The sequence below is a fragment of the Megalobrama amblycephala genome, linkage group LG1, assembly GCF_018812025.1.
Source record: "Megalobrama amblycephala isolate DHTTF-2021 linkage group LG1, ASM1881202v1, whole genome shotgun sequence".
NCBI lineage: Eukaryota > Metazoa > Chordata > Actinopteri > Cypriniformes > Xenocyprididae > Megalobrama > Megalobrama amblycephala.
Window position 1 is genome coordinate 37480327 of NC_063044.1, and position 60948 is coordinate 37541274.

The 60948-nt window shown below is 37.5% G+C and overlaps 4 protein-coding genes and 1 long non-coding RNA gene across 7 annotated transcripts in view; 3 read left to right on the plus strand and 2 right to left on the minus strand.

Moving 5' to 3' along the window:
* The window catches only part of mrtfbb (myocardin related transcription factor Bb), a 43679-nt gene extending 25206 nt beyond the window's left edge, over nucleotides 1–18473 (plus strand). For 2 of the 3 annotated variants that reach the window (XM_048191054.1, XM_048191061.1), the window contains 14 exons: nucleotides 3029–3094; nucleotides 4803–4858; nucleotides 4999–5074; nucleotides 5198–5338; nucleotides 6116–6276; nucleotides 6541–6648; nucleotides 9476–9723; nucleotides 11992–12160; nucleotides 12244–12981; nucleotides 13068–13199; nucleotides 15376–15522; nucleotides 15963–16097; nucleotides 16612–16672; nucleotides 16758–18473. In XM_048191054.1, the coding sequence (XP_048047011.1) occupies nucleotides 3029–3094; nucleotides 4803–4858; nucleotides 4999–5074; nucleotides 5198–5338; nucleotides 6116–6276; nucleotides 6541–6648; nucleotides 9476–9723; nucleotides 11992–12160; nucleotides 12244–12981; nucleotides 13068–13199; nucleotides 15376–15522; nucleotides 15963–16097; nucleotides 16612–16672; nucleotides 16758–17215 (2696 nt within the window). In that variant the 3' untranslated portion in view covers nucleotides 17216–18473. Of the gene's footprint in view, nucleotides 1–293; nucleotides 431–3028; nucleotides 3095–4802; nucleotides 4859–4998; nucleotides 5075–5197; nucleotides 5339–6115; nucleotides 6277–6540; nucleotides 6649–9475; nucleotides 9724–11991; nucleotides 12161–12243; nucleotides 12982–13067; nucleotides 13200–15375; nucleotides 15523–15962; nucleotides 16098–16611; nucleotides 16673–16757 lie in introns of all 3 variants that reach the window. The other variant, XM_048191069.1, reaches the window with a different exon arrangement.
* Nucleotides 18474–24430: 5957 nt separating this feature from the next.
* Nucleotides 24431–26120, minus strand: snrnp25 (small nuclear ribonucleoprotein 25). The gene is made up of 5 exons (XM_048162207.1): nucleotides 25701–26120; nucleotides 25466–25556; nucleotides 25289–25394; nucleotides 25141–25215; nucleotides 24431–25019 (listed from the first exon to the last, which is right to left on the minus strand). Exons 1-5 carry the CDS (start codon nucleotides 25908–25910, stop codon nucleotides 24962–24964), a joined length of 540 nt encoding a protein of 179 aa, XP_048018164.1. The 5' UTR covers nucleotides 25911–26120; the 3' UTR covers nucleotides 24431–24961.
* Nucleotides 26121–26316: 196 nt separating this feature from the next.
* On the plus strand, nucleotides 26317–29545 carry polr3k (polymerase (RNA) III (DNA directed) polypeptide K). The gene is made up of 3 exons (XM_048191102.1): nucleotides 26317–26560; nucleotides 28928–29015; nucleotides 29129–29545. The coding sequence occupies exons 1-3, from the start codon at nucleotides 26450–26452 to the stop codon at nucleotides 29254–29256; spliced, it is 327 nt and encodes a 108-aa protein (XP_048047059.1). The 5' UTR covers nucleotides 26317–26449; the 3' UTR covers nucleotides 29257–29545.
* cdip1 (cell death-inducing p53 target 1) lies at nucleotides 29544–49083 on the minus strand. Its single transcript, XM_048191090.1, has 6 exons — nucleotides 48918–49083; nucleotides 40293–40386; nucleotides 39414–39578; nucleotides 35596–35866; nucleotides 32523–32674; nucleotides 29544–32398 (listed from the first exon to the last, which is right to left on the minus strand). Exons 2-5 carry the CDS (start codon nucleotides 40375–40377, stop codon nucleotides 32563–32565), a joined length of 633 nt encoding a protein of 210 aa, XP_048047047.1. The 5' UTR covers nucleotides 40378–40386; nucleotides 48918–49083; the 3' UTR covers nucleotides 29544–32398; nucleotides 32523–32562.
* A 6447-nt stretch (nucleotides 49084–55530) lies between these two features.
* On the plus strand, nucleotides 55531–60407 carry LOC125268709. Its single transcript, XR_007184956.1, has 3 exons — nucleotides 55531–55649; nucleotides 57400–57582; nucleotides 59647–60407. It is a non-coding gene; the product is annotated as an uncharacterized LOC125268709 (long non-coding RNA).
* Nucleotides 60408–60948: the final 541 nt, after the last annotated feature.

A 60948-nucleotide genomic window follows, 5' to 3' on the forward strand; every position in this document is an offset into this window, starting at 1 on the left:
TTTCCCCTCTCGCCTGAAGTACATGAGGGCTTTTAAACCAAACAGCTTTCTGTTGGTTAACATGGAAATTTGCGTAAACAAAATCTGTGTGGGAAAACCTTTCACCATTGTGCAAAATTCCCGATCATGTGGATTCCAATTGAAATGATATGATTCCGTCTGCCAAAATTTGACAAACAACGATAAATGTGACTGCAACTTTAGGCTTGAGTTTGGATTTAGATTGAATCTTGAGAGAGTTTTGGAGAAGTGAGATTTACTGGGATCTAAGTTGCCTTTTGTTTATTGTACAGATTGAGAGAGAGGCCTGGAGCCACAAAAAGGTCAGTCAGGGTTCAGCAGAGAACATGAGGAATGACATCAGCTCAACAAACAGTGGGATGACTGCAGGCATGTCATGTACCGTCGTACTGATGTGAAGATGATTATGGTATTACTCTTCCATCAAGCTTCATTCGCCACATTGTTTTGAAGAAGCCACTTGGTGGTGGCCTGGATCTTGATTTGTAATGGATAACCATTTTAATATTGAAACCCACTACAGGAGTTCCTGGCACACATAAATAATGGAAATCATGGTTCGGGACAGAGTGTTCTAAGCTTTTGAGGGGGGTTTAGGAGGGGCACTTGGTCCCCTCCTTTAGTATGTCCACTGTTTGTTCAGCTCATTCTCAATAATAAAGGTTCTTGGCATCTATGGTTCCATGAAGAACCTTTAAAATCCACTTATAAATACACAAATGGTTATTTTAAATTGCAAAAAGGTTCTTTGGAACATTTAAAAGTTAAAGTTCTTCAAACTTTTTGGAACTGTTCAGTGAAAGGTTTTTCAATGGCACAAAAATGGTTCTTCTGTGGCATTCTTCTGTGTTTGATGAAGAATGTATGTGTTCCATGTACCCCCCATGCCATTTCCAAAATCTTCAGTTTCCCAGGCCTTGTTCTCACAACGGCTGGGTTTATTTTAGCAGGGGTGAGTCAGACAGAGTGGTCGCTCTCCTGGGACTTCAGCATAACTGGGTGTGCTAGGCCTCATTCTGCAGCCAATCAAATTTTTCCCTTTGCTCCTAGTGCCGACGATGGGTTGGAAGCGGGGGTCTGCCGGGCTTCTTCCACCTTCCGCCGTCTCATTTGTCACTATCAACTGTCACCCTTCTCTTCAAATGTTTTGCAGAGGAGTGGTGTTATTCTCTTGAACCAACATGCCCACGCTTGTGTGTTTTCAAAATGTATAAACCAAGCTGTCTAGTGGGATGGTGAAATAGCATTCAGCACTGGCCAGGGTGTAGTAGGCTGTGCATAAAGCCCCGCATTTCACCCTTTCACTCAGGCATTCCCTGTCTTTTTGATGTTCTTGGTTGTTAATGCATCAATGCTTCCTCATCCAAAGCATATCTCGCCTGCATCTCGCTTTTTATGGGCAGCAAATCCAAAGCCAAGTCTTAAGCTGACATCACCTTGAGAAGTTGATAGGACCATTACACTGTTTATTATTTTGTGCTTTGGACGCCGTTCTGTTGTTGATCTCTCTTATAAACAGCATTCTGTTATATGTTTGTTTTTGAGGTCAATACTGTTGAGATGTTGTACCGTTTGAAACTTTTATTACATTTTATTAAGTACAAATCTTGGGATGAACTTCAACCCCAAAACATTTGGGATGAAAGGCAAAATGTCATGGTTTATTTGTTTGTAATAAATCATAATATAATTATATAATAAAAAAGACACCAAAACTGAGCAATGAGCACTATTAACTCTTTCACCACCAGTGTTTTTTGTTGTTGTTGTTGTTTTGCCAGTTGCCAGTCCCTGTCTGCATTTCTGCTAATTTTCACACATATTTCATGGCCCCCAGAATTTTTTGTTGTTTGAATATCTGAACATGCAATATATCAAAAGAAAGATTTTATTTTTATCAACACTTTTTTTTTTTTTTTTTTTTACCAAAGCAACATTTTAACAAAAAGCTGAGAATATGTTTTTTTTTTTTTTTTTTTTTCAAAAATTACAATGTGCATAAGCAATGCTTTTATTGCTTGTTTCTGCTGCTTCTTCGCCTGTGTTTTGATCCAAAGAAATCTTTCAGAAGTTGCATAATAGCACCCCCTACTGTATAACAGTGAAAACACGGAAAGCCAGAAAATTGTCATTAGCCGAGAAGCATTGTCTCATAAATGACTGAAAATTACGTCAATGACGTGGAAAGATTTAACTTTAATCAAATTATGATTTGCTTGAAATAATGTTGAAATAATGCAATTCTTTGAAATTAAAGGGTTAGTTCACCCAAAAATGAAAATAATGTCATTAATTACTCACTCTCATGTCGTTCCACACCTGTAAGACCTTCATTAATCTTCAGAACACAAATTAAGAAATTTTTGATAAAATACGACGGCTCAGTGAGGCCTCCATTGACAGCAACATAATTAACACTTTCACATGCCCAGAAAGCTACTTAAGACATATTTAACTTTATTCAACAATATCTAGTGATGGGTGATTTCAAAACACTGCTTCATGAAGCTTTGGAGCTTTACAAATCTTTTGCTTCGAATCAGTGGTTCGGAGTGCGTATCAAACTGCCAAAGTCACGCCCCCCAGTGGTGAACCAATGAAATTTCGAAACAGTTATGACATAACGAAGCCTCGTTTACTGAAATCACTTTGGCAAAAGATTTTATCAAAAATGTTTTAATTTGTGTTATGAAGATGAACGAAGGTCTTACGGGTGTGGGAAAAACATGAGGGCGAGTAATAAATGGCAATTTTCATTTTAGGTGAACTAACACTTTAAATAACCTTTTAAAGTTTAATATTATATATATACACACACACACACACATATACATTTTTCTCTTTTTTGTATGAAGAATCTGACAATTATTGATTGTGTGTTATGCTTGGTTAGGTCAAGACCTGTTTTGGACTGCATCTAGTGCCATTTCAGAGAGTTTTAGAAGTACAAGCTCACTAAAGTCATATGTTTAGTCTTTACTGAGTTCTGTGTCTGCTTCCTCTACAGTGCTACAGTTAAGACTACAGCAGAGGCGCACGCGCGAGCAGCTCGCAGACCAAGGCATCATGCCACGTGAGTATGCATGCTTCATGGAAAAATAACGCTTAAATGTCAACTATTAATGTTTAGACAAATTAAGCCTAGACTTCCATGAAGTACTCTGTTGAGACCAAAACTAAACTTTAGACAAATGTTCTAATTTCTTGTTATTATAACTCTTAATCCAGCATCATTTATTAGCCACACACTTTATTATACCTAAGCTTTGCACACATACTGTACTTATTCTTCATAAAGTGGAACACATTCACCTCCAGCCACAGCTTGTTTGTAGATTTCTCCTTTGGCCACTGGAGGATGGAGTAAGTTATGCGTGTCGGTAAGGAGAGCAGTTCTAATAAAAGAAAGCGTCTGTTGAGGATACAAACTGATAAGGAAGGAGAGATAGAACAATGGTGTGACTGATGTCTGTCTGGGACAGCAGGAGCTGTCCTGCTCTCTCAGTGCTTGCTGTCTGTATAGGGCCCCTAACGTCATGATCCAAGCTCCAAGAGTAACAAGAGTGAGTCAGCGGCTGGGCCTGCACTTTTGCTCAGCAAGATCTGTGGTTACCTCCCGGGCTTTATAGTCAATGGTTAATGGCTCGGATTCTCCCACAAAGACCAATTCTTGCATTCTTTAATCATATTAATGTCAGGATTATACCTTTACTGAAAGTGTTGTTGTTGTTAGTGCAGCAGACTTTTTCAGAGGCCAAGTTTGGTTAGAAATATATACGACTAATCAGGGTGAGCAAAAGACGTCTTTGCTAATCAAGGCACAGCCACTGTGTCAAAGCGCTCATTTCCTGTTGACCGTGGATGCAGACGGTTCAACACCCACAGAAATACTCATAGCAGAATTTTTTCTCTGCTGTATGATATTTATTTAAGTTTAAATGATATTTTGGTTTTGACTTCTAGAATTGTTTAAAACACGATTTACCCAAAGCAAAATCATGTGAAATTACATTGTTTTCAGAGTATATCTTGATTTTTTTTTTTTTTTTTTTACCCATTGGCAAATTAATGTTTGCTTTATGTATAAATCTAACAAAATAGTTTTGTTTATGAATTGTAAAGCACACATTCTCTGAAGTGGGTCAAAATGCTGACTTTCTAGTTTAACTTAAGTAGTTAAGGCAATCTTAGATTGTCCTTTAGGGCACAACTGCATTAACTTTCCTTTAAGCAGAAGTTCTTTAGAGAACAGCAGAATGTTTAAAAGAGTTTTGCACCACGTAAACAAGAGGTTTAGAGAAGCTTGTTTCAAACAGGGAATTAAAAAGAAGTGATTGTGACTTTTTATCTGACTTTTTCACACAATTGCACAATTGCTTAATATCACACAATTCTGAGAAAGCCACAATTTTGAGAAACAGAATTGTGATATAAATGTGTCAGCTGACTATTTACTTTTTCTCACACTTACAAGTTTATATTTCACAATTCTGACTATTTCTCTGAATTTTTTTTCTGATTTTTTTTTTGTGCAGTTGCAAGTTTATATCCTGTAATTCTGACCTTTTAAAATTTTTCTCTGAATTGTGAGATGTAAACTCACAATTTTGAGTTATAAAGTCTGAATTGTGAGATGTAAACTTAAAGTCAGAATTGTGAGATAAAAATGTTTTTTTTAATTCCGTGGCAGAAACAAGTTTCCATAGGTATTATATAATAAGATATTAAATGATGTCATGTCACTTGTCTTGTTTTTAAATGAAGATTATTTTCCTTCCCAGCGCTGAAGACACCTGCAGTTTTTCATGAGCAGGTCAAAAGTTTGGAGAGGGCAAGGGTAAGACATAATTTTAATATTTTTTTTAATAATTTAATAATTTTTGCCAGCAATTAGAACAATAACCTGCTGAAATGTGTGTTGTCCAATTTTTAATTAATTTACTAAATTCATATTTATTGCATTTTCTACATATACAGACCGAGAATTTCCTGAAACACAAAATTCGTAGCAGACCTGACCGTGCTGAACTTGTTCGTATGCACATTTTACAAGGTGATTTAGCTCTTAAGAGTGTGTCAAAGTCTTATACTTTTTAAAGCACTTGAAGTTTCACATCCTGGATACTTCATTTGTGATGTCACTTTAGTATGCTCTAAAGCTCTTTATGTATTTCAGAAACCCATGCAGAGCCTTCTTTGCAAGCCACTCAGATGAAACTAAAGAGGGCACGTCTGGCAGATGACCTCAATGAGAAGATTGCACAGAGGCCGGGACCAATGGAACTGGTGGTGAAGAACATCCTGCCGGTTGAGATTGGTAAAAACAATGAAATAATGTATTTACATGCTTAATCATCGAATTTACTGGAATTGGCAAGGCAAATTACATGACTAACACAAACTGTCATCTTTTATCTAAGAGTGTTTTCACACCTAGCTTGTTTGGAGTGTTTGATTTAGAAACTGGTGCATTTCCTCCCTTAGTTCGGTTCGTTTAGGCAAATATATCAACACAATCGCTCTGACATCGCCTGAACAAGGTGGTCTCAGCCCGATTGAAAATTAACTCTAGGGTGGTTCAGTTGAGGTGAGGAAGCAGTCCGACCCAACGAACCAAACGGTATCATAATTCATAATGGGAAATTTGTTATATAAAAAGCAGCAGTCTCTGATTCTGTGAGTTTTTTGTGGTTGAAAACCAAAGAGCACTCTTCATCTGTGTAATTGCTTTTCTCCGTGCATTGCAAGAATGCTGTCCCGACGAAGCCTTGATTCCTGCTCTAACTGCATTATAAGTTAAATAAATATAATTTTAAATGTAATTAAATATATAATATTTATCAATCAGAGCAGGAATCAAGCCACAATGAGCCCACAGAGCAAATTGACGCAGAGGAACGTAAACAGGTGAACTCTGACCAATAAGAGGACGTTTTACTCACACGTGACTTGAATAAATGCATTTTAGTACGCTTTGAAATGTTACTTGTGGTTACCGAACCAAGAAGAAAATGCAATATTTTAACAAATTAAGCCCCCAAACACCCTAACGTTTGTCTTTGTTTTGTTTTTTGTCTTTTGTTTGACACTGCAGTTGGTGAACTGGATGTTTATAACTTCAATGAGGACAGCAGTGAAGCTTTGTCTCCAGAGCAGCCGGCTAGTCATGAGTCTCAGGGCTCTGCATCTTCTCCTATAGAAGCCAGACTGCCTGATCCATCCGCTGTATCGCCTCCGATCGGCTCCAAACTCCAGGTCAGCCTCTTAGCAGTCATTAGTTTCACATCCATACCCTAGTGACTGATAACTGGTTCAGTGCTAATATTTACAGTTAGCTTTTGATAAAAAGTTCTGATGAAGAATTAAAGCATATAAAGTAATATTCCGCTTTCCAGAAGAGCTCATTTTCACTGCATATTATCCAGACATCAGCCCTGTGATGCTGGTTAGGTTTATGTCTCTGTCCCTTCTCATGGCCATATGGCTTTTAATCTCTTTTTATCTCCACCTACAACCCAGTGCACAGACTTTCTGAGCAAAACATCAGTAGAAGATGGTCGAGCAATGCCTGCCACTCAGGTAGTCACTGCTGCTGCTCCCACAAAACCAGCACCCACCCTCGTGAAGGTAAACCATATGTCTTAACCACAATGATGTAATTTCCTGTCAGTGTTTATTTTCAGAGATAATGGTCAGTGACTCACTGTATTACTAATTCCACAATTGCAACTCCAGCTAGATAAAGAAATATACCACACAGACTTTGAAACTAAGAGTAAGAAGTAATAAAATAATAATGCTCTATTGGACTCAAATTCATTGAGAAAAACAGATTTTAAAAATTATTGTTAAAGAGATTTGACTACAGATTATATACACACTATCATTCAAAAGTACAGTTACAGTTTTTGATGTCTCTTTTGCTCACCAAGCTGTAGTTAATTGATCAAAAATACAGTACAACAGTAATATTGTGAAATATTATTACAATTTAAAATAACTGTTTTCTATTTTAATATTTTAAAATGTAGGCTAATTTATTCATGTGATCAAAGCTGAATTTTCAGCATCATTACTCAAGTCTTCAGTGTCACATGATCCTTCAGAAATCATTCTAATATGATGATTTGATGATCAAGAAACATTTCTTATTATCAATGTTGAAAACAGTTGTGCTGCTTAATGTTTTTGTGAAACCAAATTTTTTTTTTTTTTTTCAGAATACTTTGATGAATAGAAAGTTAAAAAGAACATGCAAATTCATGCTAGCTATGTGTTAAAATAGAGGGTATGCATGTGACAACACCATCAACCATTATGACTGTGGTCACGGCCACTGAGTGGCAAAAAAAAAATGAGTGGCAGCATTGGTTTTCAGCGTGAATGCCGCGAAAAACGCACAAAACACATCCAAAAGGGGAAAGAGCTTTGCGACTGACTGTACAAATAGTTTTGACAAAATCTGAGGCATATTTTTATAGACTGCTGAAAGCTACAGAAAAAAGAAGCAAATGGATTGCTGCAATTCACATAACAGCTGGACTCCAGGCAAAGAAACATGTTTTGCAGTTATCATTTTGTGTCAAAATGTTGGATTTTGCAGTAAAATCATACCGTATATATTGTATTGTTATATATTGTGTTGACAACTCTTCAATTATATATTTACCATCTTATATTCTGCATGTTTTTAAATAAACACTGACAAAAACTATACAAGTTTTAGGGCTGGAAGATATGACAATATAAATAACATTGATATAAGTGATTACTCAGATTTAGACCTACCTATATTGTAGTTATATAAAATATTCACAGGCAGATTTGCTTTATGTATTTCCCCGGCATCAAAATCAGGCACATATAAATGTCAGGAAACACGACTCCTGGCTGCATGCCAATATCCATGGATTAGTTTATTTGACAAGTTGTAAGGAACACTTTCGAGCCCAATCTTTAGTGTAATTGTTTGTTTTACTCGCGTTTTCGCAGTTTTCCCTTTCAAACCCAGTCACACAGCAGGTTCTTTTGCCACTCAGTCCAGCTTAGGGAGCATGTTCTGGCGGGAAAGTGACGTCTATGCATGCCCTCTATATGCTAGAAAAATGCTAAATCATGCTAGCAGTGTGGTAATTCATGCAAACAATGTGTTACAAAATGCTAGCAACATGCTAAAACATACTTTCAACATGCTAACACATGCTGAAACATAGGCTACTAACAACGTGTTAAAACATACTAGCAATGTGCTAAAACATGTTAACAACATGTTAGTGAATTAGTAAGACGTGCTAGTAACATGCTAATTCATGCTGCTAGTAACGTTCAAACGCTTAAAACATGCTAATTCATGCTAGCAGTGTATAAAACGTGCTACAAACATGTTAGCAAAGTGTAAAATAAACATTATAAATCATGCTAGGAATTCGCTTATAAAACTCTCAAACTTTCAGACAAGGCTTTGTCAAGCCAACATAAAAGTTTGTCCCAACGAACTTTACTTTCTAGTTTTAAAATAGAAATTACATTTATAAATGTCTTTACTGTCATTTTTTTATTAATTTAATGTGTCCTTGCTGAATTAAAGTATTCATTTCTTTAAAAAAACAAAATCGCACTGAACTTTTGAACGGTAGTGTAAATCTTTAGCCAAAAACATTCTGTACCACAGTGTAAAGACAGGAGAGCAGTAGAGCTGTTGTTTGTCACTCTGAAAAGGTTGTTTACAACAACTTGTCAAACGTATCTTAGGCCAAATCAGTTTTAGAAGAGCAGCAGATGCAGAGCTAGAAGTGCTAGCAGCCGCCTTCTGTCTTCAATTGGAGGTCAAGTGAAACATTCACACTCATAATGCACAGAAGAACAAACTGAAGCTGGTGACATAGAAACAGGAGTCAGGCAATAACTTGTGCATTTATCATAATCCAAGCCTTCAAAGCATACTCCGCATATTTACTACATGACAGAGGGTCACTGCTGACCCTCTCTTCCATTGGTGCTTTGGGAAACCTGTGCACACATAAGCCGGCTTGAAACGGTGTTATTACATCCTGATGACTTTCAACTCCCTTCCTCAGAAGCCAGACCATTTTCATGTGTATCCTGTGACTCAATATTTAGGAACAATGAGGGTCATGTCCCCTCCACACATCCTGTTTCCTCTTCCTGTGATTTTAGGTAGATGTTCATACATGTCCCACCTATTCACCAGAGTTGCAAACTTGTGGTTTTGCTCACAAATCACTCAGCTCCTGGTATTCTCATAGTGCTGACATCTCTTGTTAGCAAGAAAACTGAGCTGGTTGAAACATTATGGGAATCACCTGAAATCACAAATCAAACAGACTAGTGAAATAATTCCAATGTAGCAGGGTGTTGACTGCGGTCAGTAAGTTTGCTGTGTGATTTCAGGTGACACCTTTTGTTAAATTCTTCCGCACTTGTTTCCATGTAGCAAAGCCAGCCCAAACAGTCCAGTGACAAGAGTCGAAGCAAGAAGAATAAAGAACCCAAACCGCGGATTAAGAAGCTTAAGTATCACCAGTATATCCCGCCTGACCAAAAGCAGGAACCCAATGAAGCCCCGATGGACTCTGCATATGCCAGGCTTCTTCAACAACAGCAGCAGTTCCTGCAGCTCCAGATTCTCAGCCAACAACAACAGCATTACAACTACCAGACCATATTACCAGCACCACTCAAGTATGTGTCACACTTCCAATAAAGTTTCCAACATTTAAGGCCCTTTCACATGACATGCACCCCTTAATCACAAGCACCATGTGAAAAGGCGATTTTATCATTTAATAATTCACATAGTATGTAATATAATGTATACAATATTTAAATAAGTATAATATGTTGAATATTATCTGAAAGCCATAATATTCTATCTATATCTAGATACATAGGAATAGTCTCTCTTGCATAGTGTTTTTTTTTCTTTCCTGCAATAAGAATAATAATAATGAGGCTGCTACAACTTATTGATAATAATAAATAATCAACAAAATATTTCAATATTTATTATTTGGAAAATTGTCAGTGACGTCATTTTACATGAATGGAAAAACACATTTCTGTGGAAAACACATTGCTTGCAAGAAAAGTGGACAGCCCACAACTATATTTAATGGTTTATTTAAAACTAGATTGGTGTGCCGTTTAATGTGTTTTCCTCCAATACATAACTTGGAATTTACATCTGTAAATGTTAGAAATGGATTATTTCCCTATTGCAAAAAGACATCTGTGCACATTGAACAGACTGATCAAACTGGTAGTGTAGTCAAACTTAACTAATTCTGGGACAATGAGAACAAAAATGATGCTTAAAATTGTTCATTGGCTCTAGATTTCAAGATATGCTATTGGGAAATACTTGGGAATCACAGAGAATATGTGAGTGATAAAAGGAAATTATCTCTTACTGGATCTATGAATAAATCTATGACTGGGTTTGGAAAGTACTTACTTTTTTTTTGGCAAAACTGGTATTGCGTCATACATGATGATATGAATTGCATAATATTATTCCTAGAAGTGTATATCACAAATAATCCTATACCAGTTGTAGAAATCATACATCAGGGGTGCAAAACACCTGGAGGGCCACAGTCCTGCAGAGTTTAGTTCCAATCCTGCTCCAACACCCATACTTGTAGTTTTCAAATAAGCCTGAAGGACTTGATGAGCTGGATCAGGTGTGTTTAATTAATGTTGAAGCTAAACTCTGCTGGGCTGTGGCCCTCCAGGAACTGAGTTTTGCATCCCTGTCATACAGTGCTCTCTTAGGCCCTGTTTACACCTGGTATTAAGATGCATTTTGGTTGTTTTGGATGACTCTGAATACAGGTGTAAACGGGGTCTAAAACGTTTTGAGCTTGTCCACTTTTGACCACTTCCAGAGGTAGTTGAAAACACATTTGACCGGATTGCTTTTGTGGTGTAGACGCTCATGTGGTCAAATGACCACCTACTCTCCACCTAATGCATAAACCGTATGGCAAGTGCGCTAGCCAGACAGGATTTAAACTTTGTTGGCTGGAGACTCAAGTTTGTTTTGAAGATAAAAAATGTACCAAGCAAAATGTTCTCTCATTCATTCCTAATTTCTAACACACACTCACCATGTTCAGCATCCTGCTCTCCATGTGTTTTTCCATCTTACTTTGTCCATTAAATTGAAAGATCTGAAAAAACTCATACATTTACCCGCCCATAGACCCTCCCCTTGAAGAAATCAGGACAGAAGTGGTTGAGAGTGGACAAAAGAGACAGATTAAAATACCAGGTGTAAACGGGTATGTGTCTCCCTCGTCTGCTTGTGATTCAATCGCCCAAAACGTGGGTTTCATTTTGCAAAGGGACACATTTCTCACATTTCACTCACAGTGAGCAGAAATGCCTCGTACTTGTGTGAGACATTGCAGATAACTTTAAATGGAGCAAATTGCTTGCTGACTATTGCTGGACAGGCACAAGAGATGCTCCATTTAAGTAGACACTGAATAGGACTAAACTATGTGCATAATAGTTTTTTGCCTTTTTGTTTCATAATAAATTTGATTTATATAACCCTTTTGCTAATTTTTAAAGTGTTACATAAACATCGGTTACAGACAAGTGCAATTGCATATGATTCTGATATATCAGTTTCAGCTCTGACACTAAAAGGATTTATTTTGAGCCTGATTGCTTTGAAAAAGAAGTACGCAACTCAGAAAGGAATGTTAGCGTTGTGTGCTATGAGCGATAGCCTTTAAATAATGATTTCGCCTATTAATCTTGTCTAACAGACCTGTCATCACCCCAGCTGTGGTACGGCAGTTCCTCACATTATTTTCCATTTTGGCTCCTGTTGCCGCAAGATATACCTCTGCTTCTATTGTGTAGAAGAGCTGTTTATTGTGAATGATGAGGGAACAGGAAGTTCCCATTGCATTTAAAATGCCCCATACTCCTCTGCAGGACAGTAGCTGAGAGTCAGAACAGCTGCCCCAACATCACCCTGAGCACCAGCCCTAGTCTTCCTTCTCCCATCATGGTGTCTCTGCCGAGTGCGGCTCCGTCACGTCCCAACAACACCATGACCAGTCGTAAAACCGGGTCTCTGCCTGCCAACTTAGATGAGATGAAGGTGGGTAATATGCCCATTAATCTTTTTTTTTCCTCATAAAATAGATAAATGTGCAGAAGTACAGTTGTTCTTATGTCTTCTAGGTGGCTGAGCTTAAGATGGAGTTGAAATTGCGTGGACTTCCTGTGTCCGGCACTAAGACAGACCTCATAGAAAGGCTTAAGGCCCACCAGGAGAGCTCTCAGCCTGCTACAACCTTGGATTTAAACATCTCCAAAACTGCTTTGCACCCCGAAAGCATGAGCACAACTCCACCGGTGTCTCCTGAGAGGTCCGAGGCCTCCAACATCAGTATGGAGGACAGCAGAGACAGTCCCACCAAAGCTCACTGCACTTTGTCTCCAGCCCACCCTCCGACAGGCACCTCACCCCTCAAACCCACTCCTGAAGACATGACCATGGACATCAAGGTGTCAGAAAAAGACCAGCGCCTCCATGAGAAGGAGCGTCAGATTGAGGAACTGATGCGTAAGTTGGAGCAGGAGCAGCGGCTGGTGGAGGAGCTTAAAATGCAGCTGGAGGTGGAGAAAAGGAGTCAGCAAGGTGGAAGGCAGCAGCCTGAACCCAATCAATCAATCCAGGTCAAAGTGGAGAACGGCGCCGCCCCTAGCTGCAACTCTGAGCGGAGTCCCCTGCCGCAAACTACAGGTGTGAAACAGGAAGAGCCTCATGGCCAGATGCACCACACCCCAGTACAGCAGTTCTATATCAACACCCAGCAAGTCCCTCAAGTGCTGCATCAGCAGACTCTGATCAACACTCAGCCTGCCACACAAATTCTGTTGCCTATCAGCCTGCCCAGCAACCCTGTCAGCACACAGGTCTCTTAACATTCATGATATGCCAGTTCTATTTACAGTGAAGAAAATGTCATATCTTATTTAGAGTTTTTCTTTTTACTTTGCAGGCGCAGACCGTTCTCCAAACAACAATGCCCAGTTTGGCTCAAAGCATCATACAAACGCCACTTCTGCAAACACAGACGTCCAATAATACAATGTTGCAACAGCATTCAAATCAGACACCATCTCCTCCTCAGGTGAGAAAATCACTCCTTCTGTGATTTTCATCTAGCGAGTGTGTTATCGAGCACTAAAAACACGTTAGTACTCACATAGCAATGTCTTTGCAACCACGCTGAACACTCTAACAACTGAATGGTAACTGGCTAAAGGCTGTGACATAACATCTAATGGTTGTCCTTCGACCAATATTGGCCCCTCATTGAGCATGTATCAGCCTAGTTTTTGCAGTAGGTTCAGACCCCATCAGCAACTCTCACACTACACATCATGTTCTTGTGCAGTGAAAAATACATTGCAGAGCAAAGAGGAGACTGACAATGCACTGAAAGACAAGACAGAGCAGGTTATTTTTGGTATGAAACAAAGTCTCAGCTGTCAAATCGTGTCATTTTGTTTTTAAGAAATTCAAACAATAAATACATTTTTGTGGCTCTTTAATGTGTCTTGACAGATCGCTGTATTGTCTCAGTTCAAGTGGCTCATGAACCAATCATCTCTTTACTACTAGTTATAGCACAAAATAAACATGAATGAACATGATGTTTCAACTGCTGAAAGACATCTATAATGTGACAATGTGACAACATACCCTCTGATGTTCATGTAACTCTCCTGTCTGGTTTGTTTTGTCAGACAAAATGGCAGATTCTGCGTTATGATTGGTCAGATCGCCTGCCAATCAAACTCTTGGCAAAGAGTGAATTAAGCATATTGAATCGGTGGCATAGCCCATTGGTAAAAGAGATCACTCTGATTGGCTGTTCAGATTAGCGAACCAGTGCGTGACAAGTCAAGGAACTTTGTTTATGGTTTCTATTGCCCTGTCCCAAATGGAACTCTAAACCCTCACGGTGTTTCTCTTGAGTCCACATTTTCGTGATGCAACGCCGCTTTGACTGTTGGGTAGAAGTCCTCTGCGTAGCTGGTGACACCCTATGGCAGTGGTTCCCAACCATGTTGGCCCCCCAACACTGCACATTTTGCACTTCTCCTTTGTCTGACACACCCATTTCAGGTGTTGGAGTCTCTACTGATGACTTGAATAAGGTGTGTTTGATTAGGGAGACATGCAAAATGTGCAGTGTTGGGGAGCCTCCGGGAATGTGGTTGGGAACCCCTGCCCTACGGTCTCGTGGACTTTATGGACATGCGCACACAGCGGCCATTATAAGTCCACAAGTCTGAAAGTGCACATGAAGTGTGCCATTTGGGAAAGGGCCTGAATCCACAGTCCTAGCTCTTCCGGCTTCCATTATTGAATGACGAATTCAGACTACAGCCAACTGTTGGTATGGAGAGATATTTCCTCTCACACAGGCACAGAACGTACATGCTAGTTGGCTGTAGTCTTTGTGGTTTGTTCAAGTGGAATGTTTTGGCCCAGACACACAACTATTTAAAAAAAAAAACTTAGAAATATTACACCATGGCAACTACCCCAAACTGCATGGTAACTGCCACTCAAACAACCAAACTAAACTAAACAATATAGTCTACCCTAGCACCTTCATGGGTATGCTAACATCCACTTAATACACATTAGCAATGCCCTGGCCATAGAAAAGTCCATATTAGTCAACCACTAATTCTTATATGCAGTATTTTAGACATACAAGGTAATTAGGATGTGCATTACACATAGTTATAATTAAAAAGACACCACAAATCACAAATGATAACATTTTACATCGCAGTAAAATTATAACAATCATACAACAATTAGAAATTCATTGTGTGCTCTAAGTTGTGTTGTTATGCATGTATTCTTTAGGGTGCTCGTAGATCTTAACCTTTACTTTTGCTCTCAGTGTTCCGACACTTCATAAATCCAGTTCAGCTCACTATTGTGATGACAAGGCCCAGACGCATTTCTCTCTGATTTGGCACGTAGGTTGAAATGGAAAGCCTTTCTGAGGCCTGCAATGTGTTCTGTACTTATCTCTGATGTTGCCCTGGCAATAGCAGTTGAGTTCAGGTGATGCATTACCCGCTCAGCAACATCAAACACAGACCTGAATAAATAGGTGACAGAAGTAGAGAGTACAGAGAAAATCAGAAAGAGCACTTATCAAGAAGACAGGGAGTTGGTTCAAGAACAAGAGGCCTCTGTTTACACACTGATATACAAACATTTTCTTCCTCGCACTGTGCACTGGGCCTAATTCTGCCTTCTGATTCATGTGTTTGCAGGCTTTACCCCTGTGTGGAAGCTCACCTTCTGGGATTGAGTACAGGCAGAACCAGAACCAGCCCATGGCAGACATGCCCCAGTGCTTCCTCAACAACTCACCTAGAGTCTCGCCCAGACACACAACCCCAAATGGACCCATGAACAAAGTAAGACAAACTGATCTTCCTGTTCACAGAAGTCTGTTCTGTATGGTCATGTGTCTACCAAAGTGTTTTTTGTCAGCTGAAAATGTCCAGTGCTTGAGAGTGCTTTGGAGGTGCAGCATTTTAGCTGGTAGACCCTTGGAAGAACTGTTCCCCCAAGCATAATTTTTTCATATTAATAATGTGGTAGATATACAGACATCTGGTACAGACATGAATATTTAGAGACCAGCAATATTAACTTCCCCTCTATTGACGGTTGGTCAGTGTGTTATTTGACCCGCCCCTTCTCCACTGTGATTGGATGGCTGGGAAAAAGGTGACAGTGATAGAAACATGCTGACATGTGTGTACTCTTTCTGTGTTGTCTAGTGCTCCATTTTATCCTTATATATTACACTGTTTGCATTACACAGTTTGAAAGTTAAATATGTTTTGTTCAGCCTCCCTCGCCTTGTCAGCTCAACTATATCCTTCAGCCATCAACGTTTCCCAATCACCTCAGCCCAAAGAGCAAAGACCCACCCCGCTACGAGGAGGCCGTCAAACAGACCAGAGGTCTACAAGCCACAATGCAGGTAATTTAAAGTTAATGAAGTAGACTCCATTTGATAGCATACACAAGCAGAAGAATGCACACTAGGAAGTTTCATCTTTATCCAGTATCTGCGCTATTTCTCTCCAGAAGTTATGACTGACAAAGATGTCTTAGGATTTGTTTAAACTAGAGTTGTGTCTATCATTGTTGCCGTCTTCAGTAGTGTTTGTTCTGTCTATTCCGTTTCTTTTTTTAACCGTGAAACAACAGGCCAGGCCAGTGTTGCCACCTTGTGGCCAAAATAATTAATGCAAAAAAAATTCAAGGCGCATGTCCAAGGGAGGCGTACACAGTGCTATGCTGATGATAAAATTTACATCACAATTTAAAACTGAAGTATAATTTAGGCTTTCCCACTGGGTCATTCATTTGCTCGGAACTCGAAATGATGATATTTCCAACTCCACTTGAAGGTTAAAATACTAATGTTGCATACTTTTAAATGTATTTTGAACATTTTAACTTTATTTAATACCTCATATTCTTCTGTAAAGGTTCCCACTGCCACCAGTCAGCACATGGATGATTTGTTTGACGTTTTGATTGAGAGTGGAGGTGAGAACTGTGAAAAGAACATGTCTTTGGTTTTAGCTACAATATATTTGAATAACTAAACCATTTTCTGTGCTTTCCCTACCAGAAATATCCCCTCTGGCCAGGCATGATCCTTCTCTCGATAAACTTCTGCCAGTGACAGTAAACATCACCACTCTGCCGATCAACACTGTGCTGTCACGTCCTCCCCCGCAGATACACGTTGCCCGCACGCCCAATCAGACCCAAGCGCCTCCACCCAGCCTAGTGGCCCTGGCCTCCGATAACCAGTTGGAGGCCCTGCTGGAGGACGCTGAGCCGCAGTCCCAGAGACTGATGGAGGAGCTCAAACACCAGCTGCTGGAGCGCCCCCACTCCCCCATGGACACTTCAGATCTGACCTTCACCGACACACCGCCCTCCACCCTCCATCTACAAGACACCGGCCTTGATAACATGGAGTGGTTGGACCTTACGATCCCAGGTCCTGCTGGGATCTCCTCTCCAACAGTCTTTTCATCTGATTTTTTGGACTCGACTGATCTACAGTTACACTGGGACTGAGCTCACAAAGGGATCAAGATTGGAGACATTCTGAAAAGATCTGTTGACCCTGAGGGACCACTAACAGACGTGCGGTGCGCAGACTCTCGTAGAACACGTCTTGGGATCTGGAGTGATACTCTGTGCGTTCTAAACAGATGTGACCATTGATAGCTTAGCATCAGCTTTTCTCATTTGTGCCTACAAGTGCAGGTTTGTTTGCTGTTATTGTCACCAACACCTTTCAAGGCAGAAAAGAGAGACTTTTTTTCACCTATATATTTAGGCAGTGACCTTCTGCTTTTTCTTATTTTGAAGCAGTCTTTGAAACTGCTGGCCTATATTATATAGAATGATAGAATGTTGTTTTTTTTTAGATTGTGATAAGTATAATTTCTTTGAATTGACTATATATTAGATTCATTTCACACATTTTGGGGAAAGTAAGAATTATACACACAGTCATTGTGCCTTATAGTAGACCTGATACTCTCCAGTTTTAGAATTGAAGGGGATTGTTCATCCAAATTTAATATTCTCACCCTCATGTCTTTCTAAACTTGTATCTTTTTTCTGTGGAGCACGAAAGATGTTTTGAAGCCATTTCAGCTGTTTGGTCCATAAAAAGTCAGAGTTACAAAATTATAAAGCTATAAAAAGGACATAACAGTAGCGGAAAATTAATCCATACGACTTGATTAGTATATTCCAAAGTGGCAGCATCACTTTGTATGATGAACAGATTGACTATTAAGTCTCCACTCACTCTCGCATCAAAACATTTATCAATGTATGCATATAAATATTGCACTGAATACGGCATCAAGAACCTTAACGTTGGCATCAAATTAAAAACTTACGAAGAATGTGTAAAACTCTAGCAGTTCAAAAAGCTTACGCTACATCCTACACCTTCCCTATTCAAATTACAGTTTAACCTTCAGAAGTTGAATACGGAAGGTGGTCTGGCGGAAGCTAGATATTTTACTTCAAAACTTGTTAAATATGGATATATTTTTTTTTACGCAAACACATTGTTCCGCTTCTTCAGATGGCCTTTATTAACCCCCCGGAGCCGTGTGGATTACGTTTATGATGGATGGATGTGGATGGAGACACTTTTTTTCAGCTCATACACATTTGGTGACGCATTCTGCCATTATAAAGCTTGAATGCGTCAGGATATTTATTAATATTTCTCCGATTGTGTTCATCAGAAAGAAGAAAGTCATATACACCTAGGATGGCTTTGAGTAAAGCTTGGCTAATTTTCATTTGAAAGTGAACTAATCCTTTAAAAATATTTACAAAAACAGCTGATACATTCTTCAAAATATCTTACCATGCAAGTTTGTAACAACATGAAGGTGAGTAAATGATGACAAAATGATAATTTTTGGGTGAACTATCCCTTATAACACAGAGTTTGCATATATTAGACATTTTTGATGAAAACTGTGCCATGGTAATTGTTCAAAATGTGGTCACCTTCATTGAAGGAACCTGATCTCATTTACATTCACTATCAATTTCCATGGTCAGCGAGCTGTTAGCCATTGCATTAGGGTACTCGAAATTGTGGCAGCTAACTGATAACATTTAATGTATAAAACATTCAAATTGATCTAATGCGTGGACTGGGGAAGGTCAGAGCTTTTCTTGCCAAACCCAGCATGGGGCCAAAGAGAGGGAGGGAGACTAAGGGCCATTATCATCTCTAACAAAAGAGTAGAGATAGTGTGGACATGATTTAGCTCTTGCAGCCTAGCTGAACTGGCTGTGTTGCGTGCCTTGACCAGGGAAACAACACTAAACTGGACCAGTGAAATTTCCATATTCATATAAGGCGATTACAATGACATGAGAGAGCAGCTGCGTTTTGATTGGTCAGACTCTTTACTGCAGCACAGTAGATGTTTGCTTTGTATGTAGATGAACTGCTGAGGCCTAAATTCACTATATTTTACAGATTTCGAGCGTCTTTCTACATAACCACTGAAGTACAGGTAGCTGGCAGGTGATATGCCTTTGTGAATGTACCTAAACCTCATCTTCTCTAATTATTTGTAAGATTGAATTCGTTTTCAGTCAAAATGTCTTTTAGAGTTTAGATTTTTCTATAAAATGTGACAATGTAGCGACATCTGCTGGAACGTTTTGAAACAGACGGCTGAATGAATTTTTTTATCACCACTTCCTTTAGATGTTTCACTCTAATGTAGAGTATCTAGATGTATCACTTCTTTTGCAGTGTTTGACAGATATAATAACAGAATTCCCCCTTGACACTTTGTAAAAATATGCCAAATAATGCACTTACTTGACCTTGTACTGAATATGAACTCAGACAATCATTTCTATATCCAAACACGTTGTCAAAATGAAAGAATGTATTTCTATATTTAGAAATGTAATTACTATAGTTCTGTCTCTATCAGAGACCCAAAGATTTTTATTTTGTAAACATACCATTTTACTGCATTTATGCAGTTGTCATATATATTTTTCCCCCACACATATATATTTTTTGAGAATAAAAGACCCGTGGTGGTGCAAAAGCCTATCACAAGACCTCAGAGGAACCTATTTGTATACCTTTTTTTTTCTCAACATGTCCATCAGAGTAAGTGCTATTTTGTAATGAAGAAGTGAAGAGAAATATTTGAAACCCTTTGAAGTGCGATGTAGATCGTATGCCTCGTATTTTGCACAGTGTATATATTTTTACAATATACATTTTTATACAAATGTATTTGTGCAACTGTAAATATTCTTTGAGGTTATCTTTGTACATATCTTTATTGTATATACAGCCTTTTATCATTAAATTGTTTCTGTATTTGAACCCACTGTAATGACTTGTTTGGCCCTCCAAAGCACAGAACCATGTTCCAGCTCCGCATAACCTCAGTTATGATCCAAAGCAAGCTAACAACACAATAAATAAACTTAACATTTGACATTTTACCAGAGATAATATTTTTCTCAAAGGAAAGATCATAACTTATGGTCTACAAAATAAGATATAATCATTTTGAATTCCTTTTTATCAGCTGAAGAACTCGTACTCTATTACATCCAAAAGTAATCAGGAATTTGGTCTCATAGTATTGCGTCTTGTTTCCATTTTTTTTACATTCCTGTTAAAGTTTAACGCTTAAATAAATAACCCAAAATAAAACGTAGCATTGAAGTTCAAACCAGAAGACTGGGAAGTCACCCTGAAGATTCAGATATATTCCATTTTCCTTTCGGTTTAGATAGTTCTGGACAGTTTTAATGCTAACCGAAAGGTTGGCTTGGTCCCTGCAGAGAGTAAACAATATCATATTTCACAGTTGTATCCCGTAAGAAGGCACACAGGTAATTCCATGGGGATTGTCCCTGTAAAAAGGTCAGGATGACATATCCAAAACAATTCCATCCACTTAGTTGTGTGTGATAATAAAAAAGAAGATTCTTCAGATGCTGGTGATTCAGTTCAACTGACATTATTAGAGTTCCTTTCCTCACAACTTTTTGCACGTGTGTATATTACTGCGACATTTTGGACATTTGTGAGTGACGTCCTTGCAGGAATCCACGCAGAATGGGATTAAACAGCAGCCAGCTATACAACTGCATAAGAAACGGTCAAAAACACAAATATGTCATGTATGTTAGAAAGACATAATGGTAATCACATACAGGACATAAATTAGATTAAAGGATTAGTTCACTTTTAAATAAATTTTTCCTGATAATTTACTCACCCCCATGTCATCCAAGATGTTCATGTATTTCTTTCTTCAGTTGAAAAGAAATGAAGGTTTTTGATGAAAACATTCCAGAATTATTCTCCTTATAGTGGACTTCAATGGACTCCAGACGGTTGAAGGTCAAAATTACAGTTTCAGTGCAGCTTCAAAGGGCTTTAAACGATACCAGACGAGGAATAAGGGTCTTATCTAGAGAAACCATCACTCATTTTCTGACAAAAAATACAAATGTATATGCTTTCCGCCAAAACCGCACTTTCGTATTCTTCAAAAAGCTTACGCTGTATGACCTACGCCTTCCCTATTCTACTTACGGAAAAAAACAACTGGCACTGCGTTCCTTCCGTAAGTAGAATAGGGAAGGCGGAAAGCGGAAGCACTTGCAAGGTGATCATTTGTTTATAAAAAGCATGTACATTTTTTTTTTTTTTTTTTTTCGAAAATCACTGATCGTTTCTCTAGATAAGACCCTTATTTCTCGTCTGGTATCGTTTAAAGCCCTTTGAAGCTGCACTGAAACTGTAATTTTTGACCTTCAACTGTTTGGAGTCCATTGAAGTCCACTATATGGAGAATAATCCTGGAATGTTTTCATCAAAAAACCTTAATTTCTTTTCGACTGAAGAAAGAAAGACATGAACATCTTGGATGACATGGGGGTGAGTAAGTTTATTTGAAAGTGAACTAATCCTTTAAATAAAGCAAATAATGTAAATTATCAGACAACAGTTCAACTCACCAAAAAACTATGGAAATAAAACACATAAGATAGGTCACACTGCCAGGTTTGGTCATGACCTCAGTGGTTACAAACTGCCGGCAGAATTGACACTGTGTCTGAGAGGAGTGTCGAGGAAGTTGCTTTACATCCAAAATAACCTGCGGAGCTGAGAAAACAAACAAAAGCTGCTTTCAGGTAGCTCTCCTGTTGTATTTTGTAGGCTATTTACATAATTCTCTATGTAAATACAATGTTGTAAAATGTACACAAAAAAACATTAGTTAATGTGTAACTAACATGAGCTGTACATTTGTTATTAATCTTTGTTAACGTTAGTTAATACAACAGTCCATTGTTTTTGGCTAATGTTAATTAAATGATATGAATATATATATATAATATAAATTAAAATGTATTAGTAATGCTGAAATTAACATTAAAGGATAATACATGCTTTCGAATTATTGTTCCAAGTTCATGTTAACTATTGTAGTCAACTAATGTTAACAAAAGGAACCTTATCTTAAAAAAAAAACGTAGCTACTAACCTGGAAACGAAGGTGGGTTGTCCACAAATACGACGCTAGATGACCTAGTTGTGTCTGCAAAATAAAAACATATAAACGTATGACAACTATAGCCTACTTTTAAATAGTACATGGGTCAATTTCCAAATGTTTTGTGGATATGTGGCTAAAAACGTTTAAAGATAGCAAACCTCATTTTACCTATTAAATGAGAGCCCGCTTCTTGCTCTTTCTCAAGTTCAATCTTCCTGTCAGAAAGAACTTTAAGCTCCTCGTCAATTTTTTGAAGTTCTCCAGTTTCTTTGGAATACTCTGTTGGTCACAAATCTAGTGTGAATAACAAATAATCTAAAAAAAAAAAGCTGTCTTTCACAGTTTCTTTGGCTTCATTTGCAAATCAGTTAATAGTAAACTTTCAAATAGTTTCATCTAATCGTACTAACGTTGCTCATTTTGGCCGTTGTTTCGCTTGAATTGGATGAGGATGGCCAGGACATTCCGTCGGTCCGTGAGCTGCTGTCTGCGAAAGGACAGCTTGTTCAACTCCTCAAAGATACTCGACAAATGCTCATCAGATTCTTGAGGCATGTTGCGGGTTGAGACGGCAGCTCACTTAAACCTCAGAGAGCCTCAAAGCTTCATAGTGTCCTCTCTGAAAGACATGCTTCACAGCTTAATGAGAGCGTCTAGTCAAGAATACAGAACTGTTCATTAGAAAGTTTCTTTCCTGATATGAAAACGACTACTTAACCCCAGCGCAATTACAATGTGACTAGACAGTAAATATCTGTTTTAAGTGGTTAAATCTGACATAAATAGTTACCCATGTGTGCTGTAGAGTCTCATCAGTCGCTCTTCACATTGCAGTATCAAGGAAATAAGAGGCTGGTCATACTGTTATATAACTGTAACAGGAACAATATTTAAAGTGTGTGGTTTACCTGTATTTTACTAAATTCATGTCCTGTCACGACGACTGCAACTGTATAGTTTTACAGCATATCTGGTGAGATTATATTAAAATAAGGGGGAAAAGACTGCACTCTTAAAAACAACTTGTATCATGTTCATATTTTATTATTTTGATCAATATACACAAAATCCCACAAATATGACTTTAAAGCACTCCATAAGACATGTAGTTACAGTGAATCAGATGTAGTTTTGTGTTTCTACAATGTGTATGTTAATAACACAGAGTCTTCATTAAGTAGGCCTAGCCAACATTTGCAAACTTGCATGATGTCCTTGTATTTGCATGACAGTTGGTTTGTTTTTTTAGTTGTTGTTTGTTTGTTTGCTTGTTTAGTAAAACACAATGTATGTACATTTTTGGTCATGCTGACCACAGCTGCCAAGTTCCAAAGAGGACAAAAATGCAAAAGTAGCCCATATGGCTTGTACACTATTCCAAACCTCCTGAAGTCATACAACTGAAATGTAGGTTGTTATTCACCGGAAATCTTTCCTTTCGCTGATTTTTTTTAATTAAGACAGCCGTGGTCACTTAAAGGGTTAGTTCACCCAAAAATGAAAATTCTGTCATTTATTACTCACCCTCATGCCGTTCCACACCCGTAAGTCCTTCGTTAATCTTCAGAACACAAAATAAGATATTTTTGTTGAAATCTGATGGCTCAGTGAGGCCTCCATAGGGAGCAATGGACGCTTCCTCTCTCCATAAAGGTACTAAAAACATATTTAAATCAGTTCATGTGAGTACAGTGGTTCAATATTAATATTATAAAGTGACGAGAATATTTTTGGTGCGCCAAAAAAAACAAAATAAAGACTTATTTAGTGATGGTCGATTTCAAAACACTGCTTCAAGAAGCATCGGAGCACAAATGAATCAGCGTATCGAATCATGATTCGGATCGCGTGTCAAACTGCCAACGGCTGAAATCACGTGACTTTGGCGCTCTGAACCGCTGATTCGATACACTGATTCATTATGCTCTGACGCTTCCTGAAGCAGTGTTTTGAAATCGGCCATCACTAAATAAGTCGTTATTTTGTTTTTTTTTGGCGCTCCAAAAATATTCTCGTCGCTTTATAATATTAATATTGAACCACTGTACTCACATGAACTGATTTAAATATGTTTTTAGTACATTAATGGATCTTGAGAGAGGAAATGTCATTGCTCCCTATGGAGGCCTCACTGAGCCATCGGATTTCAACTAAAATATCTTAATTTGTGTTCTGAAGAATAATGAAGGTCTTACGGGTGTGGAACGACATGAGGGTGAGTAATAAATGACAGAATTTTCTTTTTTGGGTGAACTCACCCTTTAAATGTTGTGTGGAAAAGAGAAGTTAAAAAGCATTCAGAGGCAAAAAAAAAAATCTTCAATGTTTTTCCTTTTTTGTTCCATGGAAGGGTTTGAAACGCCATGAGAATGAGTTTTAAAGGGATAGTTCATTCAAAAATGAACATTTTGTCATTTACTCACCCTTAAGTATGAATTTCTTTCTTCTGTTGAACACAAAAGAAGATATTTTAAAGAATGTTGGTAATCAAACAGTTGACGGTAGCAAAAATACCAAGTAAATGGCTACCGTCAACTGTTTGGTTACAGTCATTCTTCAAAATATCTTCTTTTGTGTTCAACTGAAAAGGGAAATTCATATAGATTTGGAACAATTCGATGGTAAGTAAATTATGACAGAATTTTTATTTTTTGGGTGAACTATTCTTTTAAATGTCTTGACTATTTACAAATTAGAGCGATACATGAGGACTGGCATTTGTCCCTGTTCATTTTTTCTTCAATTTCTTCAAAAAAGTCACTTCATCTCTGTTCCTGATCCCATAGCTGAGGATAGAGGAAACACAATCATATTCAATCACATCAAAAATCATTATCGCAATTCAAAGCAACTATTGGCACCAAATTAATAAAAGTTTTCACACATTTCTACAAAAGCAGCACTCACTCCTTCAGCTTTCTCTTGTCATCTTCTAATTTCTCTCCGTTGAAGACCAGATGAAATGTCCTCCACACGTATTTCCTTGAGAGCGTAAGTAGATTAGGAAAAAAATATTTGACAAAATCAAATACCTGACACATTTTTCATGTCTTACCAGCTGATGTGCTTGACACCTCCCTCTCGCTGTTGTTTCAGCTCCATATATCTGCGAATGGCTTTCTTGAGGTCCAGAACCGTAGCAGACTGCACAACCACAATAGCTGTGAAGAGATTTGCTCCAGTTAGAATCAATAAATGTTTAACAAATCAGACTGACTCCAAGAAAACTCACGCATGACTTCTCCATCAGCCTTACAAACGCGAACAGTCATGGCCTGACCATATTCCAGAGCCACCTGAGAGTTCACCTCCTCCAGTGTGACCTGAACAGGTGGAACATAAAGACTTCAGAGAGCACAAAAAGTCTACATTTTCTGCACAAAGTAAGTAATACTTTGAAATACTAAAATAAACAGCTTATTTTAACATTATTCAAACAAAAATGTGATTGTTATTTGATGTTACACCTGAATTGGCAGGTCACACAGTAAAGGGTCCTGCACAATTAGAGCCAGTCCTTCCTCGAAGATGTCAAGAAATTCAGAATGTGGCAATGCCTCCTCATCGTCCTCTTCTTCTTCTTCTTCTTGCTCCTCTTTCATTTCATCTACAACGGTTTTCTCCACAAAATCAGCCACGTCGACATTCTTTAGGTTTTCTTCCTTTAATTCATCCATTTTTAACTGATAAGCGAAAACTTCTTGTTTTAAGAGTATATACAGTAATACAAGACAAATATAAAAGTGTCAGGTTCTTTCTTAAGTTAACAATGAATATAAATGGAATTTATAAATGATACTCTACGCATCTTTCTGATGAAGCTGAAACTGTTGCGTTCCAGCTTTCTTTACATCTCTCTTTACAAACACGGAGTCGGAACATGTATATGATGCACCAAACTTTAGTTCCGCGTATTTTTCTGTATCATATTTCTGGTATTAGCTGTACAATTCTTAAAATGTTAATATTTTAATTTAACAGTTTTATTTACCTTATGAAACTGCCTGGTATATATCAAATAAGTTAACATTTATACCCTATAATCAATATTTCATTGTGTTTATATTATGTTTCATGTCGAGCATACAATAGTGATGCACGTTTATCATCAAACGCTTCCTGTAGAAACTAGAGATGTGAATGTGTGTAAACACCAACTTTAATTTAATCAGCAATACCAGTGTTTATTGTACAATATTATATATAAACGTTGAAAATGCTTCTGTTTTGCCCAACTTGTGGGAATGTGTTAATCGTAGAGGAGGGACAAAGATGCTTCAGGTTCGCGTGTAATACATGTCCATATGTGCACAACATCACGAGGAAGGTAAGAAGTGTCACTACAAAATATAAATGTGTTTGGTTTTAAACACGTGATAATGGAACACATAAAAATAATTTGAACGTTCGATCCGAATGAAATCAAAAGATGAAGTGATGTGACAGTTCGATTCGATTCGAACACTTGATAAGGCCAACGCTTATAACTTTATAACACACTAAATTTGCATTAAACAATGTGAGTATTCCATTCAAATACATGTAATATGTGAACAATGTGTAAGCTTTTCTTATACAACATGAAATAAGTTTGAGTCAAATATTTATTTTATTTCTTGTTCATTCATATCATTGGCTGCATCCATAAATGCATACTTCACTACTATATAACTTAGTAATCGAAAAACAGTACACAACTGTAGGCAGAGCTGGGTAGATTACTTATGAATTGTACTGATTACAAATTACATGACAAAATTTGTAATCGGTAATAGAATCTCTTAGATTACACATTTTTGGTAATGTAATCTGACTACTTTTGGATTACATTTAGATTACTTTTGTGCTAATAAGGGTTATTTGATGTCACATATATTGTAGGATAATCTTGTACTATATATAATGTTTTGACGGATAAAAAGAAAAATATATATTCCAAAATATATTTTCTATTCACCAACAAGAGCCTCTACAGATTATTTTTAAAGTGCAATGTATGGACAGTTTTTATTTTACAAAAACAAATATTCTTGTTGTTGCTGATTTCTCTGCACAATTCCTCACCCCTCACCCTCACCGCCGGAAAAACTCAAAGAATCACAAACATATACAAGTGGCAGTATTATTATGAAAAAAATATAAACTTTAGAAAAATGAAAAATTAGGAGAATCAATGAATTGTGAGCAACTTGCTGCCATTGTGTAAATAATACGTAATCCATAAAAAAAGTAACTGTAGTCTGATTACGAGTAGTTTAAAAAGTAGTTTACTCTAATTACAAGTACTTTATTTTTGGAATCTGATTACGTAATCCAGATTACATGTAATTCATTACTACCCAGCTCTGATTGTAGGTCACATGGCAATAATAACATGATGGATGTAGTATGTCCGTATTATGTAAAACATACTTTTTTAACTGTAACAAGGTAAATACTTATGCAAAAGATGAAGAACCTACTTAGAGAGTATGCGGTTTTGGACACTGCCACTCTCTCTGTCCGCCAAGGGTTTCTGGCCTGAGAAAGGTTGATAAAAGACCTCTGGATTAGTATTAGAATTAAACTCTGGTTCTGAAATCAACCATGGTGGGTAATGCATCTTAACTCACTATCCAGTTTGGTAGGTTATTTTGAGTAATAAATAGTGTCCTCCAACATTAGCAAAACAATTTTGTCGCACACTGGACGAGAAGTGTAAATTCTTTAAAATTCAAACACTATGGCCCAGTTTCACAGACATGGTTTAGATTAAGCCAGGATTAAGCCTTAGTTCATTTAAGTAGCTTTTATAAACGTGCTACGGAAGAGGATTAGGGCCAAGCAATAATAAAAAAATAAAACCATCTCGAGATTAAAGTTGTTAAATTTCGAGAAAAAAGTCGAGATAAAATGTTGAGAATAAACTTGTTAAATTACGAGAAAAAAGTCAAGATAAAATGTTGAGAATAAAGTCATTAAATTACGAGAAAAAAGTTGTTAAATTACGAGAACAAATTCGTTAAATTACGAATTTGTTCTCATAATTTAACGACTTTTTTCTCGTAATTTAATGACTATTCTCATAATTTAATGAGTTTATTCTCAACATTTTATCACAACATTTTTCTCATAATTTAACGAATTTGTTCTCGTAATTTAACGACTTTATTCTCAACATTTTATCTTGACTTTTTTCTCGAAATTTAACAACTTTAATCTCGAGATGGTTTTATTTTTTTTATTATTGCTTGGCCCTAATCCTCTTCCATAAGGTGCCTTATGGCATTACTTGTGTGCATCTTTAGACAAAACAATGGCACTGACATATTTTAAGGTATGTCAGTGCAAGTTGCTTTCAGTCTCAAACATAAGCCTTGTCTGTGAAACCGGGAGAATGGTTTTAAAATGGCAACCAAAAAAAAAAGTTTTATTTTTAATTCTATTTTTATGGTATCTGCAAACAATGAGATTACATGTCGTAAAACTAAAAGCTTTCAGTTCAATAATTCAGAATACGATTTCATAATAAATATATTTAAATCTCTGAATGGCCAAATTGGCTGGTGTGAGTGAAAAAGTTCATTTCAAACCCTGATTAGAACATCCCTCAAAAACGCTGTTGATGTAGGTCCCTAGTTTTTGAGATGCTGCCATCATAAAGCTTTGATATATATCTGATGTGCGTTGAAATAATTCTTGGTTATGCTGACAGGTAAATAACAGAAAGTACCCCAAACTGAAGGAGGTTGATGATGTTCTCGGGGGCTCTGCTGCTTGGGAAAATGTGGATTCCACTGCAGGTAAGACAGTGTATTATCCTAACGTAATAACTTTTTTTTTTTAATCACACATTCTGGTGGGTTTTAAATTTATTTATTTTGATTAAAACATTCTTTCTCATTTTTCCTTGAAGAACCTTGTCCAAAATGTGAGCACCCAAGGGCCTACTTTATGCAGATTCAAACTAGGTCTGCTGATGAGCCAATGACAACTTTCTACAAGTGCTGCAATCTACAATGTGGGCATCGTTGGAGAGATTAAATCAGTTTTGGACTTCCTTTGAGACTCAGAATGTGTTCATAATAGAATATTCTGTTTTCATATAGAAAATGTGATATTTATTTCTTTTGGAGCCAAAAGCATGTCATTTATATGGATTAAAAACCTTGGACGCCCTTTACACATGAACTTTATTCACTAACATGTGTATGTATCATTAGATTACGTGCGGTAACTGATTTACAGCTGGGTTGTTCTGGCCTGATGACTGTCTTTGCGAGTGTGTGTGTGTGTGTGTGTGCGTGCAAGTAATAAAATGACTACTCGCATATGATATAGTCTTTTTATTTGTTCAAATAATCATTAAGTCCATAAGTTTTGTTTTACATACACATTTGAGACTTCAGTTGAGCGTGGCATCTGTTGTAGTGCCACAGATTATTCAAGGCATCTATCTACAACTGCATTCCTGTAACACAAGCTTGACATCTACTGTCTGCAACAGCATCAAGTCACTTCACAAAGCAAGTAGACCTACATAGTCAAGAGCATATTAGATTAAAGGGAGCCAGCCTGGATTGTGCAAGTAAACCCCATGAACATGCATATTTACTGGAGATTATCTTTCAGTAATCAAACAGACATCATGTAGTTTTTGTGTATTTTTGATTTGCGGATGATGGACAGGATATCTTTATGATATTATAGGTCTTGGTTCTTCTTTGATTAATTAAAGTTTGGTGGGATGAGGATTTTTTTCCTTTTCTTTTTTTTTCTTTTCTCCCAGTCAGAAAATAGACTGCTGGGTGTACTTTGAAAACATAATTGAAAGTGTCAAAAGTTATTTTTGTAATGCCTGCAAACACAAATGGGGCAAAGGTGCAAATACTATGAAAATTTTAGTGTTCGTTGGAAAGATCCGATTGAAAAGATTCACTTACAATGAGATAGCAAGTTTGAATACATATACACGCACACACTAGCGATTGCTACATTTTTTCCTTCGTGTTAAATACTACAATGGAAAGATGGAGATTCTGATTCTTAAACGGCTATAATATTGGCAGATTGTCTACATGAGAAAGATGATTATCTGAATCTTCATTTAAAGCTACAGTATGTAACATTTGTTTGATAACATATTAGTGAAAGAGTGAAAAAATCTTCCAAATGTCATTTAGCCCAATACATTTTGATAAATCTATAATAACGATTTATGTTTTAAAGCTGTCGGGACGGATTTTGTGGTAAAAATAGCATACGTACGTCATTCGCCCATGCATATCGCGATTTATCCGTGATATATCCGTACACATATATTCACGTTTATGTTGTGGCAGCAGCATAAAGATAAAAGTTCACCGCCACAACAAATGAGAAAAATTCACCGTGAATCATTTAAAATGGCAAGCCTCCGGGAAAAATCACGGATTGTAAACTGGTAGCAGAGCCGAAGCACAACCAAGACGCATTTTGTTTCTTTTTTATCTGCTACAGGGCCAAAAGTTACGTAGTGTAGCTTTAAGAACGGTTTAGTTATACAGTGTCTAATCACTGCTGATGTAGCGTTTGAACTTCGAACCATTAAATCACATTTTTGCAGCTATTCAGAAATGATCAAATAAAGGAAACGATCTCTTAGGATGATTCCTCAGAAATGATCAAATAAAGGAAACGATCTCTTAGGATGATTCCTGAGAAATGACAAATCTGGCCACAAAAATTTGGAAAAATCAACCTATAAATCCTTGTGGCCTTTCACACACAGTTTTAAATATACAGTCCATATATATATATATATATATTGAGATATATAGTGTCTTAAGCACTGCGGATGTTGTATCTTATGTACCATTTGAGCAGTAAATCACATTGTTGGACAGAGCAAAATGATTTGAAAGTTTACACTTTCACAACCAAAATGACCAATATAAAAGAAACAATCTCTTTGGATGATTCCACAGAAATCACAATCTGACCACAAATAGGAAAAAAAAAACAAAAATCAGGACAATCATCATTTAAATCCTTGTGGCCTGTTACACACAGTATTAATAAGTGAATGGTTAATCTGCTTTGAGTGATGAAGCCCAGTGCAGCAACAAGCACAGCTTGACACACTGATGGGACATATGGCCCAATAGAGAGCTATGCAAGATTACAGTGATGCCATGCAGCGCGCTTCATCATGCTGGTGAACTCCAACAGCAAAGCAGCTTTGAACAGCCGTTACAAGAAATATCTTCCCTTTTTGAAGAAGACAGCTTCACCATGTCAAGTTGAACTTGAATTGAAAAAATAATGCAACAGCCACTTCTAAACATGTTGTTGTTCAGCAGTGCTGGGCAGAATAAATGTTAAAGGATGCTTATCTGTGATTAGACATGATTCTACACTGATCTTACTATCGACAAACACAGACCTACCTTATTGATGACTGGTAAACTGACCTGGATAGCCAATAATTGTTTATAGGAAGCTCAAACAGCGTACTGACAACACAGAACAGCTAGTATAGTGGTTTGAAAAGCACCGTGGCTATAGTTTTGATTCACAGTTCAAAAAAAAAATTTAAATGTATATTGTTTGAATTTCACAAATATGACCATGGCATATTAAAACACCACGAGCCCTAAGTTATCTAAATCCCTATATTTCTAAAAGGAGATTTAGATGGACATACACATCCCTTGTTAATAGAAACCGTTCATCTAAAATGACACATCTGCACAACAATGCATGTTACATAGATAAGCATATCAGGTCGACTTCAAATGAGTCTTGTCGACAAATATACAAAACAAAAGTGAAAGAAACTAATTTCCATAACATTTGCATAAAATGCCAAATATAGAGACATTTTTCACATGTAAAAGCAACAACGTTACTCCAGGACTTGAACGGTCCCAGACCCAGTCATCGAAGACTTTTGTTTTAATATGTTAAAATAAAATAAGAATGCATAAAATAAGAATCCTACAATCTGTAGTGAAATCATTTCGTTTCGCTACTCAAGGTTAGCATTTTCACATATTCTCAACATGTATACGCTTTGTTCTACTGCTAAAAAAAAAAAACAGTTCTTTGAGGACACAATGTAACCCTGACCATTGTGCATATAAAATGTACCGAACCTTCATGCCCCCTGCTTCATTTTAGAGGCGTCAGTAACTATATCAAGTGCCTGTAAATTAAAAGTGAGAAATCAATAGTTACATAAAGTGAGAAATGTCTAGAAATACGAGCAGTCAGCTGGGGCAAAATGATCACAGAGCAGACGGAAAAGAAAGTGAGTCGTCAACACCCACCAGAATGAAGTCACAGCGCAATCGTTAATGGGATAAACTGTTAGCATATGCGCTTGTATGTGTAAATATAGCCCTTGCAGTTGGGGCAAGTGTGTGTCACATCCTTGAGGTCGTCAATCATACATGGGATCAAGCAGCAACCTAGATCACAACTGTAAAACAAAGACAAAGATCATGAGGAATCTCAATGTACTGTAAGGTTCATCATTCAGGGCTCAATTTATTCAAAAATAAATTTAAAATGCAATTCATACATGCATGTCCTGAATACACCTCTTGTATGATCAACATGTTTTTAATTTCTGTACCATTCAAAAGTTTGGGGTCAGTACAATTTCTTGGAAAGAAATGAATACTTTTATTCTGTAAAGATGCATTAAAATGATCAAAAAAGACAGTAAAGACATATTATAATAGACATAAAATAATTGCTGTTCTTTTGAACTTTTTCTATTCATCAGAAAAAAGGGTATGACAGTTTCCACAAAAATATTAAGCAGCACAACCGTTTCCAACACATACATATATATATATATATATATATATATATATATATATATATATATATATATATATATACACACATACACAGTGGGTACGGAAAGTATTCAGACCCCCTTAAATTTTTCACTCTTTGTTATATTGCAGCCATTTTCTAAAATCATTTAAGTTCTTTTTTCTTCCTCATTAATGTACACACAGCACCCCATATTGACAGAAAGACACAGAATTGTTGACATTTTTGCAGATTTATTAAAAAGAAAAACTGAAATATCACATGGTCCTAAGTATTCAGACCCTTTGCTCAGTATTTAGTAGAAGCACCCTTTTGATCTAATACAGCCATGAGTCTTTTTGGGAAAGATGCAACAAGTTTTTCAAGATTTAGGGATCCTCTGCCATTCCTCCTTGCAGATCCTCTCCAGTTCTGTCAGGTTGGATGGTAAACGTTGGTGGACAGCCATTTTTAGGTCTCTCCAGGTACGGCTTTCATGTGTCTTGCACTGAGGAGAGGCTTCCGTCAGGCCGCTCTGCCATAAAGCCCAGACTGGTGGAGGGCTGCGGTGATGGTTGACTTTCTACAACTTTCTCCCATCTCCCGACTGCATCTCTGGAGCTCAGCCACAGTGATCTTTGGGTTCTTCTTTACCTCTCTCACCAAGGCTCTTCTCCCCCGATAGCTCAGTTTGGCCGGACGGCCAGCTCTAGGAAGGGTTCGATGAATCAACTTCGATAATGAACCCGATTTTGCGTGGCTTGTCCGTGAACTACGGCTCTGTCTATTAAAAGGCGCTCCATTTGAAAGCAGGTGATGGCGATTTAGCGGTAATCAGGGAACCGGCTTTACTGACGAAATGCGCGTGAGAATCGCATGCGATATATCGCCCAGCCCTAGTTCTGGTCGTCCCAAACTTCTTCCATTTAAGCATTATGGAGGCCACTGTGCTCTTAGGAACCTTAAGTGCAGCAGAAATTTTTTTGTAACCTTGGCCAGATCTGTGCCTTGCCACAATTCTGTCTCTGAGCTCTTCAGGCAGTTCCTTTGACCTCATGATTCTCATTTGCTCTGACATGCACTGTGAGCTGTAAGGTCTTATATAGACAGGTGTGTGGCTTTCCTAATCAAGTCCAATCAGTATAATCACAGCTGGACTCAAATGAAGGTGTAGAACCATCTCAAGGATAATCAGAAGAAATGGACAGCACCTGAGTTAAATATATGAGTGTCACAGCAAAGGGTCTGAATACTTAGGACCATGTGATATTTCAGTTTTTCTTTTTTAATAAATCTGCAAAAATGTCAACAATTCTGTGTTTTTCTGTCAATATGGGGTGCTGTGTGTACATTAATGAGGAAGAAAAATGAACTTAAATGATTTTAGCAAATGGCTGCAATATAACAAAGAGTGAAAAATTTAAGGGGTCTGAATACTTTCCGTACCCACTGTGTATATATATATATATATATATATATATATATATATATATATATATATATATATATATATATATATATATATATATATATATAATATATATAAATATATATATTTAAAAAAAAAAAAAATTATATTATATTATATTATATATATATATATATATATATATATATATATATATATATATATATATATATATTATATTATATTATATTATATTATATTATATTATATATATAAAAAAAAACAGTTACACTGCCCTCCAAAAGTTTGGAAACACCCTAGAAAAGTGGGGTTTTGGACAATATTGTCATGAATACTTTTTAATTTGTAATAATTTTGCACTGATAAGGGACAACACAAACTACGAAAACATATTTTATTATATAAACAGTTTATACGTAGAAAAAAACTTGATTTTTGATTCATCAAAATATCCACCATTAGCAGCTATCTGACCTAAACTGGGTTCTAATTGGTTCATTGTATTCTAAACTTAATTGGAAATCAATTGTTGAAGCTATTAAGTTGTGCTGACCCAAAAATCAATACAAACCTGGGCCAAGTTTAAACCAGTAACCAGGCATCACAGCCGGCAAAGGGACATGTCTGACTTTGACATGTATATATTGCCATTATTATGTAATCAAAATGAAAATTATTATTGCTGGTCTTTAATGATAATGTCAAGTTACTGTAATGTATTTGCACCAAAAAATGATAAGGATTTATGCTGATATCGTCCAAAACACCACACTTTGCCAGGGGTGTTTCCAAACTTTTGGAGGGCAGTGTATTTTGAATTGTAATAATGTCACAAATAACTTTTTTCACTGTATTTTTGATCAAATAAATCCAGCCTTGGTGTGACTTCTTTCAAAAACATAAAAAATGCCCAACTTTTGAATGGTAGAGTAGATATTTTTGAAGGAGCAAATTAAAAAAAGTTTAAGCTGATATAACCATCCTGAAATCATAATAAGTTTCATTATGTTAACCATATTTAGTAGTTTAGCATAAATGTTCTGTTTTTTAAATAGAAAGTATGTCCACCAACTCAAAGACATCCCAACCAACATGCAGAAAAAGCATAACAGAAAAATGATTTCACAGAGAGAGATTGTATCACTTACCCGACCAAGAAGCAGAACATGCAGATTAGAGTATTCATGAGGCCGATGTCGTGGCTGATGCGGGTGATGATGGGTTGTTGGCAGTGAGGACAAACCGTCTGCACTGGAGCCGACTGAAACATCTCCCCCTGTAGAACAGTCACGGTGGTGGTGGTGGTACCAGGAGGGGAGAGAACTGTGGCTGTGTGACCTGAAGCAAAGTGACTGGGACCCGGACCATAGTGCTCCGCTATCGGATGAGGAAAGTGCCCTGGGGGAAGGTAGTAACCACCTGCAGAACATGAATTTTGAGGTTAAGTTAGTTCATCGAAAGATGAAAATTCTCTCATTGTTTACTCACCATCATACCCCTGATGTGTATGACTTTCTTTCTTCAGATAAACACAAACAAAGATTTTTAGGAAAATAACCCATCTTTGTGAGTGCCACTAATGCCATTGAATGGCTGACAATCCTATGCTTGAAAAACAACACACAGTGATTGTGAGCGTAACCCATACGACCCCAGTGGATGAATCAACGTCTACTAAAGCAAAATGATAGGTGCGTGTAAGACAAATACTACTATTTTACACTCTTAACTATAAACCACTGCTTCCGGACAAATGTCCTAGGCACATTCATAAGTTTGCTTGACATAAACACAAGCGTATGAAGTTTGTGAGAGAAGTAACACGGAAGCACAAAGGACCGTCACTTCTCTTGCAAGCTTCAAAAAGCACATACCTCACAACGTCCCTCTCGTGAACGCTTGTATGACAGTTGACCGGAAGCATTGATTTATAGTTAAAACAGATAAAAATATTAGTATTTTTCTTACACACACCTATCGTTGCACTTCAGAAGTTTTTCAAGTATCAATAGAGTGGCACCTATAATGTGAAGGTGAAATCTAGTACTCGTTAATCAGAGATTTTGACCTAACCAATGACTGCCACACATAAGATATTTTGTTGTTTGCTTGGTTTCTATTTCTGTTGCACCTAGCATAGCTGCCCCGTCCACAGTGAAATCTCATTAATGTACAGTAAAATCTCATTACCGTTAACCAGCATTAAAGGGTTAGTTCACCCCAAAATAAAAATTCTGTCATCATTTACTCACCCTATTGTTATTCCAAACCCGTAATACTTTCATTCATCTTCAAAACACAAATATTTTAATGAAATTTGAGTGATTTCTGTCCCTCCATTGACAGTCTGCACAACTACCACCTTTGGCTTGTTTCCACTGAGCGTTACGGTTCAGTACAGTTCAGTACGGAATGCAAATTTTGCCGTAAAGTACCACTTTTTGGGGACCCTTCCATTGGGGTACCTAGCACAATAGTACCAATAGTACCGTTACCAAATGGGTGGAGCTACACTCACTGGAGGACGTTGATTGGTTGACAAAGAATGGTCACTTGCGCTTGCTAAAAGAGGAATGACAATGCAATACCACTGCAACACAATGTGTATTTTTCGGCTGTTTTTCCTTGCAGACTTCAACCTTTGCTCAAACAAAGCTGCTGTATGTCCTCCATTGTTGTTTACGGTCACTTTCTTCTTCACACAAGAATGACCTTGATCGCTACTTTCCGGCATACACCACGCTTATCAAGTAAGGGCGGTGGAAACACAAGCCGGATCAGGGTTTACTGTCCCAAATCGTACTGTACTGAACTGAACCGAACCGAACCACTCTGTGTAAACGAGCTATTTGACACTTCAAAGAAGAGATTGTAAAAAAAAAAAAAAAAAAAAGAATCCATATGTATTAAGTGGTTTAGTCCAAATTTTCTGAAGAGACTTGATTGCTTTATATGATAAACAGATTTAATTTAGGCTTTTATTCACATGTAAACATTCATCAACTCACATCAGTTGTGGTAAACAGAAGCTCAAGCATGTTTGCTTGACGTGTGAGAACAAATGAGGTTCATTCTTGTGTTACGCAGCACGTTTGAGCTTCATTTCACTCGATTCATGTGGATTAGTTTTACGATCTCTTTTTAAACTTTTTGAAGCACTAAAGTGGTAGTTGGGTAGCTGTCAAAGGAGGGACAGAAATATCTCAGATTTCATCAAAAAGATCTTCATTTGTGTTTCAAGGATGGACAAAAGTCTCACGGGTTTGAAATGACAAAGGTGAGTAAATGATGACAGAATTTTCATTTCTGGGTGAACTAAACCTTTAAATGACTGCTTTCACTATTAACAAGATTTTAGAAAGGCAGAAGTACCTACAACAGTGTTGATTCAGAGGCAGTTATTACATTCTGATGAAAGATTTTGGTAACACTTTGTTCTACAGTGTCCTTATTACACGTTACATACAGTCTAGTTACTATATTAATTAGGGATGGGCGATATTATCGTTTGCGATAAATACCGTTGAAAATTCTCCTCATGATAAAAATTTGTCTCCTCTCGATAATTACGATAAGTCTAGTTGTTGACGTAGTTTCGTGCGAGACCGATTCACTGTTCACGCACGGAGTTAAAACAAGCACGACTAAAAAGATGTGAGGCTGAGGAGCAGTTTGTTGTTAAGCGAGGAGCTACCGCCACAATTTGGAACTGGTTTGGTTATAGAAAATCAGATGCGGAGCAAACTATAATAATCACTATAAACAAATGTTCAGTGAGTGAGCCGTATGTCATTCACGCCGTCATCACCCGGGTGTTGATAGCGCGCGAGTGCAGGTGAGACCTGAACATCTCACGCTGCTATCTGTGTTTAAACTAAACCCATTTAAACCTTGCCACTTTAAACATTCAACTGTAAGACGCAAAAGAGAACTCGCGCGCACTGTGAGGAGATTTGTGTGTTCTCATCCGAAGCGCGTACACGGAGAGCTGCGTCACAGCTATATTTTGTTAACTATCTGAAGACATAGTTGGGATTGTTACTTTTTGATACAATTAGGGCTCTTACGGTCGGCATGACAACCGCGCCACCGCGGTCGTGTGAAATATATATATATTTATATATATCAGAGTTCGCGTTAACGGTTTTTTTTTTTTTTAGCAATGACGGAAAAAAATATGAAGGCCGTCCGTCATTTTGACAGATTACTGAGGCTGATGTAGTATGTAGCTTGTAAATGTAATTCCCACCCCTGTCCAGTAGGTGGCGAGTGCGCTCCAGTGTGGCAGCAAAGCGCGAGTTCAGTCTCCAGAATAAAATGATTCACCACACAGGCAAGCACTCGGTTTAGGTATATTTTATAATAATAAAGTTGTGATACTTATACTTACATAAATCAGTTTCTAATCTAGTTCGTTTTGTTTTAAATGGTTCGTTTTGTTATTTTTCTTGCTGACTATCAAACGAATTCTGAGGTACAAGTTAACATAACGTTAATGTTAAGTGAAAATGCTTGCAACACTGACGATTTCGGTAAGCTACTGTGTCTTTCAACATATTTTCATGTATTTCGTTCTGCAAAGAGGAAAGGATGAAGCTGTTCAAGATGAAAGCGAGATCAAAATGAAAAGCCTATCAAGATGAAAGCCTATCAACTTATCCTGCAAGTTCATGAATAAAAATGAAAATGTGTACGAAATCAGAAGCTATCAAATGTCTTATCATTATAATATAAAAATTAAAATGACGGGTAATAATTGATTATGATAGATTTTTTACTGTCCGTCATTTTTTTAGGCCATATCGCCCATCCCTAATATTAATAACTATAAAGTTATGCATAATTACATGCAAGTACCCCTAAACCAAAACCTAATCCTAACCTTATGTAGTAGACGTAATTAGTTAATATTACTCATTATTACTCATTACATTACTCAGTGTATGAGTTTGGTTGGCACACCCACCGTGAGAATGAGGCATGGGCATATGCATATGCATAGGCTTAGGCATGGGACCTTCGCCTGGGACGTGCGGAGGAACAAAGCCAGGTGTAGCTTCATAAGGTGGAGGTCCATAATCTGGTGGCAGCGGCTGTCCTTGTGGAGGTCCAGTCATTACTGGAGCAGTGGCTGCGGAGGGAAACAGCTTTATGTTAAGTAAAAAAAAAAAAAAAAAAAGACAGAATTCCTGTATCCCACCTGCTAGACTTGCTCCTCTCATAAATAATTATAAACATGCAATGGTGTCAAAACATCTGAGACCACTCGTGATATAACTATTAATTTGCATTAATTAATAATACTAATTTTGCATCTTTTAGATTCAATACAACATTCTTCCTTACAAATTGCTATATCAGCAATTTGAGTGAAAAGTTAATCTGAAGCAAATGTGGGACTAAGACATTCTTAAATCCACGTTCATTTTTCAATGACAGCACCACTCAAGCTCCATTAACTCCACAAGTTTGTATAAAACCTGATGAGTTTAAAGTTTAAATGGTCAGGAAATTGATTAATGATCTAGAAATATTGCAGAATTGTGTGCAGACTTTATGATTCCACTGTAAATCAAAAATGTTGTGGTTTCTACAAGACATTTTACTATATATATTCATAAAATTATATTCACAGTCTTTCCGGCTCTACGCCAAAATTGATGTTAACAATAATAATTGTTATTACTATTATTATTATTACTACAACACTGAACATATGTTGCTGTACTTAAGTGAAACATAAAAAGGAAAAAATCTAGTTCCATGAAATTGTAGTGGCTGTTAAATGGTTGTAAGGGTTCATTTCAAATGTCTTAAGAGAAGAGAAAAATATTGAGGTATTTACCAGAAACTGGAGGTTGTCCATTTTTTTCCTCAAGAAGTGGGGCATTGAGGCCCCCTGGGTAAGGAGGAGGGGGGTCACTGGACATGTTGGTTCCCTGGAAAGAAGACCAGAGAAGGGAGCTTTTGAGGTGAACACAGACAGGCCGCATGGTTCAACAAGCACACAGTGTAATGTGATCGGGCCATCCCTGACTACTGTTGCTGCATTTCACATCCAATTATCATCGATTTGCAGATGCTCACTGCCTCAACATTCCCCTGAGCCCACAAATAAAAACAACATATCCATAAGCATGAATTATCTAACCTTATGAACAAAGATTTTCTTTGCACTTTGGGCTAATAAAGGTCAGTAGGTCAAGCCATGTGCCTCAGTGATATGGACCTGTATCCTAATTCTACAGGTTACAAGATACAACATCGTTCTGCAAGTCTAGATGTGTTTACATGGACGCTAATAATCTGTTTGTTGTCGGATTAGTAAAAAAAGAAAAAGTCACATGTAACCTAGTCTCACTCTCAGCCTCAGACGTCATGCCCACCGACTGTTGGCTGAACATCTGATGCATATGGCACACTTATCTGGAAACACTTCAGGAGTTTCAAAGTTGTCATCTGGTTGGTTGAATTCGACAGGATGCTGGGAGACATACATGTTGTGTTCTTTAACAGTCCGCATGGAAACAAATGCCGTGATGCTAAACCCCGTCGTGTTTACAACTGTGACAACGAGCGCTTACCAGGATCAACTAAACACTGGATTTTCAAAAGTATGTGAAGTTTGCGGCTCCATTGTTGCAGTAAACTTGCACAACGTTCTTGAATGAATAATTTATTAGACGCACACCGGTCTGTTATTGAAGGGACATCGACTTTACATCTTCACGCCCCTAAACATGGTGCGGAACAAAACGAACTGTGATTGGTTGCGTTACATGTCAGTCAAACGTCCTCTTGGGCGGTCCTTGGCCAATGAAAGCTGCGACAGAGTCCAGATCTTCTGCCGTCAGTCTGAAGCTCTGGCTACACGAGACTACATGTAACCCCATCAGTCGGATTAAATTGGTTAAATACGATTTCAATTTTATTCTGTTTGAGAGGGGTGGTTTAAACCTTTTTTAATCTGTTCAACAGGACATGTCGATTTGATGCATGGAAGGAGCTGTTGTTGTTGAAGTGTCATGACTGTTATCATATTTTAAATTCTCCTTCCACTCATCGTCTGTGAAGTGGTGCAGATCAACTTCCCACCAGTCCTTGCTTCGGACTCTCATCCTCATCCACATTTTTTTACTGCTTGATAAATATAAGCAGCATAGCACAAAGCTTCATGTGCTCAACTGCTCTCCAAATTAGGGCCCGAAATAGATAAATATTAAGAAATGGTAGGAGGATGATTAGTATACGCAAACAGCTGGAAATTGTGTATATTTGTGCAGTGCGCGCATGTCAAAAGACCAAATTCGATTTGAAGCTTGTGACAAACGTGCACATCAACCCAATCACTTAATTTAACGTTTATGCAAACACAATGATTTACTTCCATTTGAAACAAAAATTTTGAGCAGCAAATCATCATATTAGAATTAGGGATGCACCGATATGAACATTTTAGCCGATACGATAATTCTTTATATTTGAAAGCCGTTAACCAATATATTGGCCGATAAATCTAAATCAAAATTTTTATATAAATTTTTGAGAGCCTGATTACAAAAACAAAAGTCTCACCATTAAAATCCATGTCCCAAACACACTATTACAATGTTCTCATTATAATATTATGTAGCCTATATGACAGACTTGCACTGTACGTCGCACTGCATTTTCCTTTTTGAAGTGATTTCAATCATATTTCAAGCAATTCAAAACCATAATGGCGGACAGTGCGCATCTGAAGTGTCTCAGCTGAAGGAAATAATCCATTATTTATCGGCTTTAATATATCAGCCAAATGTTCTTATCGGCTAGAAAACAATAACATTAAAAATGAACATATATTGGCTGATACCGATATGGTAGCCGATATATCATGCATCCATAATTAGAATGATTTCTCAAGGATCATGTGACACTGAAGACTGGAGTAATGATGCTGAAAATTCAATAAATTATATTTAAACATAATATTAAAATAGAACACAGTTCCTTTAAATTATAATCATATTTCTGATTTTTTTTTTTTTATTATTTTACAGATATTAATATATTATAGATATCTATATATATATATATATATATTATAGTTTTTATTGTATTTTTGATCAAATAAATACAGCCTTAAAGGTTCTCTAAGCGATCCTGAGCGGAGTAACTTCCTGTTGACGTTCGAAGTGTTGTCAAACAAAACAGAGGCTAGCTAGACCCTCCCTCCGCCTCCTCCCCTCCCATCCGTGCTTCCTGAAACAGTCATGAACGCGCATTTAAAATCATTCTTGTCGGTTATTGGCTGGAGTGTGTTTATTATGATTCGTGGTCCAGGCTGCACCAGTTTGTTTTTGTTGCCGTTTTCGGAGCTTGTGGCGACTAAAGAGACTGCGTTTTTTTACAGTGTGTTCAGGGGACAGGCAGCTAGCGGATAGTGAGGAGATGTTTGCTGTATGTGGCAAAAAATGTTTTGGCCTAAAAACGTGTGACATCGCTTAGAGGACCTTTAACGAGCATAGAGAGCATGAGACTTCTTTCAAAAACATTTTGAAAAATCTTACCTATCCCAAACTTTTGAATGGTAGTGTATACCGTATAATTCTCATAATATATATCCCTGAATAATCCTACCTGTCAGTTAAACATTAGTTAGTTCAACTGATCAAGCCTCTTCTTGTACCAAACACCATAATAACAAAGAAATCTACACTTAAAACAAAAACAGAAAAATAAAATAAGTAACTACAATACAGCACAATATTATGCAATAAGTGCAGTCTCTTGGCTTAAGTAGACAGTTTTGGCCTTTAAGAGGATAAAGCAACAATACTGACAGTAGACAGTGGCACAGTATTCTACAGTAACCTCACATATGCTGGTCAAGACTAACATTGTGTCCTTGTGTGAAATGTGTCCTTTCATTAAAAAATGAAAATTGTCGAAGTTTAAGGGAAATAAATGCAAATGAGATCATGGGAGAAACCGCACCTCATTTGAATACCAAAACAAGTATTGACCCTATAACTAAGACCATGTCCAAAGTTTTGATCTTTCAAGTCATAGTGGCATAACTGCACATTTGTGACATTATTATGCTCCTCGTCAAATATTTATAATCAGATAGTCAACATGCCCCTTTTAAAGTGGCTCATCATAGGTTTGCCCCCTTCGTGACTCAGCTGGTAAACAGGTGATATGACTACAGATCATCTTATTTGCATTTTCTTGGGATGATTACCACCAGCCAATAGGGATGAAGGAGGAAATGCACAAATAAAGGCATGTGACTACTACTAAATGCGGAGCGTATAAATATTGTGTGAGCCTGTCTAGTGGTTTATGTAGTCAGAGTAACTCGTTGCCCAGTTCACATCCTGTATTACTTAGGATAATGGAAATTAATTACACAGAATGCTTCTCCATATAACCACAAATTGTGTCGACATATCTAATGCACTGCCGCCGTGTGTCATTAGGGCATTTAAACTTCAACTTCAAAAAAGATCTCATATAAAACAGTAGATGTGCAGCAGAACATCCTGAAACATTAATATGGCATATCTGAATATTTACTTCACACTTAACACAGCTTATACAGTATCATTTACAGCATTGCATAACACTACCTATCCACCTTTTTCCTAACAAGCCTACTTCTTTTTAGATTATGAAAGGCACTTTCGGTTTGGGGAAGTTCCAATTAAAGAGGTGGACACAAATAATTTCAAATCATAATGTTGTGCTATAATACTTATGCATCAGTTTGTCTTAATGAGCTGTAAAATTTCCTTCAAGTTTTATTTTCAGACGTGAGGAGAATAACGTAATGCTTGGTATTTTAATGTGACATGGTATAGCAAGAATATCTATGGCAAGAGCTCTTTTTAGTTGCTGCATTCTTTTCCTCTGGATTATTTTCTCTTCTCTTTTTCATTCCGCTGTAACGTATGAAAAAAGACAACATATACTGTACTTTTGTGGTCTGCTCTCCCAATTCAAAATACACACCGATCAGGCATAACATCATGACCACCTTCCTAATACTCTATTGGTCCCCTTTTGCTGCCAAAACAGCCCTGGCCCGTCGAGGCATGGCCTCCACTAGACCCCTGAAGGTGTGCTGTGGTATCTGCACCAAGATGTTAGCAGCAGATCCTTTAAAGTCCTGTAAGTTGTGAGGTGGGGTCTCAATGGACTTGTTTGTTCAGCACATCCCACAAATGCTCGATTAGATTGAGATCTGAGGAATTTGAAGGCCAAGTCAACACCTCAAACTCATTGTTGTACTCCTCAAACCATTGCTGAAACATTTTGCTTCGTGGCAGGAGCATTATCCTGCTGAAAGAGGCCACAGTCACCAGGGAATACCGTTTCCATGAAAGGGTGTACATGGTCTGAAACAATGCTTAGGTAGGTGGTACGTGTCAAAGTAACATCCACATGGATGGCAGGACACAAGGTTTCCCAGCAGAACATTGCCCAAAGCATCACACTGCCACCACCGGCTTGCCTTCTTCCCATAGTTCATCCTGGTGCCGTGTGTTCCCCAGGTAAGAGATGCACATGCACCCAGCCATCCACATGATGTAAAAGAAAATGTGATTCATCAGACCAGGCCACCATCTTCCATTGCTCTGTGGTCCAGTTCTGATGCTCACGTGACCACTGTTGGCGCTTTCAGTGATGGACAGGAGTCAGCATGGGCACCCTGACTGGTCTGCGGCTATGCAGCCCCAAACGCAACAAACTGAGATGCTCTGTGTATTCTGACACCTTATCAAATCAGCATTAACTTCTTGAGCAATTTGAGCTACAGTAGCTCGTCTGTTGGATCGGAGCACACGGGCCAGCCTTCACTCCCCACGTGCATCAGTGAGTCTTGGCCGCCCATGATCCTGTCGCCGTTTCACCACTGTTCCTTCCTTGGACCATTTTTGATAGATACTGACCACTGCAGACCGGGAACACCCCACAAGAGCTGCAAGTTTGGAGATGCTCTGACCCAGTCATCTAGCCATCACAATTTGGTCCTTGTCAAACTCGCTCAAATCCTTACGCTTGCCCATTTTTCCTGCTTCTAACACATCAACTTTGAGGACAAAATGTTCACTTGCTGCCTAATATATCCCACCCACTAACAAGTGTCGTGATGAAGAGAAAATCAGTGTTATTCACTTCACCTGTCAGTAGTCATAATGTTAAAGGTGCTAAAGAGGATGTTTTGTTTTATACATTTTTGCAATATTACTTGAAACTGTCTTTACTAACTGATAAAAGACTATTTATTAGGTGCACTGAAAGGAATAATATTAATTTACATCATCTGTGCACGAGGTAGGGCCTTAAAAACATCAGCCAATTGGCCCTCTGGCTTGTCAATCACTGCCATGACGTTCCTTGTGAGAGACGTGCGCGGCTGCGCGCTCCAGTAACTTTCCACAGTCTACAGGCGCCACATGCAATGTTTTTGTCAGGAGACAGGAGTAACAACTGCAGATTATGAGTTACCTGCGGTGAGTCCGACATAATGAATCCACTAACACGACACAGAGAATGCCGGTGGTAAACACTTGTGTTCCAGTACTCGTGCATGAGTTTTGGGAGGCGTTTCCTTCTAATTGAGCTGTGAAGGAGGGGGGTTGTTCTTACGCATGCGCTCATTTCAAAAACTCACTAACAGTCTTTGGTTTCTCAGTCGACGAAAAGATCCTCTTTAGCACCTTTAAGCCTGATCAGTGTATGATATATGCCATGAATAATTCATTGGAATGCCTAAGAATCTCTCATTTTACCCCCAAAGACTCACGTCTCTTTCCAAGTTTGTTTTCACCCGGATGCTTTAAAATTTAATTGTCTCCCTTTTTCACTTCTAATCCCTATTAGCAGTGTTTACTGGAATGTTTCTAAAACAGGTAAATACAATATTTATTGTCTGTCAAAATGAAGTAAATTGCTTTGAAATATTATCAATGTAATGGATGTTTTTTTTTTTTTTAATAAGGCAATAGGCTGGATAGGCTGATATTGTACAGCAGATAAACAGTGACCCAACAAAACATGTTCTAAGGACATTTGGTTAAAGGATTAGTTCACTTTCAAATGAAAATTAGTCCAAGCTTTACCAGTAGCCCCTCATTGCAGAACACTCGAGATCCAGGGGGCGGAGTCGGGTAGGTTAAGGGATATGTAAAGTGGGAGGAGTTGAATCCAGATCCAGAGGGTGGAGACGGGTAGGTTTAGGGATATGTGAAGTGGGAGGAGTTGAATCCAGATCCAGGGGGTCGTGATGGGTAGGTTTAGACCCAGCGGGTGGAGACGGGTAGGTTTTGGGATATGTAAAGTGGGAGGAGTTGAATCCAGATCCAGGGGGTGGAGATGGGTAGGTTTAGACCCAGCGGGTGGAGACGGGTAGGTTTAGACCCAGGGGGTGGAGATGGGTAGGTTTAGGGATATGTGAAGTGGGAGGAGTTGAATCCAGATCCAGGGGGTGGAGACGGGTAGGTTTAGGGATATGTGAAGTGGGAGGAGTTGAATCCAGATCCAGGGGGTGGAGATGGGTAGGTTTAGACCCAGCGGGTGGAGACGGGTAGGTTTAGACCCAGGGGGTGGAGATGGGTAGGTTTAGACCCAGGGGGTGGAGATGGGTAGGTTTAGGGATATGTGAAGTGGGAGGAGTTGAATCCAGACCCAGCGGGTGGAGACGGGTAGGTTTTGGGATATGTAAAGTGGGAGGAGTTGTATCCAGATCCAGGGGGTGGAGATGGGTAGGTTTAGACCCAGCGGGTGGAGACGGGTAGGTTTAGACCCAGGGGGTGGAGATGGGTAGGTTTAGGGATAAGTATCTAGATTTAACCCCACCCCCTGGATCTTGTGTTCTGCAGTGAGGACCATCTCAGCTTTACTCACCCTCAAGCCATCCTAGGTGTATATGACTTTCTTCTTTCTTATTAACACAATCAGAAATATATTAATAAATATCCTGACGCATCCAAGCTTTATAATGGCAGTGAGCGGGATCAACGAGCATGAACTGAAGAAAGTGTCTCCATCCACATCCATCCATCATAAACGTACTCCACACGGCTCCGCGGGGTTAATAAAGCCCTTCTGAAGCAAACCAATGCGTTTATGTGAAAGAAAATATCCATATCCCCTCTCACTGCCATTGTAAATCTCGGATGCGTCAGGACATTTATTAATATATCTCCAATTGTGTTCATCAGAAAGAAGAAAGTCATAGTCATGAGGGTGAGTATAGCTTTGGGTGATTTTCATTTGAAAGTGAACTAATCCTTTAATGTTTCCATTAAGTTATGAAAACTTTATTTCTGAATGTTTTCTGAATGTTCAAAACGTCCAGTTTTTAAAATGTTTTATCGTTTTTTTCTTGGTTAAATGAACATTAAGGGAACATTCCATTTTGTAATTTTGCAAACATTATGGGGATGTGTCACTTTTCAATGTTCTCTGAACATTCTGAAACAAGTAGTAACATTAAAAAAATGCTAGACAAACTAAACGTTTCAGACAAAAAGTTCCATGAACGACCTTTTTTGTGAACATTATTACAGACTAGATAACTTTGAACAGGTACTGGGAGAACGTTTATTCATAACTTTGAGAGAACTTTGCCATAATGTTAGTCAAAGTTTTGAGAACCTTCTCTGTGAGCTGGAAAACCATTTGTTTTGTGCAAAAACAAGAGTTCTAACAACTTTTATGCGTTTGCCACAGTTTTACCTATTAATTTGTTATGTTGTAGGGAATCAAAAGGTATTCTACCAACTATAATATTAAGAAGATGAGCTACTGTTGTTGTTGTTTTTTGAACGCACTCAAATGACTGTCCAGCACAGGAGTTGGCGTGTTTGTTCTGGTGTTTTCTGGAGTAGATGCTGCGCTTAGAGATCAGCGATTATCCAACCTGCGTCCATCGCCGCTGGCTCTGATTACATAAGACTGCCCTAGCCTTCATATCTTCACTGTTATTCAACTTTTACTGCCATTTACCCGTACACAGAACGACAGTACTGCAAATAGCCATTAGTGTCATTAGTTACTGGCCTCATCATCAATGTAAGGAAAGCGGTAGTTACTTTTTTCTGGCTAAAAATAAGTCCCTGACAAAAATAGCACACAAGTGTAGAGTGACTCGCACTATTGCAATACATGCAACCCTCATTCATCGCAGTACATCATCAACAAGCCTGGCTAGCTAACATATCTCACTGTCATTTAGTCATTTTAACATAATAACGTGTGAAAGCACGACACATGTACGTTAACGCCACCCGTTAGAAAACCAAGCGAAACCTAACAACTTTCATAGACCAATAAACATCGTTATGGATTAAAATCCATTGTCGATTGATAGCTAACGTTACTCGTGAATGATGAACAGGCCTGCGGCTGCAGATAGGCTGCCAGCCCGCAAAATAACAAAGCAATAATCATACAGTCAGCGTGCTGTTAACGTTACCTTCTGTATCCACGACGTTATTCAAAATGTCAGGTCTGAGAACTTTTCGAGGCTTTCTAGCTTGTACGTTGATGCTTGTGGACCCAGTTTTCCAATAACATCCGCTGCTGGGAAGGATTTGACGTACATGGGAGATGGGAGGTGTGAATCCCGCTGGTGATTTTACTCATCTTACTATGGCGAAGGATTAGATTATGAATATTAAGTAGCTTACACGAGTGGACGCTCTTGCGAGATTACTAGGCAACGTCAGTATTACGTAATTAATATTCATCAGGTTTTTCAACGGCTCTGATATTCATGCTTTAAGCCTTCGCCGTAGTAGGATTTTTAAGTAGGTAAGTGTTGCCCCCGTTTACTCTATTTCATTTTACAGGAGCTGGCACTTGAATGTATTAATGGCATAAGAAAGTAAATAATTCACATTGCAAATGGTGAGGTTTCGCTCAAATAATTTTTTAACAGTGTTCTTGATTCTGATTGGTCAGTCGTGGGTAAGGTGATCAAATATTTTATAAAAAATGGTCTTTCGTACCTAAAATGTTAAAGGGTTAGTCCACTTTCAAATTAAAATTTTCCTGATAATTTACTCACCCCCATTTCATCCAAGATGTTCATGTCTTTATTTTTTCAGTCGAAAAGAAATTAAAGTTTTTGATGAAAACAGTCCAAGATTTTTCTCCATATAGTGGACTTCAATGGAGCTCAAACGGTTGAAGGTCAAAATTACAGTTTCAGTGCAGCTTCAAAGGGCTTTAAACAATACCAGACGAGGAATAAGGGTCTTACCTAGAGAAACGATCGGCCATTTTCGGAAAAAAAAAAAAATTGTATACGTTTTAACAATAAATGCTCATCTTGAACTAGCTCTCTTCTTCTTCTTCTTCTTCTTCTTCTCTATTTGAATTCCGGCAGTGTAGACACTGCTAAGTGTAATACTGCACTCACAGGTTAAAGTTTGAACTAATTGTTATATACTTGCACTAGCATATTGTATATGACAATTTAGTTCAAACTTTGACCTGTGGAGGGCAGGATTACACTTAGCAGTGTCTACACTGCTGGAATTCAAATAGAGAAGAAGAAGAAGAGAGCTAGTTCAAGATGAGCATTTATGGTTAAAACGTATAAAATTTTAAATTTGTTTTTTCGAAAATGTCCAATCGTTTTGCTAGATAAGACCCTTATTCCTCGTCTGGTATCGTTTAAAGCCCTTTGAAGCTGCACTGAAACTGTAATTTTGATCTTCAACCATTTGAGCTCCATTGAAGTCCACTATATGGAGAAAAATCCTGAAATGTTTTCATCAAAAACCTTCATTTCTTTTCGACTGAAGAAAGAAAGACATGAACATCTCGGATGACATGGGGGGGTGAGTAAATTATCAGTTATCAATTATCTTTATTTACCTTACTTTATTTAGAGGAGATGTCCAAACTGCGTGCGCACTTCATTCAGGAGGTGAGGCAGATTAATGAGGCTTGATTGACAGTTTGAGGATCCAATGGAGTTAGGAGGTTTTGTCACAAGCTCTTTAAAATCCTTTTCATTCGTTAAATATTCGTAAAAACCAAGCGGCAACCTCCCCCTTTCTCTCGTGAAGCCAATACGGAAGTAACTTAAACTGCGATTCGTCGACTGGCCGCTAGGGACAGGCTCCAAAAGAGAGCAGAATCTCATAGGGTGCTTCTCAATTCTTATTTGTGCATCCTCGTTTCCTTTCCTTGCTTCCTTTCCTCGCGTCTTAGCTCCACCCCTCCAGGATGCGAGGGAAGGACGCAAGGAAAAGACGAGAGGACGGAGGAATTGAATCAAGTGAAATGATAAATCCTCGCTCCCTTTAGCGTCACTTCAAAGCGTCATCAGCTGCGCTCGAGAGATCTACCCACATGTTGTTAAAGTTTGGTTATTTAAAAAAAATATAATAAATATTAATAAAGCAAGATGCCTAGTTGAAATATATGAGATATAAAGTTTATTTAATCTGTAAAAGTAAAGCATACATTTAAATTATTGTGACAGATAAGAAGGGGGAGGAGAATTTATGCGTGCGTCACGTTTCTCAATGAGAAAGACTTCGGCAAAGGATGCACCTGTGTATCCTCGCTCATAACTCCTCAGGAAGCCTCCTCACTCCTCGTTCCTCGCCTCCTCGCGGTGCAATTAGAGAATTGAGATGTCCTTCAAGATGGCTGAGCTCGATTGTTTTCCGGGTCATAGGATGGAGGACGGAGGAGCGAGGAGACGAGGAGGGATATTGAGAAGCACCCATAGAGTCCCATGTTAAATTGGCCAAATTTATAGCAGAAAAAAACATATTTACAAGTTGGTTCAAATTGTGGTTTTGGTCTATACTGCTATTTTTCCCCTTCATGACAACTCTGAGGGTGGTGAATTTTTTTATAACTTATCCGTTTAAATTACATTAAGCCTTAAAGTTCTGCATAATTAAGGGTGTGGTCACTTGAGTGCCAGGTAGATTGCGCTGCTGTCTGTGAGCCTTCATGTTACCTCAGCTGCCGCTGAATTTGGCATCTCTGCCGTATTTGTGCTTTTTTTTCTCGATTATTTTATACAATTATAAAATATGGCTTGCTGCATAATATTCGAGACTGATGTGTGTCTGTGTAGATGCATGCGGAAGAAACAGAACACATGTTGTTGGATCGTGGCATTGGCTGAAAGTTTTGGTTGTGAGATTTACTACAATGACAATGGCGAGAGGATATCAAAATCCGACAGCACTGCTTGGATATTATAACTAAAACTGCTGCACTATTTTGAAAAAAAATATACTTTGGACACAGGCTCATTTGTTTGTTAGATACGATCGTATACAGTTTTACAACATAAAGGCTGTTCAGATTGCATGACAGAGAGCAGATCATTCAGAAGAAATGACATGTTTTTTTGTTTTGCAATGGACACTCATATTTTACCCAAGTGCCACGGATTGGATTCATCTCGCGATCTCTATTTCATTATAAAGGTATGAAGTCCCATTAGATTTTCCATGTTGTTATTTGCACACCCAACACTACTGGTGTTGGAGGATCTATATCTTAAAAAACACCGTAGATTGACAGTAAACCTTTAGAACGTTCTGATGATAAAACTTGTCTTCATTAATATTTTAGATCGTATCTAAGATAGATAGATAGCTCCTTTGCTGCTAACATGGTCACGTCGGTCGAGCTAGGCGGGCGTGGTTTCAGCAACCAGTCATATCAGCTCAAACCACCTCCCCGCCTCTTTGCCCATTTTCAGTTTCAGCTAAGATGGCCGCGGCCTCATTTACGCGTCAAAACTGCTGTTCAGAAATCTATGGGTGACGTCACGGACGCTACGTCCATATTTTTTACAGTCTATGGTAAAAACCCACCTACCAGCATAAATGGTGACCTTTTTTTTTTTTTTTTTATAACTAGTGCTTTATGTTTGACTGAACTGTACAATTGTGCTTATTTGTTGTTCAATAAATATTATGTTATATAAATATGTCCATTAAGTAATATGCATTGAGTGAACATTACATTAATACGCCATTAGATGGCGGCAACACTTTACAGGAGAATGACTCAGTGAAGCACAAAGAGACTTTTAAATTGAAAGGAACTTTTGCAAAAGGAAGTTGTTTTAGCGCTGTAAAAAAGGACAAATACAAAGATCGCTTTCCTCGGCGGACATTCAAACGGACTTGTATAAAGGATATAATATTATGGACATCGACTTGAAGAATGAATGTAATGCAATATACCAGACACAGGTAATAGTCTACTCTCTCTCTCTCTCTCTCTCTCTCTCTCTCTCTCTCTCTCTCTCTCTCTGTCTCTCTCTCTTTCGAATACTGTACAAAATTCAATGTGTTTCAATGAAGCGACTCAACGATCCTTCGTTACTAGGTTTAAAGTGACGTTTTAGAGTTAGTAACGGAGGCTTGGTCCAACTGACAACCTGAGATTTTAATCCGTGGCGGAAGGAAGTAGTGCTGCACAAAAGAGGGTTTTAATAGTGATGCCGATTTCGAAACACTGCTTCATGAAGCTCCGAAGCTTCATGAATCTTTAGTTTCGAATCAGTGATTCGGAGCGTGTATCAAACTGCCAAAGTCACGTGATTTTAGTAAACGAGGCTTCATTACGTCATCACTGTTTCGAAACATTTTCAAAACAGTTTGAAATTTCAATGGTTCACCAGTAGAGGGCGATGATAAAGTGAACCCATGAATCATGCAGATTCACTGAGAACTACTGAACAAGTGTCTAGGGCTTTACCCTATGGTTTTACCTGATCTCCGATCAGTTTTATACATTTGTAGATGTTTTAATTATACATTAGAATAATTAAAATTAATAATGGTAGTTATTAATCTCTTATTGGCCTGTTTAGCTTGAGCCATGGAACAGAGAAACGAGCCTTTAAAATGGATAAAAGAACACATATTATACAGACACTCTATATTTAATCTTATTAGATGAATAGTTAATTCCATTTAATTGATTTTACTTTAAATAAAAATTTTGCAATACATTTGTTAAAGGGTATTTTTAATGCATGTTTGGCCTGAGTTTTGTTGCATTTGCACTGTTCTGACCACTAGGGGTCACCGTGGAGACGGGTGTCAGATTGTTTCAAAGCCTCGAATCATTACGGCACATTTGATTCAACTGCTTCAGTGTTTCATGAAGCCTCGATCTGCCCATCACTAGGTTTTAAAGACACTCCGTTGTTGTTCTTATTTATTTACACACTCGTGCCGTCGAACTGTTGTATAAACGCAATATCACACTCGTAGCCGTGCGATATGGCTGTATATCAGCACGCTGTGATTACCTATGGCACTCGGCCTGCGGCCTGCGAGTGCCTACGGACGAATCACAGCGTGCTGATATACAGCCATATCGCACGGCTACTCGTGTGATATTGCTCATTTAAAGTTCATTTAAACTGTTAAAATGTAGGGGAACACCATTTTTCACCACAAGTAAAGAATGACCCAGCTGAATGCAATTCATTTGTTAAGTATAGCGTAATAAAAAGAGTAATGTAAGCGTCAGTCAGTAATGCTAAATAAACAACACAGACAAGGACTTAGATCACTGACTGAATGCTAAAAGTGAGCAACACCTTAAAGCAGCAGCCTCCCACAAGGCCTGGTGCATGTGATTGGCCAATTCGAGGAAGTAATTTTACAGTTATGAACATGTGACAAAGGGTGGCTAGATGGTGCATCGTGATGGGTCACAGTTGAATGGAGATCCATTTTATTCTCTAATGTTTTGGGGGTTTGATTGGAAATACCACTACAAATGACTAATATTAAGCAATATTAAGACAGTCAGTCAAAAAGCAAGTTCCAACAGGAAAGTGAGAATCCCAACGACCCTATTCACTGCAAAGGGCCATTTGTAATACACTTGGAGACATGAAAGACAAATTCTTTATTTTACAGATCGTGTTATGACAAAAATTCCTCATTTATTGCAGTGAATTTAATTGCTGTTAAATGTTGCCTTATGGACCCTCCAAGTAGTTACAATTTAGTAACTAGGCTATTAAACACATTTCTTACCGACAAAACTTTTAACAAATATATTCATGCATTTGAAAATATGTGTAATATATCACAACAAAACATTTTGAATTATACTTGCATTTATACCTAAACTTGAACTACCTAATTTATGTGTGTGTGCTGTATTGTATCACTGAGACACTACAGTAAATTATTCAGTAGTCTGTGTACAATTCAGGATTCATACACAAATATGGTTGTTGAATATCAAGTGCTGTGAATAATCCACGATGAATTCATTTGGTGAATGATTCATTTAACCATTTCAATAATTTAGCCTACCATTTGATATTAATGACTCCCTTTCCAGCCCAAAGCTGTTTTCAATGTTATACTGTACATTGTTTTTTTTTTTTTTTTTTTTTTTTTTTTGTACTTGACTCTATTTTTCTGTATACTTCCATTATTGTTTCTCATCATTGTCTACTTGTATTATCTCTTCCCTGTTAATTGTTCACTGTAAAGCGTCCTTGAGCTCTGGAAAGGCGCTATATAAATAAAACTTATTATTATTATTATTGTTCAAGACAGAGCAAAAGTGGCATCAATAAATTCACAGATGACACCATAATAACAGCTGGCCACTCAATAACAATGATGAAACTGAAAATAAATTTTCTAAGAAGTGTTGTGAACGAACACTTACATCGCAGTGAGATGTTTCTGGGTTTGTTCTGTTCTATCCTGCATTTACCACAGGTTGGTGTATATTTTTTCTTTTTTTTTTTTTCTTTAAATATTTGTTTTGTTTTGGTTCTTATAATGTTACATTTCAATCAAACTATAAATCAAAAAAAAGGAATTCACGTGCCAAACAGCATCAGTCTCATGTACAGATGTTCTGGTTATCTGGTTATGGAAATCTCATTTTTCAAGTTATTTTCAAGTATTCAAGTTCACTTTGTTTAATTTCTGCTTCTGTTTTGCAGTCATCCATTAACTCGTTCTTAAAATATATTCTGGGTGGGGTCAGCTATTTTTATTATCAGTAGTGCCTTGCTTGGGGTATTTAGTCACTTACAGTCTGAATTAAAGTGATAAGTCTTATTTACAGCATTTTCTGAGCAGTTGTTTTTCTCTGAGCGCATACAATATGCTTCAACATTTCTTTGGACTTGTTTGTCTCTCGACAGTTTCACAGCTTGTACTTTTCACAGGTTTGTATGTTGACTTAATTCTGTCTTTTATTCTTCTATTGCATTATCTGGAATAAGTCTTAAGACCAGAGTTTGGAGTCATTTCTGTTCAGTTGACATGTTGGAGTTTGGACTAACTCTGTTGAAATGTTGTCTTGATACTGTATTAGTAAAGATTTTTTGTTGCACATCATGATTTATGACAATAGATGGTCTTTTACAGCAACCCATTACATTTTTCACTTGTTATTAAGTTAAATGTCATCAGCCTGACTCTATAAAATATAAAACTCTAGAAGTATTGTTTATGGATCTGCTAGGAAGTCATACATCAAAATGCTGGACACAGTACATCATACAGGATTGAGACTTGCCTTAGGAGCATTTAGGACTTCCCCAATTGAGAGCTTGTATACAGAAGCAAGAGAACCATCATTATATAACAGAAGGCTGAAATTGGCTCTCAACTATGTAGTTAAGCTAAAAGTTAATGAAAGTAATCCAGCATATTCTTCAGTTTTTCATCCTCCATATTCACATTTGTATGAAGCTAGACCCAGATACATCAGTCCTTTTGGAATTCGCATAAAATCACACTTGGAAAATATGGATATTAATCTGGATATCTTAACATCGACGCATTTGTGTCCTATACCGCCCTGGGATATTAAAAAAACAATCATCATCATGAACCTGGCTCAGTATAAAAAAAAGGAAAATCATCCAAATGTTTATCGGGAGGAATTTTTGGATATAAGACGAAGTTTACCAACTCACGTACCTGTGTACACAGATGGATCAAAGTCAGACAGTCGGGTATCTGCCGCAGTAGTGATTGGGTCAAAACGCTATGGCAAGTGTATTTCTGGACAAAGTTCAATTTTCACAGCTGAAGCTTGTGCATTACTTCTAGCTCTTGAACAAATAGAGAAGGAACAACAACGTAATTTTTTAATTTGCACAGATTCTAAATCCTGTCTACAAGCACTTGATTTTTTGAAAACTGAACATCCTATAATTATCAGCATAATAGGAAAAGTGGACTCTTTAAAGAAACAAGATTTTAATATTGTTTTTTGTTGGATACCAGGCCATATGGGATTGACTGGTAATGAACAAGCAGATAGAGCAGCAAAGGAAGTACTTCATTTGGAAATGACAGAATGTAAAATACCAGCATCTGACGTTAAACCCACATTGAACCTTTACATTCACAGTAAATGGCAAATGGAATGGAACGAATGTGTAAATAACAAATTATATGAGGTGAATCCAGTTTTAAATCAAGGAGTTATTAGTTATTATTTTGAAAACAGATATGACCAGGTTGTATATACAAGATGCCGAATTGGACATTCAAGACTTACTCATATATATTTATTGAAGGGGGAAGATAAACCGATCTGTGATTTGTGTAAGAATTTCATGAGTATAAAACATATTTTAATAGAATGTCCTTTCTTAAATAATATTAGACAACAGTTTTATACAGAGAATACATTAATGGACATTTTCAAAAAAGTTTCTCCTGGAGTAATTTTAGAATTTCTGTCGAATATTCAGTTGAAAGATTCTATGTAATTGTTGTTATTAATGTTGTTGTTATTGATGTATATGCCTGATTTTGTATAGTGATTGTTTTTAAGACATACTTGTTAAAGTATTATAAATAATGTATTGAACTGATATTGCTGATTGCCATGAATATAGCCATTGCTGCTGATATGGCATTAAATCATAAATAAATAAATAAATAAATATAAAACTCTAGAGACCCGTGGACCAGTGGTCAGTTTGCAGGTCTTAATGACCCTTACCCCCGGATTCACAAACAAGGCTTAAGATAGTCCAAGTGGAACTCTCACTATAACAGATTCAACACCTGAGGAACTGTCCTGCATTGCAAACAATTCTGTTGGCACTGACATCAGACATGTAAAACTGTCTAAACAAGGTATGCATTTTTTTAATTTATTTTCTTTACATTTTCCATTGTAAGTACACAGGGATGAGGGGTATAGACTCATACAAAAATAATGCCTCTCAGTCTAGAAGTGTGTGGTGGTGTTTTTCATATTTTACGATTTGGAAAGTCATGTTTACGAAGTCAGGCGCGTTCAAGTGCTTTTTGTCGGCGCAAGATGGCATTGTACGTTTTCTTAATGAGCTACATAAAAATACAGCAAGGTTTTAAACTACTTCTAAAATGAAAAACAAAGAATGTGCTTTAGGTGTGTTTTGCTTTTTTATGTTTATAACTGAAACCACTGTAATCTTTATTATAATATACCGTTATATTACAATGCTGTTATATTTTGTGCAGGCAGTTAGATTGACAACAAACATTAGATTCATCCGCACTGAGGATAATTCCGCAAATAACTCATCACTCTTTGCAAAATAGCTCATCACTCATCTTACCACAGGTAGTTTCTTTAGTCGATTACACTGCGTGTGCAACTGATATATCATATCAGGGGAGAGGCCTTGAGCTTCTATTTGCCACGGCTTCGTGCTTCGTCCTTCTCCCTCATATATGCTTCACTGGGTGCTTCTCAATACTCCAATGGATGCTTCCTCATTTCTTTGCTCTTCCATCCTTAAGCGTATAACCTGGACCCATTTAAATTCTATAAATGCACTGCGAGGAAGAGAGGAGTATTTGGATCAGGACAAGGGAGAGGGGGAAGAGGGTGTGCTGGACTGTGCATCTCTATGTTTTTTCCCCTTATGTTGAACCTATGAAAGCTTATTTCTGCCATGAATAGAAAATAAAAAAGGTAACTTTTTACCCTCACAATTCCTAATTTATATCTCACAATTCTGAGGAAAAGAGTCAAAAAGAGTTGTTGGATCCATGTTGGATTTGTTGTTGTTGTGGCAGCAATTTCATGTTTTCATTTCAATAAAAGCTTCATGTAAAGCTTTTATTACACCAATTCCACCACCACTGTTCCATATATGCAGAATATGTGGTCTGCGTAGCGTAGGGCACTAACTACCAATAGGACACATCCCACCCTCTATGAGGGCACCATCGAAAATCCACCCCACACCCAGAAAAAGATTTCAACCAAGGGGGTAACTGAAGTGCTGCATATAGCGGACTTATTTGACCAGTGGCTGCCCTGAGCAATTCTGTTACTTTCTTCTTCTCTTTTTCTACTGTATATTCTATAAAGTAATGACTCATTCACTTTTAGATGTTGCCAAGAATGCACACATTCAACACTCAACCAAAAAGCTTACATGTAAGCATTCTACTTTTACTGTAGTAAAAGGAAACTGAAATATAAAAACAATGGATTTGATATTTTCTGCAGGGCAGAACAGAAACATGACAGTTAATGTAGTGCTATGATTGATTATATGTTCTCAGTAGGTCAGGACAAAAGTGGTAGACTTACTTGTTCAGATGACATTTTCCGGTGAAAATTCTTATTTTGGTCATACTTCCAAGACTACAATCTGTGATTCCGGAGTACAGTATCCACCGGTGTGATTGACAGCAAACATTTGATTCATCCGCACTGAGGATAATTCCACAAATAACTTAAATCGCAGGTTTCAAACAGAGCTGGTGACAAAGAGACAGAAGATACGGACTGCAGCATTAACAAAATATGAAAATATAAAATATAAAATTATGGTCTTAGGCAGAAAACTAACTAATTAACTACTTAACTTTGACTAATTGTGTGATGTAGTTGTGTTGCTGTGTTAAGAGTTTAGAAAAAGTAGGCCTACTTTAAGTATTGGTAAAGGCTTGTTAGCAATTGTAAAAAACTGTAAATACATTCACTCTATTTTTTACTTAAGCACTGTATTCATTGAAAAGGAATGAGAATATGCTGATATTCTCGATGAGATATTAATTATAGCTCTTAGAACAACTTTTTAATTATGTGATACATTACTGTTCAGTCATTTAACTACAAAATTAATGATATGATAATTATTTTGAGTTTTATATCAGTTCTTCATTAACTGAACATGCATTTTGATTTTTCCTTTTTAGGCAACTCTCCAAACTACATTCCATATGTTGTAGTGGTACTGCTTGTTTTATTCATCGGATTTTTTCTCTGTGTGTGTAAAAAGTTATTTTGACTTGATTTTGAATCTACTGGAAATCATCAAATAGTCAGTGAAACAGCAATGGAGGAAAATGCTTACATTGAACAAAAATTATATATAGAAAATTGCAATGAATAAATAAATATGTTCGATAAAATTCTGCATAATGTGTAAAAACTCATAGTATACAACATGCGCTGTCACTTGTATGACTATTTATGATGTTAGTGTCATAGGAGAATGTTTGAGATGATAAAGATGCGTCTAAAACGTATCAAGTTATCTTGTCACATGACAACAAAATGTTTTCCTGTATGTTGACTGACTTTTATTTGCTGTACAAAAGTGTTACTCACTATGTTGTGAGATTGTCAAATGTTGGTTTAATGTGTGAAAAGAAAAATCTCTCTTTTGTGGTAAATAACTTAAATTTCATTTGTTAGAAATGTGCAGATATTTAAAAAAAAAAAAAACATCACCCCAGATTCATGTTTGAAGATGACGGACAATCTCCTAGCTAGAAATTTGATTTCAATTTATTAATTTTAATTTAAGTACTTCTTCTTTAAACCTCTTCTTTTTTGTGTGACTTTAGTATTGACAGATAGTAATATGCCTGTTTTGTTCTTTTAATAATGATGCAGTAAAGGAGACAAAAATGCTGTACAAAATGTTTTGAAATAAAATGTTTTTCTTTCTTTCTTGAACCTTTTAATGAGAACATTCTCAGTCTCTGGGCTCTTTTTTTTTTAAAAAAAAACATTAAGCCCAACAAAAAAAATATAAAAATTACTCTTAGTTCAGAAAGTTTTTGTATGATTTTATTTTTATTTTTTTTAATACATTTTTGAATGGCTTGATAGATCTAAACGAGTCAGGGGGAGGAGCTAAGGTGGAGCCGGGGATTTCAGGAAGACCTGAGGCTTATCCACACAACAGAATGGTGTTAGAGGAGAAGTTGAGGGGCTGAAGGGAACCAGCAGAGGTGGAATCAGGGTGTGGAAGTGGGAGAGGGAGGCTGGGTGAGATCCCTGACGATGACAGACTTGCACAGTGCGACGAAACAGGCTTTATGCTGGTCAGAACCAGCGGCAATGAAGACACAGAAGACTTATAGCTGGGCTCGTGGCAAAGGGAGATTCAGCAAAATGTCCATATCCAATTCCTCAAAACAACCAGCAGAGGTCAGTAACAGCTCACCCTCAATGGTGGGATGGTGGGCAGAGTTTTCCTCTGAACCCTT

What these genes read in the sequence shown, in the direction of transcription:
- snrnp25 (XM_048162207.1), bottom strand. Translation starts at nt 25,910, where the DNA reads ATGGATGAATTAAAGGAAGAAAACCTAAAGAATGTCGACGTGGCTGAT. An exon ending in GGCTGATGGAGAAGTCATGC is followed by an intron (nt 25,395 to 25,465) that starts GTGAGTTTTCTT and finishes ATCTCTTCACAG; the next exon opens with CTATTGTGGTTGTGCAGTCT. An exon ending in GGTGTCAAGCACATCAGCTG is followed by an intron (nt 25,216 to 25,288) that starts GTAAGACATGAA and finishes TACGCTCTCAAG; the next exon opens with GAAATACGTGTGGAGGACAT.
- polr3k (XM_048191102.1), top strand. Translation starts at nt 26,450, where the DNA reads ATGCTTCTGTTTTGCCCAACTTGTGGGAATGTGTTAATCGTAGAGGAG. An exon ending in TGCACAACATCACGAGGAAG is followed by an intron (nt 26,561 to 28,927) that starts GTAAGAAGTGTC and finishes TTATGCTGACAG; the next exon opens with GTAAATAACAGAAAGTACCC. An exon ending in AAATGTGGATTCCACTGCAG is followed by an intron (nt 29,016 to 29,128) that starts GTAAGACAGTGT and finishes TTTTCCTTGAAG; the next exon opens with AACCTTGTCCAAAATGTGAG.
- cdip1 (XM_048191090.1), bottom strand. Translation starts at nt 40,377, where the DNA reads ATGTCCAGTGACCCCCCTCCTCCTTACCCAGGGGGCCTCAATGCCCCA. An exon ending in GCCCATGCCTCATTCTCACG is followed by an intron (nt 35,867 to 39,413) that starts GTGGGTGTGCCA and finishes CATGTTCTGCAG; the next exon opens with GTGGTTACTACCTTCCCCCA. An exon ending in ATGTTCTGCTTCTTGGTCGG is followed by an intron (nt 32,675 to 35,595) that starts GTAAGTGATACA and finishes TTTGTTTTACAG; the next exon opens with TTGTGATCTAGGTTGCTGCT.